This window comes from Rhinoderma darwinii, chromosome 5, assembly GCF_050947455.1.
Source record: "Rhinoderma darwinii isolate aRhiDar2 chromosome 5, aRhiDar2.hap1, whole genome shotgun sequence".
In the NCBI taxonomy this organism is placed as follows: domain Eukaryota; kingdom Metazoa; phylum Chordata; class Amphibia; order Anura; family Rhinodermatidae; genus Rhinoderma; species Rhinoderma darwinii.
The window spans coordinates 59,824,644-59,896,732 of record NC_134691.1 but is presented as its reverse complement, the minus strand read 5'-3'; the positions used below and the strand labels follow the sequence as shown (position 1 = coordinate 59,896,732).

General features: G+C 42.9%; 2 protein-coding genes across 4 annotated transcripts; one reads left to right on the top strand and one right to left on the bottom strand.

The window, feature by feature from the left end:
• The first annotated feature begins 16,421 nt into the window (after nucleotides 1–16,421).
• On the top strand, nucleotides 16,422–46,659 carry E2F5 (E2F transcription factor 5). 2 transcript variants are annotated; one of them, XM_075826055.1, is made up of 11 exons: nucleotides 16,422–16,755; nucleotides 19,294–19,403; nucleotides 20,783–20,944; nucleotides 23,287–23,330; nucleotides 24,203–24,267; nucleotides 32,711–32,954; nucleotides 35,179–35,358; nucleotides 35,841–35,885; nucleotides 40,466–40,575; nucleotides 41,162–41,279; nucleotides 46,432–46,659. In XM_075826055.1, the coding sequence occupies exons 1-9, from the start codon at nucleotides 16,642–16,644 to the stop codon at nucleotides 40,573–40,575; spliced, it is 1,074 nt and encodes a 357-aa protein (XP_075682170.1). In that variant the 5' UTR covers nucleotides 16,422–16,641; the 3' UTR covers nucleotides 41,162–41,279; nucleotides 46,432–46,659. The 2 variants fall into 2 exon arrangements, with proteins under 2 accessions (XP_075682170.1, XP_075682168.1); XM_075826053.1 differs by lacking the exons at nucleotides 41,162–41,279; nucleotides 46,432–46,659 and having other exon boundaries at nucleotides 16,423–16,755; nucleotides 40,466–40,971.
• Nucleotides 46,400–56,245, bottom strand: RBIS (ribosomal biogenesis factor). Of its 2 annotated transcripts, none has more exons than XM_075826056.1 (4): nucleotides 56,127–56,245; nucleotides 53,369–53,510; nucleotides 53,154–53,267; nucleotides 46,400–46,792 (listed from the first exon to the last, which is right to left on the bottom strand). In XM_075826056.1, exons 2-4 carry the CDS (start codon nucleotides 53,480–53,482, stop codon nucleotides 46,724–46,726), a joined length of 297 nt encoding a protein of 98 aa, XP_075682171.1. In that variant the 5' UTR covers nucleotides 53,483–53,510; nucleotides 56,127–56,245; the 3' UTR covers nucleotides 46,400–46,723. The 2 variants fall into 2 exon arrangements, with proteins under 2 accessions (XP_075682171.1, XP_075682172.1); XM_075826057.1 differs by lacking the exon at nucleotides 56,127–56,245 and adding an exon at nucleotides 55,968–56,054.
• Nucleotides 56,246–72,089: the final 15,844 nt, after the last annotated feature.

The window sequence follows — 72,089 nt, the reverse complement described above, 5'->3', positions numbered from 1 at the left end:
GTCTTTCCTAGTTATGCCCCTGCTAAGGCTTATTTCACACAGCAGTATTGTGGTTAGTATTTTGCTTTTAGTATTTGGGAGCCAAAACCATGAGCGGAACCTACACAGAGAAAAAGTATAATGGAAATATTTGCACCTCTTCCGTGTGTTGGACCCACTTCTAGTTTTGGCTTCAAAATACTGAAACAAAATACTGCCGTGTGAAAGTGCCCTAAATCTTAAACTACATTAGTCCATCTGCCCCATTGTCAAATTTTTTTACTGCAAAATCCACATGACACCCTATGATTGCCATGACATGTTAGAAAGTAACTAAAAGAAACCCCTTTATACACAGTTAAATGCAATTCCCAGTAAAATAGCGGCATTAATCCCAACTAAAATTTCCTTGTAAAAATCTGAAAAAGATCCAACGTAGTGGGTGTTTTTGCGAGAGTTGCAAGGTTCCTTGCAACTTTTTTTTCTTTATAGGAAAACATTGAGTTCGCAGTAAAGTCCAAGTCTAGGGGGTTTTATTTAGTTACAATTCGACATAAAAAGTTCTAAGACATCGGCGGCTCAGAGGCCTCAATTTTCTGAGAATGAGGGTGTCCCACTTCATGCTCACAGACCCTCACCATTGTTACCTTCTGGCAGGTTGTCATACCATGAATAAAGGGCATGTATATCAGATTATTTATGGGCAACTGATGAATTTTCACACATTTTATTTTGCCCAAAGTAAATAAAGACCATTGTATAATTCAAAAAATGTAAATGTCTTAGATGTGGAAATTTGAAATGACCCTCTGGAAAAAAGCTGAAAATGCTGCTTTTGCCCACTGTTCTGGAGGACCACGTAGGTCAGCACGGCTGCCTGTTCACGTTTAATGCACGGTTTTCATGAGTCGCCTGGGACTCTACGAGAAATAACCTCTGCAGGTATGGTGGAAAAAAAAAACATGGATCTCCACAACATTGTGGACCAGGTAAGTATAACTATGGGGGCTGGGTGAGCGCCTTGCCTTGAGGCAAAAGCATTTTCCGCTCTTTCCTAAAAGGTCAGTTTAACTGGTTCCCAACCGCTGGCTGTGTTTTTACGGCCAGCTGTCAGGGTCCTTAAAACCCGCGCCATAGACTTTTTATGGCGTGGGTTTTAACTTGCTGCCCGAGCAATCGGGCAGCTGAATGTCGGGTTTCCGGCAGTCAGTGACTTTTTGCTTTTGCTGCTTCTGTCTTCTCCGATCTCTTTTACACAGCGCTCAATGAGCTATTGGTCCCAGTGTTCATGTGACTGGTCACATGATCGCCGGGTGCCGTTAGTGGCAGACTGCTGCTGGGTCTTACTAGACCCAGCCCAGCCCTATTAGTGACAATCGTCACTATGAGAGGGCTGATTTCCCCTGTGGAAAAAGATGGTGTAAAAGAAAGAAAAAATATAAATAAAGTTCCCCAAAGGTCTTTTTTGACCTTGGAGGAACAGAGCATAATAATAAAAAAATAAAAGTAAAGTAAAGTGCAAAAAAATTAATAATAAATACACATAAAATACCCACCCCAAAAAAAACCTTCCCCCCCCCCCAGCCAATCATTGTCATAATGCTAGCCCGGACCTAATTACCCTAATATAGAGATGTAATATATTAAAATTTACAGTAGATAATGATGATCACAAATAAAAGGTCTATTTTAGGGTAAAACTATGTTATGTTATTACCAAAAAAAAAAAAAAGTAAAAAAGCTTATTTTTTTACCATTATTTTCAAACTTTAAGAATAAAAATTCTAAAATAGCAGTAAGGAGGTGTATAAAAATGATAAAAAAAGAAACTTGCATTGTCTACGGAAAAAACATCGCAAAAATCACGTTGCTAGCCCAACATATAAAAAAAGTTATAGCCATTTAACTAACGCGTGATAAAAAGGGCTAAACGGTGTCTGGTCCTGAAGGCTCAAAGTAGCCCGGTCCTGAACCGGTTAAGGAAAAAACCATTCCCTCTGGAATGACTGTGTTTTTTGTTTTGTTTTTTTTGTTCCTGTTACATTGATTTCTCAAAGCTGACCTTTGTTTTCATTTTTAATGGCTGTGCTTATCTAGAAACGCCACTCACTTGTACAGCTGGATTATACAATTAATCATCTGGAACGCAGTCAGTTTGTTATTGAATGAGGATAGTCGGCTGGTTGACCATAATAACAGTATTCAGACGAGCTACACAGGGACTTTCTAGAAGTCGTTCAATCAAACACTCCATGAATGCAGACTAAATGGAACAGCAGCCCACAGGCTTATTTATTTTGAGCGTACTTTTGTAACAAAATCTGATCCCTAAAATGTGGACATTTGCTTTAACCCCTTAGTGACCAGCCTATTTTAGGCCTCAATGACCAAGCAATTTTTTCCTATTTTCATCATTAAAGAGCTCTAACTATTTTATTTTAACGTCAACATAGCTGTATAAGGACTTTTTTTTTTTGCTGGATTAGTTGTATTTTTGGCACCATTTTGGGGTACTTAAAACTTTTTGGGTGGAATAGAAAAAAAACCAACAATTCCGCTATTGTTCTATGCGTTTTAAATTGACGTTGTTAACCGTGCGGTGTAAATAACGTTACATTTATTTTATGCGTCGGTACGATTACGACGATACCAGATATGTATACGTTTTTTATGTTCTACTAGTTTTGCACAAAAACACTTTTGAACTAAAATGATTTGTTTACCCTTTCACCTATGACAGCACCCCTGGAGAGATGTCCCATTCACTGGACAGGAAACCTGAGGATATAAAAAGGGACACACCTCCCCACACACCCAGTCAGGTTTCTTGTCCTCCGGATGGGGGGATTGTCCTGAGGAAAACACTTCTCCCGTGGTTGCAGGGGGGTTAGCAAGGTCTTACCTTATTTTCACTAGGGTTGCTCTGGAAGGTGTAAGTCTCCTTTGGAGGGAGCAACCTTGAGCCTGGTACAGGTACTCCCTCATCTCCCGGTCCATCGCCTCCCTCCTTGGAGGTGGTTTAAGGTCCACACTGTGGTCCTTCCTCTGGCGGGGAGCGGTTTCCCGGGGTCACGTTCGGCTCTCTGGGCTGGACGATGCCCAGCGTTGGCGGCATCCGGCACATTCACTGAGACTTCCGGTCGCCGCGACGCGTCACTTCCGGCGGGGTGACGCGTCCAACACTCCAGGAGGCGGTGGTTCCGGTGACCCATGCGGGGAGGAGGCGTTCCAGCGTCTGGAGCGGACAGCCTCCCAGCCAATCCAAGTTTTATTTAGGCCTGAAACAGCAGGAGTTCGGTCTCCAGTCATCTTCCTCCATTATGGAAACGCCAGGAGAAGCACCAGGACGCACTGACCGCTCGGACACCAAATCCTCCAGTCTGGTACTTGAGGACGCCAGGAATATGGGGTAAGATTAAAAGACCCTCTTCCTTACTAAATACTGTTTACCTTTTTTTTTGTACATATGTTTAGGCCAGGGATTGTCCTAGGAAAAAACAGGATAAGGCCCACAACAAGGAATGTGCTATATGTAAAAAGAAACTAGCATCATCCTATAATAAAAGGCTGTCAGAAATGTTTAGACAACATCTCAGAAGAGTCTACAAACTTAGCCACAAGTATCAAGGATATTGTTAGGGCAGAAGTTAGAAACTCCCTAAAGTCCCTTAAAAGGAAAAAAGATTTACCATCTGCCTCTTCTAGCCGAATAGATTCTGATTCCTCAGCTGAGGAGGATCCTCAACTAGGAGAAGAAGGGGAGTACAGCTTCTTAGATTCCTCAGGTGAGGACGAGGGAGGGAGGCATTTATTCCCAACAGATGACATAGACCTACTCCTCAAGACGGGAAGGGCTACTATCAACATAGATGATCCTAAGGAACCTCGGTCTGTCAGGACATAATGTTTCTAGGCCTATGGCCTAAGAAGAATAGAACCTTTCCCTTCCATAAAAACCAGCCTCATTAAAAGAGAATGGAAAAATCCTGATAGGAAAGCAGGTATTCCCAAATTCCTCAAAAGGAAGTATCCCTTTAAGGACGAGGTATGTAAGGACTGGGATAACACCCCTAGACTCGATGCCCCAGTAGCTAAAATTTCAAGGAAACACTCCCTTCCCTTTGAAGATCTAGGCTGACCAAGACAAGGGTCTGACCCTATGGATAGGAAGGCCGACTTCTATCTAAAAAAGACCTGGGAAGCTTCTACAGGGGCCTTTAAACTAGGCATTGCAGCCACTTGTATGGCCAGATCTCTGAAAATTTGGCTCGCACAATTGGAGCTTCATAAAAAAGATAAGACCCCTCGGGATCAAATCTTATCCTCTCTTCCAACACTTTCCAAAGCCGCAGACTTCTTAGCAGATTCCTCTGTAGACTCTGTACGCCTTTCCGCCACATCAGCAGCCCTGTCAAATTCCGCTAGACGAGCTATCTGGCTGAAAACCTGGAAAGGAGACACTGGATCCAAAAGGTAAGCTGTGCGCTATTCCCTGCTCGGGAGATTATCTCTTTGGGCCCCCGCTTGACGACCTTCTGGAAAAAGCGTCAGATAGCAAGAAGGGGTTCCCTACACAAGCAAGACCAAGAAAAGATTCCTTTCATCCCAAAGGGCCTAATAACAAAAGACCTAACCCTAGGGGACAGGACTTTAGATCCTCAAGATTTACAAGGAAGAATAAGTCCTTTCTCTTCAGACCACAAAAGGACCCTAAAAATAGAGACCAACAATTACGCCAAAGGGTCCATGATCAGGGGTCGTCTTTCCCTGTTTTTCACGGATTGGCAGAAGATATCAGCGAATCCTTGGATTTTAGGAATCATAAAAACAGGGTACGTGCTAGAGTTCAGGTCTGTTCCCCCAGAGATTTAAGGGACTCAGAGCAGCAGAAAATCCTAGAATTAGAAGTTCTGTCACTCATAAAAAAGGAGTCCTAATTCAGGTTACAAGCATAGAGACAGGTCAGGGCTTTTATTCCCCTCTATTCCTCGTGAGCAAACCAGGAGCAAAACACAGGGTCATTATAAACTTAAAAAGATTAAATATTTATCTGACCTACAAAAAATTCCGCATGGAGAGTATTGCGCCAACTATAAATCTCTTCTCCAGGGATTACGTGATGGCATAGATAGACTTGGAGGACGCTTACTACCACGTACCCATATGTCATCATCATCAAAAATATCTGAGGGTAGCAATGACACTCAATGGGTCTTTACTTCACCTACAATACAGAGCCCTCCCCTTTGGCATATCACAAGCTCCAAGGGTATTTTCAAAACTAATAGCGGAAATGACCTCTTACATCAGGACGAACAACATCCTCCTGATCCCATACCTGGACGATTTTTTGTTGGTCGCAGAAACATCTCAAACCTTGACCCTACAAATACAAATAGTTTGTGCTATACTAACAAAGTTAGGATGGAACATAAATTTAAAAAAATAAAATTCAAACCCATCAAAAAGATGCGTATTCCTAGGAATTCTGCTAGACTCCTCCAAGCAGATGTCCTTCCTTCCAGAAGACAAAATCAATCCCCTGATAGACAGAATATCAGAAATCTACATAGGCCATATGACATATTTCAGGAAAGCTATGTCTGTCCTGGGTCTCATGACATCATGCATCCCAGCTGTACTATGGACTCACTTCAGGTCCATGGACCTACAGTGGGACATTTTAAATCAGTGGGACTGGAGCAGTCTCTCCCTAGACCAACCCCTACACATCTCATCCGCAGCCAGGCTGTTCAGAAATCCTCCAGCTTCAGGGAACTGGCGGCAGTTCTTCAGGCCTTGAAGTGATCCATACCAGCAATTTCAGGTCGACACTTAAATATCTATTCCGACAACACAACCACAGTGTCTTATATAATTCGGCAGGGGGTACAAGATCGGCCTCGCTGATGGACTTATCCTCACAGATCTTTTTTTCTGGCAGAACACCACCTATTGACCCTATCAGCTGTCCATCTGGAGGGAAAAGACAACCAGGTGGCAGACTTCCTTAGCCGAGAAACGCTTCGCCAGTCAGAATGGTGTCTGAATACAGCAGTATTTCAGAAAATTGTCCTCAAATGGGGGACCCCATCAATAGATCTATTTGCGTCCAGGGAAAACAGAAAGACCCAAAGATTCTTCTCCGTAGACCCTTTAGACAACCCAACAGCAATAGATGCATTCTCCCAGTGTTGGAGTCAAGAGAGGGGCTATGCCTCCCCCCTCCCCCGAACCTTCTCCCAAGAGTAATAAGAAAGGTCAGAGAAGACAAGGCCAGTGTGATATTAATAGCCCCCTTCTGGCTAAAGAGACCATGGTTCATGTGGTTGAGCAAAATGTCTTCAGACCAACCATGGGTTCTCCCGAACATGTCAGATCTCCTATATCAGGGCCCAGTAATACATCCCGACATTCAGAAACTCCATCTGACAGCCTGGAAACTGAAAGGATAATCCTTAGGCAAAGAGGATTCTCAGAATCTGTCATTTCCACCCTACTAGCCAGTAGGAAACCGGTTACCTCAAAAATACACTACCGTTCAAAAGTTTGGGGTCACCCAGACAATTTTGTGTTTTCCATGAAAACTCACACTTATGTTTATCAAATGAGTTGCAAAATAACTAGAAAATATAGTCAAGACATTGCCAAGGTTAGAAATAATGATTTTTATTTGAAATAATAATTTTCTCCTTCAAACTTTGCTTTCGTCAAAGAATGCTCCATTTGCAGCAATTACAGCAGGTAATCGGGAGAAATTTCACCCCATGCTTCCAGAAGGCCCTGCCACAAGTTGGATTGGCTTGATGGGCACTTCTTGTGTACCATACGGTCAAGCTGCTCCCACAACAGCTCTATGGGGTTGAGATCTGGTGACTGCGCTGGCCACTCCATTACAGATAGAATACCAGCTGCCTGCTTCTTCCCTAAATAGTTCTTGCATAATTTGGAGGTGTGCTTTGGGTCATTGTCCTGTTGTAGGATGAAATTGGCTCCAATCAAGCGCTGTCCACAGGGTATGGCATGGTGTTGCAAAATGGAGTGATAGCCTTCCTTATTCAAAATCCCTTTTACCTTGTACAGATCTCCCACTTTACCAGCACCAAAGCAACCCCAGACCATCACATTACCTCCACCATGCTTGACAGATGGCGTCAGGCACTCTTCCAGCATCTTTTCAGTTGTTCTGCGTCTCACAAATGTTCTTCTGTGTGATCCAAACACCTCAAACTTCGATTCGTCTGTCCATAACACTTTTTTAAAATCTTCCTCTGTCCAATGTCTGTGTGCTTTTGCCCATATTAATCTTTTCCTTTTATTAGCCAGTCTCAGATATGGCTTTTTCTTTGCCACTCTGCCCTCAAGGCCAGCATCCCGGAGTCGCCTCTTCACTGTAGACGTTGACACTGGCGTTTTGCAGGTACTATTTAATGAAGCTGCCAGTTGAGGACCGGTGAGGCGTCTATTTCTCAAACTAGAGACTCTAATGTACTTGTCTTGTTGCTCAGTTGTGCAGCGGGGCCTTTCCAATTCTCTTTCTACTCTGGTTAGAGCCTGTTTGTGCTGTCCTCTGAAGGGAGTAGTACACACCGTTGTAGGAAATCTTCAGTTTCTTGGCAATTTCTCACATGGAATAGCCTTCATTTCTATTAGACTGTCGAGTTTCACATGAAAGCTCTCTTTTTCTAGCCATTTGGAGAGTTTAATCGAACCCACAAATATAATTCTCCAGATTCTCAACTAGCTCAAAGGAATCTAGAATAGTAATTTAGCACATTAACAATGTATAGAGTGTTTTTCTGATTAATTTAATGTTATCTTCATTGAAAAAAACTGTGCTTTTCTTTCAAAAATAAGGAAATTTCTAAGTGACCCTAAAATTTTGAACGGTAGTGTACGTACAAATTTAGGATATATGAAGGGAAGGACACCAGTATTCAGCCCCCAGAATGCCCCCCCCCCCTACTGGGAGTTAATGCAAAAATTGTGTGGGATTTGGTGCACCCACTGCTGGACCAGTGTCACCAACTCTACCTGGATAATTTTTATACCAGTGTCCCACTCTTCAAGTGCCTCGCTTCCAGAAGTACTGCGGCATGCTGCACTTCTAGAAGAAATCTGAGAGACCTCCCTAAGACTCTGCTTGGGCAAACAAGGGGTGAGAGCAGGGCACAATCTATCAGCAACATATTGTGTGTCAAGTACAAGGACAAGAGAGATGTCCTTGTATTGACAACAATACATGGCCACACCAGTACCCATGTACCTGTACGAGGTACCAGTACAGAGACCCCTAAACCAGACTGCATCCTGGACTACAATAAGTGCATGGGAGGGGGGATTTGTCAGATCAAGTCCTGAAGCCCTACAGCGCCATGCGGCGTGGTATAAGAAGCTGGCCGTGCACATCATACAGATGGCATTGTACAATGTGTATGTGCTACGTCGATGTACAGGCCAGATGGGAACTTTCCTGGAATTTCAAGAGGTGTTTATCAAGAACCTAATCTTTAGGAACCAAGAAGGGGGCACCTAGTACTTCTGGAAGCGAGGCCACACGCATCGTACCAGGGCAACACTTTCCAGGAGAAGTTCCTCAAACTGGCAAGAAGGGAAAAAGTCAAAAGAGGTGCAAACTCTGCTATAAGAGGCGGATAAGGAAGGACACAATATATCAATGTGACACGTGTCCCGAAAAACAGGGCTCTTTATGATAGTGTTTTAAAATTTATCATAGATCCCTTAGATTTTTCATCTACCCTGATGCACTCCGCACAACTTATCCTCCTCATCTTTCCCTTCTGAGCCCTGCTGCGTTCCCAGACAGCTGATAACAGCCACTTGTAGGGTATTGCCGTACCCAGGAGGACCCACATTACAGGTTATGGGGTGTATACCTCCGGTGGAGCATGCTAGGCACAATATATTGGACATTGAAATGGCATATATGTATAGAAAATCTCACTCGGCACCATCTGCTGCGCATTACCTTTTACACAATAACTGTGGGATCAAAATGCTCACTACACCTCTAGATGAATGCCTTAAGGAGTGTAGATTTTAAAATGGGGTCACTTCTTGGGGGTTTGAACTGTACTGGTACCTCAGGGGCTTCTGCATTCACGACTTAGCACCAGAAAAGCTCCAGTAGGCCAAATGGTGGTCCTTCCATTCTAAGCCATGCTGTGTGCCTAAGCAGGTGATAACAGCCACATATAGGGTAGTGCTGTACCCAGGAGAACCCACATTACAATTTATAGGGTGTATATCTCCGGTGGCGCATGCTGGGCACAATATATTGGACACTGAAATGGAATACATATATAGAAAATTGCAAATCTCACACTGCACCATCCGTTGCGCATTACCTTTTAGACAATACCTGTGGGATCAAAATGCTCACTACACCTCTAGATGAATGCCTTGATGGGTGTAGTTTCTAGAATGGGGTCACTTCTGGTGGGTTTCCCTTGCTTTGATACCTCTGGGGCTCTGCAAATGCGACATGGCACCCAAAAACCAATCCAGCAACATCTGGACTCCAAAGAACACATGGCGCTCCTTTCCTTCTGAGACCTCCCATGGGCCCAAACGGCAGTTTATCACCACAAATGCGGTATTGCCGCACTCAGGACAAATTGGGCAACAAAATGGGTGTTTTATTTCTTGTGAAAATAAGAAATTTTGATCAAAAATGACATCTTATTGGAAAAAAATTCATTTTTTAAATTTCACAGCCCAATTCAAATACGTGCTGAGAAAAACCTATGAGGTCAAAATGGTAACAACAACCATACATGAATTCCTTGAGGGGTGTAGTTTTCAAAATGGGGTCACTTTTGGGGTATTCCTACTGTTTTGGCACCTCAACACTTCTCCAAACCTGGCATGCTGCCTAAAATATATTCTAATAAAAAAGAGGCCCCAAAATGCACTAGTTGCTTCTTTGCTTCTGGGGCTTGTGTTTTATTCCACGAGCGCAGTAGGGCCACATGTGGAACTTTTCTAAAAACTGCAGAATCTGGACAATACATATTGAGTAATGTTTCTCTGGTAAAAACTTCTGTGTTACAGAAAAAAATTGAATAAAATTTAAATTCAGCAAGAAAAATTACATTTGCAAATTTCACCTCCACTTTGCTTTAACCCCTTCCCTCTCCTGGACGTACTATTAGGTCATGGTAGCTGTATCGTTCGCGCTCCATGACCTAATAGTACGTCTCGGGAGTAACGGCCGTTTCGGCCGTCCTCCCGACACATACAGAAGCTGTGACAGCTGCTGTCTCGTACAGCAGCTGCCGCAGCTCCTACAGCGGGGACCGATCGCTGTGTCCCCGCTGATTAACCCCTTAAAAGCCGTGTTCAATAGAGATCGCGGCTTTTTAGGGGTTAAGCTACCATCGCCGGCCTGCTACACGAGAGCGGCCGGCGATGGTTACTATGGCAACCGGACACCAAACAATGGCGTCCGGCTATGCCATCGACGGAAGCCTAGTGGGTCCTGACAAAGTCAGGACCCACTATGCTTGCTGTCAGTGAGTAGCTGACAGCTCTAATACACTGCACTACGCATGTAGTGCAGTGTATTAGAATAGCGATCAGGGCCTCCTGCCCTCAAGTCCCCCTAGTGGGACAAAGTAATAAAGTTAAAAAAAAGTTAAAAAAAGATGTGTAAAAATAAGAAAATAAAAGTTTTAAAAGTAATAAAAGTTAAAATCCCCCTTTTTTCCTTATCAGTCCTTTATTATTAATAAAAATAGATAAATAAACAAATAAACTATACATAATTAGTATCGCCGCGTCCGTAACGGCCTGAACTACAAAATTATTTCCTTATTTATCCCGCACGGTGAACGCCATAAAAGAAAATAATAATAAACCGTCCCAGAATCACAATTGTTTGGTCACTTCACCTCCCAAAAAATGGAATAAAAAGAGATCAAAAAGTCGCATGTACCGAAAAATGGTACTGATCGAAACTACAGTTCGTTACACAAATAATAAGTCCTCGCACGGCTTTATTGATGGAAAAATAAAAAAGTTCTGGCTCTTAGAATAAGGTAACACAAAAAGTGAATTCTTTTTTACAAAACGTATTTTATTGTGCAAACGCCATAAGACATAAAAAAAAACTATAAACATCTGGTATCGCCGTAATCGTATCGCCACGCAGAATAAAGTGAATATGTAATTTATAGCGCACGGTGAACGCTGTAAAAAAAATAGAATAAAAAAACAATAGTAGAATTGCTGTTTTTTAGTCACCACGCCACCTAAAAATAGAATAAAAACTGATCAAAAAGCTGCATGCACCCCAAGAAAACTACAATGGATTCCTCAAGGGGTCTAGTTTCCATAATGGGGTCACTTTTGGGGTGTTTCCACTGTTTTGGCACCACAAGACCTCTTCAAACCAGACATGGTGCCTAATAAAAAAGAGGCCTCAAAATCCACTAGGTGCTCCTTTGCTTCTGAGGCCGGCGCTTCAGTCCATTACCGCACTAGGGCCACATGTGGGATATTTCTCAAAACTGCAGAATCTGGGCAATAAATATTAAGTTGCGTTTCTCTGGTAAAACCTTTTGTGTTATAGAAAAAAATTGTATAAAAAGGATTTTCTGACAAAAATAAATATGTAAATTTCACCTCTACTTTGCTCTAAATTCCTGTGAAACACCTAAAGAGTTCATAAACTTTCTAAATGCTGTTGTGAATACTTTGAGGGGTCTAGTTTCTAAAATGGGGTGTTTGATGGGGGTGTCTAATATATGAGCCCCTCAAAGCAACTTCAGAACTGAACTGGAACCTATAAAAAAATAAAAATGAGGCAATACTTCGCTTTTCCTAATGAGCATTGCCTACTTCAAGATGACCCCAGTTTTGACCGTTTGTATAAACAGAGACCCCTATTAGACTGTTTCAGTGCCCGGTTTTCCCAAGCATTCACCACCGAGACGTGTATTTGAAAAATTGGCTCTGAGCCTTAAAGAGGCTCTGTCACCAGATTTTGCAACCCCTATCTGCTATTGCAGCAGATCGGCGCTGCAATGTAGATTACAGTAACGTTTTTATTTTTAAAAAACGAGCATTTTTGGCCAAGTTATGACCATTTTCGTATTTATGCAAATGAGGCTTGCAAAAGTACAACTGGGCGTGTTGAAAAGTAAAAGTACAACTGGGCGTGTATTATGTGCGTACATCGGGGCGTGTTTACTACTATTACTAGCTGGGCGTTGTGTATAGAAGTGTCATCCACTTCTCTTCACAACGCCCAGCTTCTGGCAGTGCAGCACTGTGACGTCACTCACAGGTCCTGCATCGTGTCGGCACCAGAGGCTACAGATGATTCTGCAGCAGCATCGGCGTTTGCAGGTAAGTCGATGTAGCTACTTACCTGCAAATGCTGATGCTGCTGCAGAATCAAGTGTAGCCTCTGGTGCCGACACGATGCAGGACCTGTGAGTGACGTCACAGTGCTGCACTGCCAGAAGCTGGGCGTTCTGAAGAGAAGTGGATGATACTTCTATACACAACGCCCAGCTAGTAATAGTAGTAAACACGCCCCGATGTACGCACATAATACACGCCCAGTTGTACTTTTACTTTTCAACACGCCCAGTTGTACTTTTGCAAGCCTCATTTGCATAAATACGAAAATGGTCATAACTTGGCCAAAAATGCTCGTTTTTTAAAAATAAAAACGTTACTGTAATCTACATTGCAGCGCCTATCTCCTGCAATAGCAGATAGGGGTTGCAAAATCTGGTGACAGAGCCTCTTTAAGGCCAAAACAAGGCTGCATCCTTAAGGGGTTAATTGTTAAATCGCTAACTCACTCCTGACCTCGAGTGCAATAATAGTCTCACTGTGGACGTGCAAGAGTGCTGTCAAGATTCGCGGACAGGAGTGGTTACCCGCCACTTCACACACAGAGTTTATAATAAAGTGTCTCAACTTATACCCACATTCTGATGGATAAGTCTGTAAACACTATACCATATACTTCCGTTCATTCAAACAGCAAACATACAGTTAGCATAACAATTCTTCATATTTTACAATATTACACATATTCTGCAATCTATAATATAACCCAAAGTCTTCGTATGGAAATTGGACATCAAATAATTAATTACAGCAGTTTATATAGCCAATATGACGTATGCATACCAGAAGATAGAGAGACCTAGTGTACAATACCACTGGCACATTTCTATATAATATAATGCTGTAAAGATAAAGGTTCATTTATTATATGCTGTTCCCTACATTCCGTACTATCCTGGTCGAGTACTGTGCTGAGCCAAAATTCGTGCCGTGCTGTATACCATGCCTGACCTGCTTCACCACGCCTGACGTCTGCCTGCTGCCTAGTTCCAGCCGAGCCTGCCTTGCTACTGTCCGAGCTGCCGTACCCTATACAAACTATAGACATTGACCTGCGCCCTCTTGGCCAGCTGCCATACTATCAAGGCGGTACGGCCCAGTGGGTCCACATACCCTTTGTGACAATATTATTGCAATGCAATTTTTGGTCCCCGGATAACCCCTTTAAGGGCTGAAGTGCAGGACCTGAAAGACACGATCCCAAAAGTGGAGAACAGACAGATTGTAAGACCACTCCCAAATCTCAGGATACCATTTGGCAATGAAAATTTAATAACTTGTGGAATATCTGGCTGGTGGGAAAAGATAAGCAAATAATTTGGCTTTAACAGAGGGTACCAAAATCAGAACCTTCTGTCCGCAAGCATTAAGATTACAAAAGCGCAAAGCAGGGAAGACAATCAAAAGTTCTTTGCAAATATCAGAAGCCCCCCCCGTACCTAACTACCATGTGTGCAAAAAGTCACACCATAAAAAAAGTTTCATGTAAGAGTCTATGGAGGGATGCGTGAAGCGTGAAAAAATAGGACATGTCCTATTTTCTCACAAACCCCTCACACGATCCATTGAAACAACGGTCGTGTGAACGACCCCATTGAATTATATAGGTCCGTGTGACAGCCGTTGTTTCAATGGCCGTCACACGGACATTTAACATGTTCGTCGATATAGGCAGTCAATATAAATGTAAGATTTGCACAGATTATGGTTAGTTAAGATAACCAGATATCACACAAGAATTCAGGATGTTAGAAAACTTGCTGCTTTAGCCCATGGGGGATGTAGAGGAGCCGATGATTCCCTACATTGTAATTTTCAACTGTATACGCTTACTAAGGACGTGAATACAGTTGAAGTTGGCAAATACTTGGGAATCAGGGGCAGGGGCAAAAGATCTGGGGCTTGAAACGCCACTGCCTAGCCCGCACGGGAATGAGGAGCGGGTGAGTATCGACTGGGACAGGTTGCTTGCACCGTGCATGGAAGCACTCTGGCAGGCACTGTATATAGAGCACTTTCTGGCAGGCACTGTGTATGGGGCACTCTCTGGCAGGCACTGTGTATTGGGCACTTTCTGGTAGGCACAATGTATGGGGGCACTCTCTGATAGGTACTGTATATGAGGCAATCTCTGGCAGACACTGTACAGTATATGGGACACTGGCAGGCACTGTGTATTGGGCACTTTCTGGTAGGCACAGTGTATGGGGGCACTCTGGTAGCCACTGTATATGGGGCACTGTAGGAAGGAGGGGAGCGTTCTGGGTAAGTATGATTTTTTTTCCCGGAGTTGTGATTTTTGCAGGGTAATCGCTGCGATTACGCCACAAAAGTTGCAACACTTCGCTTTCTGTTGCGGTTTTGCATCTCCATTAAATTCAATGGGGAAAACCCGCAATAGAAAAATCAACAAAAATGCGGCATAAATTGACATGCTGTGGAATGAAATTCCGCAACGCAGGTCAATTTATTTACGTTTACGCTGCATTTTTTTTCCACAGAGTGGGTATGCGGAAGATCTGCCGCATTTTCGCTACGTGGGAACCCGGCTTTATTCGGTTTATAGGGCCTTTTATTGTTTTCTACCAGTGGCCTCCAATCTATAGCTCTACTGTTGTTGCGAAACTACAACTCTTAGGCCTTATGCACACGGCGGTAGGCGTGTTTGCACGGCTGTGGTTACGGACCCGGACACACGGTTGTGTGTATGAGGCCTTAGTTTCTTTAAATGATGACATACTTTTAGTTAGTTTATAGGCTTTGGCAACACATAACAGAATTGCTGCGCATTTTCCGTCTGGAATTGCGGATGGAAAATACACAGAATATAGTAGCAGCAAAGTGGGTGCGAATGAACAAATGTCATCCACGCGCTTCGTAAAATTTCCGTCCAGAAATTCAGCTGCGGTGCGTATTTTTCATTCCGCAGCATGTCAATTCCTGCTGTGTAAACTGAACTGAATTGCTGCGTTTTCTAGAGGAGATGTCACCATCTCCCAGCATTGAGAAAAACACGCACTATTTTCTGCAGTAAAAAGCGCAGAAAATGGTGCGTTTTATTCCGCAGTGGATATCCTGCTAGTTTCAACAGAAATATTCTGCAGCAATTTTGTTGCATGTGGACAAACCCTTAGACCTCATGCACATAGTTGATTGCGCTATTAATCCCGCCAAAAAAACAAACTGAAACCTTACGGAACGGAGACAAACGGAAACTAGTTGCAACGTAAGAATAAGGGCCGGTTCACATCAGGGTTGGCTTTCCGTTGAGGGGTTCCGTCGCAGGTTTCCGTTTTTTTTTACGGAATCAATAGCACAGTCGACTGCCGGAAAGGTGACAAACGGAAACCATTAGCAATGTTTCCGTCACCATTGATATCAATGATGATGTAAAACGGAAGCTAAGGTTTCCGTTTGACTTTCCGTTGAGGGGTTCACCCGACGGAACCACAACGCTGATGTGAACAGGCCCTTACCATTGAAATCAATGGTAATGAAAACAGAAGCTATGGTTTCCGTTTGCCTTTCCGTTGATGGGTTCCTCCAATGGAAAGGTCTGACGGAACCCATCAACGGAACACTGCCGCTGATGTGAACAGGCCCTTAGTAAGTCTTGCCAGGCACAGCTTGCAGGGAGTCGTAGTTATAAGAACCAGAGGGTTACAGGTTGGAGCGCACACCTTCACTTTAGTATATAAACCAGTTATGTAATATTAGGACACGTGGCCGCTTCACATCCTGCAGAACACGTGTTTCTGTGTTGTTCTCTGCTTCGTCCAATAGATGACAGCTTCCCCAATTGCCCTTAGACACTGATTGGTCGAGCCAGTCCGACGTCATTACCATAGAGCGAAAGCCACTGTGTAGACCGCAGGCCATTTTGGAATTAGGAAACCATAGACATACAAAAAATACATCATACAGTATCTGGAACGATTCTTATTAATGAAGCGACCGATATTTGTCTGCTTCAACAATATGGAGGTTGTAAATGCCTCTCACGTTGTGTTCACGGCAGGACTCTTGAAGTCTTGCCCTCATCCAAAATGGCCGTACAGGATTCACACGAGGGCCTGGCTCCCTTAAATATGTCACCGTGTGGTACCATCTTTTCCTTCAATTTTCTGTCTCCAGGGCAACGCTGCGACCAGACGTCACTTCCCGTGTAATCGCGTCTCTCGTGGTGCTCCGCGTGTTGCGTGGAGAATTCCCGGTGTTACCAGTTAGAGGGGGGTGGGCTACAGACGCCTGCCCCCGGTATCACGGGCAGTGGATATGGCGGAGCCGGCGGGGGTGTCCAGCAGACATGAGAAGAGTCTGGGGCTCCTAACCAGCAAGTTCGTGTCACTTCTGCAGGAAGCAAAAGACGGCGTGCTGGACCTGAAAGTGGTGAGTGACAGGTGCACTGCCCGGGCCTCATGTCATGTCAGTCCGTGTGGCCCGTGTAATGTCTATGGATTATTCGTATGATGTCGGGATGCATTTATAATGATTGCGCTCGTCTGCAGCTTTTGGTTATCTGCGACCCTATTTATTTCAATGGGAGACAAATTACTCGTCACGTTACAACTTTTTTGTAGTGTGAGACGATGCATTGCAGAATAAAAGTGTGACTAAATTGTATCAAAGCCGCATGCAAAACGGACGAATCTGGGAATGGCGTTGTTAAATTCACTGGGGGAAATTGATCAAAACTAGTGCTAAGGAAAAGTGGAGTAGTTGCCTATAGCAACCAATCAGATTCCACCTTTCATTTTGCAGAGGTGTCTTACAAAATGAAAGCAGGAACCTGATTGGTTGCCATGGGCAACTACTCCACCTTAACTTTGCACCAATTTTGATAACTTTCCCCCCAGGGTGTAAACATTGCCTCATAACTCGGGGTCGGAGCGATGCAATGTAATTACAAAGTTATTCCACGTATTTGGGTGATCTTTCTAGAAGATGTAAGGTGGTGCCCCCTGAAACCCGTCCGTACATATTGAATAAGAAATTGGGACTATACTTTGCAGGTGTGGTAATAAGTTGTGTGAACGTACGACTTACTGTATTGGTCACTTCTGTACTTCGTCGTTGGTCATGCTCTACTTCACACGCAGGAGAATCCATATTTTGCTTGTGGAAGCTTCTCCTGCCGAGGCGGGTAATGTATCACCACATGCGGACAGACCTCCATCAGGTCAAGTCTGCCGCTGGATTGGCGTTTGCAAATCACTGGATCACGACCCTAAAAGAAAAGCGCCAATAATGGTCCTGTAAGTTGGGGGACCAGTCTTCAGTACTCGATATGACGTGTTACTGTACAAGCTCCGTGCATGGGGCGTAAGGGTCTGTTCACATCTGCGTCATGTCCTCCATATTTACAGCATAAATAAAGGCCATGATGGATGATTTGTTATTGCTACGCTATTATGACCTTCGAAAAATGACGGAAAAGAACTGAGGCTGAGTTCACATCTGCGCTATTTCATTCTGTCATATAAACAGAATAACGAAAAAACGGGAGCGCCGGATCTCTTACATGAGGGAAACCGACAACGCCTGATGGAATCCATTGACTTTAATAGGTACAGCAAACATGAGGGAATCTGCGATGGAAGCTTCAGCGCAGATGTGAACAGAGCCCAACACCAGCGTGAACATTGCTTAAGGCTCTGTTCACCTCTTTGTCAATTCCATTGTTCTGATAGGAGCAGAACAATAAAATTAACGTAGTGACGGATCTTTTGCACGACAGACCCCATGGACTTGTAGTGGCGTCAGTCAGTCGTCTTATTGTATGCAGCGCTTACTTAATTTTTGTCAACTGTGACGGAATCTGCGATGGAAACACCGATACAAATGAAAAAGGTAACCGCACCAGAATAAGTCATAAAAGTAGGAGTGCGAGCCCAACCGGACTGGATCCAACCGTCCCAACACAATGGCAACAAAGGGAGATTCCGGCATCACATTAAAAAAATGACTTTTTATTCCCCCGTGTGGTGTTTCGGCTCCTCAGAGCCTCTCAAGCATGTGCGGATGTGCTGCCTGAATCTCCCCGTGTTGGAATCTGCGATGGAGGTTCAGATGTGAAGGAAGACGGAGGCTAGTCACATCTGAATCCTGTTTTCTGTTCTCCGTCGTAGCCGCAGAAGAAAGAGGAAAAAGTGAAGCGCTGCAGCAGTCACATGATGGAAATGTAGGGCGCCCGACTGGTGTCTGTCACTCTGCTGGGTGAAATCGAGAACATGCTGTGCTATTTTGTCTGGCAAAAATGGCCGAATTTGTGATTTTTGTAATATACTTTATTGTTGCTTTGGATTCCACTACACAAACTGCCACAATTTCTCGGGTAACTGATTTTCAGTGTTTTGCTTTGTAGTCTAGATCCTCCATTGTATGTTTGCAGCCCCATGGATTTCTGCTATATTTTATGCCAGTTTTCTGTGTTCACATATAAACAGAACAGAATAACGAAAAAACGTTTGTCAGGCCGCGGTGACTGACCCTTTTTGTCCAAAAGTGGCAAGGGTGGCGTATAGTCTTTTGAGCTTTTTTTTTTCCGACCTTTTCTTCACAAAAATCTTCTGTGAAAAGGTTGACAAATTCCACCCATAGAATAAACCTTAGGTAACTACTTGTCTTTGTTACAAATAATGAGCTCCCTTCAGCAGCGCCACCACAGGAGAAACTAAGCATTACATGGTCCCTGTTCAAATCAAAGGCTTTTTCGTGTAATTCATGGACCTGCTAATTCTCCAGAGCAAGAAACTTTGTAGCCAGGAAGGTCCTACATCTATGAAGCAGCATTAGAATCGTTTATAAGTCGGCTACCTGAAATACTCGGTTGCCCAGGAACTGTCTGTTTCAGAGGCCATTTTACAAGAATAACCAGAATCTATTTTCGGCTTTTATTAACCTGCAGTTACCATGTTTCTTTTTCAGGCTGCTGATACCCTGGCTGTGAGACAAAAGCGCAGAATATATGATATCACTAACGTTTTGGAGGGAATTGGTTTGATAGAGAAGAAGTCAAAGAACAGCATCCAGTGGAAGTAAGAATAGATCTCGTTTGTCAGGGAGTGTGAAATCGGTGTCCCAGCAGTTTACATTAAAGTGTTCCTCTAATGTTACTCTTCCACCGCATCTGACATTGGGTATGGAGATGTGCAATTGTGCGCTGGCTGGTACGTACAGTTGCCAAGGCAACCGCACTATGCCCAGCGAATATCGTGCATGGGTCCCATTAGTTAGAATAGGACCTGTGCATGATTCTCGGTGTATAGTTGTACAGTTGCCTTTTCAACCCTAGACTTCTCGTTCAGCTGTCAAAGTGCAGTCATGAGTAACTATTGACCCTTGTCAATCATTTTATACCACAATTCAGGTTTAATAATAAAAAAAAAAAAAAATAAAATAAAAAAAAAAAAATATATATATATATAATTTGTGTGTATGTACAGTTTTTGATGGCACAGAACCACAAAAAAAATCTGAAATCCCAAAGTTGAGCAGACAGGACAAATTTTTAGATTCCACCATTTTATTTTGATCTACCTGAAGGCTCTGTATCCTGAGTCTTAAAGGGGTTTACCTACTAAGCACGTTTTATCCCCTATTCCTAGGATAATATATGATCACTGTGAGCCCCACCACTGGTACCCCCACCGATCACTAGGACCGTGGTCCCCCCCGACTCTCTATCCTCCTCACTGCACAATCCCAAAGAGCAGGATTTTGAATGGAGCAGCGGTCGCACGTGTGCTGCCACCCCATTCAATGTCTATGGGCCCAACGGCAGCAGCAGAGTACAGCGCTCTGCGGTTTTCGTTGGCCTAATGGACATTGAATAAAACGTCAGCGTACGTTCACCTACGAAGCCCCATTCATGCCCTGTTGAAGGAATTTCACGGTATATGAACACCCTTACCGGGGGCATCTTTCCCTGGAGTTTCACATAGGCAGGATTCACACTAGTCTGCTCTCATGGGTGACACTCATTCACCTGAGTAGTTGGTTATGCTTGCAAATATTATTCATATTTTGACTATGCTTTTTCAGCCATTTTAGGATTCATAAAGCTCCTGCAATATCCTTATTTACATATTATGTGACAATGTCTATGTTCATGTACAAGGAATATGTGCGATGGGGCTTCACGCTGTATCGTCTGAATGAAAGTTCAACACACGGTCTCCAGAAAGTCTCACAATGAGGGATGGTTAGACTTTTTCTTGAACTTTCATTCAGACGATACAGCGTGTAGCCCCATCACACATATTCCTTGTACGTGGACTTTAAGTGGATTGTTGGACTTTCTCTACTGCAATTGTGTGCTCCACTGAATACAGATTAGTGCAAACCATATACCACTACGTTTTAACTTCTGTGCTCACTACTACTGTGACCTTGGGTTATTTCCTTTCTCTATAAGGGGTGTAGGCGCCGGCTGCAACACAAAAGAAATCCTGGATAGACTGAAGAATCTTAAAGCAGAAATTGGAGATCTGGAGCTAAAAGAGAAGGAGTTGGACCAACAGAAAGTGTGGCTGCAGCAGAGTATCAATAATGTTATGGACGATTCCGAGAATCAAAGATATCCTTTTTAACTGCACTCTCGTGTTACCATAAAAGTATGCGTTGTGTGAGCGAATACTCCCTAAATTACTGAGATTGCCGTTGGCCACAACAATTTTTATATTATATGGGGAATCTAATGGCTTCGCGTATAAGGCACCTGACAGCCTGTACGGCAGTGCACGGAGGCTTCATGGCTCCGTACTAGTTATCCCGTAGCCCCAAACAGGTTATTTGAGGATATCCCAAGTAGAGAACACATGTGGCAATTTGTTGCACTGACAATAATTAGATCACCTGCGTAATACTAAGAAAATCCTGACCTGTGGGGGTAATTGAGGACTAACTGTGAAACATAGGGGAGCTTCATTAATGGTGTTTAACCCCTTGGCAACGGTTGATATGCGCCATCTAAATATGGCACGGGCTCCCCAGAGCTGAGCCAGCACTATTCCCAGCGAGAGATGGCTCTTTCATACAGCTGATGCCTCCCTGCCACAGCTAGGATCAGATATAACTCAGATTCCCAGGTGTTTAACCCCCCCCCCCCCAACCGATGCCACATTCAATAGAGACGATGGCATCTGAGTGGTTAGACAGAAAGATAGGGTACTTCTGTGCCCCAGCTAGGAAATGATGTGGTGTTGAACGGCCTAGTGAGGGCCTCCAGATCTGCCTTCTGTGTCCTACTATTAACCCCTTAGTGCCAACCGATACACCTTCCGTGTCCTACTATTAAAGGGAACCTGTCACCAGCATTTCACCTATTGAACTTTACTTATCCCTCACTGGCCGCTGCTATCAAAAGTTAATTGCCGTTTATCCCCTCTCCTAAACTCCTCTTCCGACTGTAAATATCGGTCAGCAAACGTTTTGCGCCTTTTATCGTAATTATGCGGTGTCCCTTTGTGCGCACACACCAAAAGAGGACATCAATGCACAAGCGCAGGATTTTGTGTGCTGGGGGAAGGCGAGGAGCTGTCAATCAAAAGTAAGGAGGCGAAGTAAACTTGGAAAGACTTGAGGAATGAAGATACGACTCTTTCCAAATGAAGATCTGACTCTTTTCTGCTCATTAGCATACGGTGTGGGAACACTAAAAAGCTAAATACTAAAGCTACAGAGCCGACTAAGAAGACAATTATAGGTTATATAGAAATTATTTTTCACCCACTACCACTAGGCTGTGCTGGTTTAATAGGTGAAATGCTGGTGACAGGTTCCCTTTAAGCCTACAGAGTTGAGCACTGAAAAACCATATACACTGCAATACATATTTATTGCCGTGTATTTCGTGAGCGATCTGACGACTGCATTCAGAAGTTCCTTCGGGGGACTAAAAAAAGGAGGAATTTTTTAGAACATTATTTTAAAAATAAAGTAAAAAAAAAATTCACATAACTATCTAAACAAAATTGGTACAGCTTTGTCCGTAAAAGTCCAAACTTTTAAAATATTGTGTTATTTAACCTGAAAAGGGGAACACCGCAGGACAAAGATTCATTATGCACAATTGTTGTGTTTATTGTTTGGGTTTTTTTTCTCTCCCAAAAAATGAAATAAGTTGTATGCCCCTCAAAATTCATCAAATCAAATTGGGGTATGTTCACACGGCTTAGAAAAATACGTCTGAAAATACGGAGCTGTTTTCAGGCGAAAACCGCTCCTGATTTTCAGACGTTTTTGTAACTAGCGTTTTTCACTGCGTATTTTACGGACATTATTGGAGCTGGTTTTTCAATGGAGTCAATGAAAAACTGCTCCGAAAACGTCCCAGGAAGTGACATGCACTTTTTTGCGGGCATCTTTTTACGCGCCGTCTTTTGATAGCGACGTGTAAAATTACACCTCGTGGGAACAGAACACCGTAAAACCCATTGAAAGCAATAGGCAGATGTTTGTAGGCGTAATGGAGCAGTTTTTTCAGGCGCACTTAGAGGCGTAAAATTCACGAATTACGTCTGAAAACAGTGTGTGTGAACATGCCCTTAGAGTGCAGCGCTCTGGAAAATTCAAGCTGCCAGTGATTGGTTGCTGTAGGTGAAAGACTGTTTTGCTAAATGACCACTGTTTTAGATTACTTAAAGGGGTTATCCCAACACCTCAACTTATCACCTGTGCACGGGACAGATAAGTGTTTCATCGCTGGAGGTCCCACCAATCAAGAGAATAGGGATAGTCCCCGGAAGGAATAGAGCGGCGGTAGTGCGTGTGCGTTGCCGCTCCATTCATACTCTATTGGACTGCCGGAATTGGCAGTCTATTTTTGTCCTTGGCACCTCTACTGTTAGAATGAAGGGTCTGAACTGGAGGAGGGCTCTATATAGATATATATTTTTGTATTCCTTAACACAACTATACGTTTTCCTTTGTAAACCACGATGATCTTTGCAATTGCTTTAATGGTAAGTTTGTGTTTTATAATGACCACATAATGGAGAACAAGATTGTTTACATCACAATAATAAAACCTATTTCGTGGGCTGGAAGTAGATCTAGTGGTCCGTTTAGTGGCGTATACAGATTTACTAAGCTGGAGTTCACGTTCCTCATGTTTTTGAGGGATTTGTTTGGGTTACTTCAAAGATTCCTTCTACCATTGGCTTTGTTTAGTTGGAGGGCTTGTGATGGGTCTGCAGTGATAGTAGGCTTTAGTGCCTTGGGCAGGCAAGAACAATCTGTTCATACATCTGTGGGTTTACATTCTAGGAGAGCGACAATACCACACACAAATGCCGGAGTGGATATAAAGTTCTGCTAAAGCTCTGTTCAAATCTGCGTGAACTCTTCTGTCATTCTGTTCTGTCATAGAAATTGATAAACGGAATTGCAAGATCAGTCGAATGACGGAAACCAACAGCGCCCTATGGAACCCATTGGCTTTATTGGGTTGTCGTTCCGTCCGGCAACTATGGCGTACTCTGTAATGGAGATGTGAACAGAGCCTTAAAGGATAACATTGGTCCGGGGGTACATACCGCTCCAGCTCATAGGAATACATTGAGTTGTCTACATGCAGTTTTCACTGTTTTTACACTAAACTATCAAGAGAAAATTTGCAAGTTGAGACTACAAAAGTCTGCGTGTAGCCCCAGCTAAAAAGAAACCTGATCCGTCGGTATGTTTTACAGCACAAATACACATGCAGCAGAAGGCCCGGTTATAATCCTGACTCTGAAGACCACACGCTGTTAAGGGGTCTCCTGGATAGGGAGTTCCAGTTTTTAGTGATAATTTGAATTGATGATTTATTTTACATGTCCTCTCCTCTTTACAGGTGACACGCTTCTGGCCGTTCAGGCTCCGTCCGGCACACAATTAGAAGTTCCGATTCCAGAAATGGTGAGTGTATGATCATCTTAACCCCTTAAGGACGCAGCCTTGTTTTGGCCTTAAGGCTCAGAGCCCATTTTTCAAATCTGACATATTTCACTTTATGTGGTAATAACGTCGGAATGCTTAAACCTACCCAAGCGATTCTGAGTGTTTTCTTGTGACACATTGGGCTTCATGTTCGTGGTAAAATTTGGTCGATATATTCAGTGTTTATTGGTGAAAAATTGCAAAATTTAGAGAAAATTTTGAAAAAATAGAATTTTTCAGAATTGAAATGCATCTGCTTGTAAAACAGACGGTTATACCACCCAAAATAGTTACTAGTTCACATTTCCCATATGGCTACTTTAGATTGGCATCGTTTTTTGAACATTCTTTTATTTTTCTTGGACGTTACAAGGCTTAGAACATAAACAGCAATTTCTCATAATTTTAGGAATTTCAAAAGCCTTTTTTTTAAGGTACCTCTTGAGTTCTGAAGTGGCTTTGTGGGGCCTATGTATTAGAAACCCTGATAAAACACCCCATTTTAAAAACTAGACCCCTCAAAGTATTCAAAACAGCATTTAGAAAGTTTTTTTTAACCCTTCAGGCATTTCACAGGAATTAAAGCAAAGTGGAGGTGACATTTGCAAATTTCATTTTTCTTGCTGAATTTCAATTTTATTCATTTTTTTTTTCAGTAACACAGAAGGTTTTACCAGAGAAGCACTACTAAATATGTATTGTCCAGATTCTGCAGTTTTTATAAATGTCCCACATGTGGCCCTACTGCGCTCGTGGACTAAAACACAAGCCCTAGAAGCAAAGAAGCACCTAGTGCATTTTGAGTCCTCTTTTTTTATTAGAATATATTTTAGGCATCATGCCAGGTTTGAAGAGGTGTTCAGGTGCCAAAACAGTAGGAATCCCCCAATAGTGACCCCATTTTGGAAACTACACCCCTCAAGGAATTCATTTATGGTTGTTGTTACCATTTTGACCCCATAGTTTTAGGCTGTGAAATGAAAAAAAAAAGTCATTTTTTCCAATAAAACGTCATTTGTGATCAAAATTTCTTATTTTCACAGGGAACAAAATACCCCATTTTGTTGCCCAATTTGTCCTTAGTGTGGCAATACCCCATTTGTGGTGATAAACTGCCGTTTGGGCCCATGGGAGGGCTCAGAAGGAAAGGAGCGCTATATGTTTGTTGGAGTCCAGATTTTGCTGGATTGGTTTTCGGGTGCCATGTCGCATTTGCAGAGCCCCAGAGGTATCAAAGCAATGGAAACCCACCAAAAGTGACCCCATTTTGGAAACTACATCCCTCAAGGAATTCATTTATGGGTGTTGTGACCATTTTGACCCCATAGTTTTTTCACAGAACTTATTTGAATTGGGCTGGGAATGAAAACAAAATTATTTTTTTCAAATATGTAGTTTTGGCTGAATTTCTTATTTTCACAAGAAACAAAATACCCCATTCTGTTGCGCAATTTGTTCTGAGTGCCGCAACAACCATTTGTGGTGATAAACTGCCGTTTGGGCCCATGGGAGGGCTCAGAAGGAAAGGACCACCATTTGGCCTACTGGGGATTTTCTAGTGCGAAGTCATGTTTGCAGAAGCCCCTGAGGTACCAGTACAGTTGAAACCCCCAAGAAGTGACCCCGTTTTAAAAACTACACCCTTAAGGCATTCATCTAGAGGTGTAGTGAGCATTTTGACCGGAGACCTACACCCCATAAACTGTAATGTGGGTTCTCCCGGGTATGGCAATACCCTACATGTGGCTGTTATCAGCTGCCTGGGCACACAGCAGGGCTCAGAGGGGAAAGACGTGGGGGGATAAGCTGTGCGGAGTGCATCAGGGTAAGTAAAATTGGGGTCAATTATAAACCAAGGGATGTATGATAAATTTTAAAACTGACTTTCATACAGAGCTCTGGTTTTTCGGGACACGTGTCACATTGATATATTGTGTCATCCCTTATCGCCCTCTTATAGCAGACTTTGCACCTCTTTTGACTTTTTCCCTTCTTGCCAGTTTGGGGAACTTCTCTTGGAAAGTGTTGCCGCCTTGGTACGATGTGTGTGGCCCCGCTTCCAGAAGTACTGGGTGCCCCCCCCCTTCTTGGTCCCTAAAGATTAGGTTCTTGATAATCACCTCTTGAAATTCCAGGAAAGTTCCCGTCTGGCCTGCACATCGACGTAGCACGTACACATTGTACAATGCCATCTGTATGATGTGCCCGGCCAGCTTCTTATACCACACCGCATGGCGCTGTAGGGCTTCAGGATTTGATCTTACAAGTCCATCCCCCCCATGTACCTATTGTAGTCCAGGATGCAGTCTGGTTTGGGGGTGGCCTTTCCTTCATATATCCTAAATCTGTAGGTATACCCTGATGCACTCTCACAGCTTATACATCTTCACGCCATACCTTGCCCTCTTACCCGGCAGGTACTGGCGGAATTGAACCCTCCCTTTAAAATCTACCAAGGTCTCATCAATAGAAATACACTTCTCGGGGGTGTATGCTTGGGAAAACCGGGCACTGGAACGGTCTAATAGGGGTCTCCGTTTATACAAACGGTCAAAACTGGGGTCATCTCGTGGTGGGCATGGCTCATTATCAGTATAATGTAAGAAGCGAAGTATTGCCTCATTTATTTATTTTTTTAGGTTCCAGTTCAGTTCTGAAGTTGCTTTGAGGGGCCCATATATTAAACCCCTATGAAACACCCCATTTTAGAAACTAGACCCCTCAAAGTATTCACAACAGCATTTAGAAAGTTTATGAACCCTTTAGGTGTTTCACAGAAATTTAGAGCAAAGTAGAGGTGAAATTTACATTTTTTTTTTTTGTCAGAAAATCCTCTTTATACCATTTTTTTTTTTACAACACAATTGGATTTATCAGAGAAACGCAACTCAATACTTATTGCCCAGATTCTGCAGTTTAGAGAAATATCCCACATGTGGCCCTAGTGTGGTAATGGACTGAAGCACCGGCCTCCGAAGCAAAGGAGCACCTAGTGGATTTTGAGCCCTCCTTTTTATTAGGCACCATGTCCGGTTTGAAGAGGTCTTGTGGTGCCAAAACATTGGGAACCCCCCAAAAGTGACCCCAATTTGGAAACTAGACCCCTTGAGGAATCCATTGTAGTTTTTTTGGGGTGCATGCGGCTTTTTGATCAGTTTTTATTCTATTTTTAGGTGGCGTGGTGACTAAAAAACAGCAATTCTACTATTGTTTTTTTTATTCTTCTTTTCTTTTTTTTTTTTTTTTTACTGCGTTCACCGTGCGCTATAAATGACATATTCACTTTATTCTGCGGGGCGATACGATTACGGTGATACCAAATGTTTATAGTTTTTTTTTATGTCTTATGGCGTTTGCACAATAAAATACGTTTTGTAAACAATCATTCACTTTTTGTGTTACCTTATTCTAAGAGCCAGAACTTTTTTATTTTTCCATCAATAAAGCCGTGCGAGGACTTTATTTTTCGCGTAACGAACTGTAGTTTCGATCAGTACCATTTTTAGGTACATGCGACTTTTTGATCTCTTTTTATTCCATTTTTTGGGAGGTGAAGTGACCAAACAATTGTGATTGTGGTTCGGTTTATTATTATTTTCTCTTACGGCGTTCACCGTGCGGGATAAATAACGGAATAATTTTGTAGTTCAGGCCGTTACGGACGCGGCGATACCAATTATGTATAGTTTATTTGTTTGTTTATATATTTTTATTAATAATAAATGACTGATAAGGGAAAAAGGGGGATTTTTACTTTTAAAACTTTTATTCTTATTTTGACACCTTTTTTTTTAAACTTTTTTTTTTTTTACTGTATTACTTTGTCCCACTAGGGGACTTGAGGGCAGGAGGCCCTGATCGCTATTCTAATACACTGCACTACATGCGTAGTGCAGTGTATTAGAACTGTCAGCTACTCACTGACAGCAAGCATAGTGGGTCCTGACGTTGTCAGGACCCACTAGGCTTCCGTCTATGGCATAGCCGGACGCCATTGTTTGGTGTCCGGTTGCCATAGTCACCATCGCCGGCCGCTATCGCGTAGCAGGCCGGCGATGGCAGCTTAACCCCTAAAAAGCCTCGCTCTCTATAGAACGCGGCTTTTAAGGGGTTAATCAGCGGGGACACAGCGATCGGTCCCCGCTGTAGGAGCTGTGACAGCTGCTGAACAAGACAACAGCTGTCACATCTCCTGCATGTGTCGGGAAGACGGACGAAACGGCCGTTACTCCCGAGACGTACTATTAGGTCATGGAGCGCGGACGATATAGTTACCATGACCTAATAGTACGTCCAGGAGCGGGAAGTGGTTAAAGGGTTATTACCAAGTTGTCAAAGAATTTTTTTATTTATTTATTTTTTTTTTTATGCAGACTAAGCTGAAAATTAAATTAAAAATAATTTTTTTAAAACTTGATAACTCCGCTAGAGCTGGTTCTTTTATAAAAAGGGGCGTGAGCGGCTCTGTCAATCAAGCCGCTCTGCGCACTCTTGACGTTGCTAGCTAATGTAGTTCTAGCAGCATCGGGAGAATGTTCATCTCAACCAAGCATGGTAAGCCTGGTTGGGACGAACACACTGTGAATTGCAACACCCTGGCACCCTTCTCTGTAACATTCTTTCCCCCCCCCCCCCTTGCGGAAAGCCACTTCTCCCCCTCTCGCTAAGCTACACTCCCCCCAACATATAATAAGTCTAGTCGCGGCACCGGTCTGGCATCCGCACCTGGCGAACCATAAAATATAATTAAAAAAAAAAAAACCTCACCTAAGACGTTCCCACGAAGATCTGAACGGAACCGTCACTTTCCTTCTTACTGCTACTTGGCACCGCTCACATCCACCATAACGATGCGTTCAGACACGTGCCACCATTGGCCCAAAAACAAATAATCCGGTCGTGTATGTAAGCATATAATCTTTTATACTTAGATACAGTTGCCTTGAGAATATTTCACACATTGTCAAATGTATCTAAGCACGACATTTTATCTGCTTAGATACACCGAACAGCTGATGTTTTTTTAAACTGTCCACTGTATATAATATTTGAGCATAATAGACAGTTGTGCGTGTCTAACATGCAGTACCTGGAGCGGACCGCTGGTGTCTCCTCACGACTGGTGGCCGCCCCAGCATCTAATGCGCCGATATGCGCGTTCATGGTAGAAATGACATCCTCTCCTAAGGACGGGGAGGATTTCATTGTGCAAGCGCGGCCACCGCTAAAGGTAAATGGTGGTGTCCGGATCCGTAGACAACGAGCTACAAACAAAGAGTGACTGACAGCGACAAAGAGAATATCAAGAAAACGACCGCTGGGATAAAGGAAGGGGATTATAAAAATGTATATCTTTAGAGGGGTGAGCTTAATAGCCAGATTTATGTAACCCTTTAAGGCAGGGGTCGGGAACCTATGGCTCGCGAGCCAGATATGGCTCTTTTGATGGCCGTATCTGGCTCGCAGACAGGGCTCCTACCTGTCTATGGGAGGGATGCACGTTGCAGCCGCACAGCTCAGTATAGTACACATGACTATGAGAGCGGGGCTGCGGCTGTGTAATTCAGCCACAGCCCCGCTCCTGAGTCCTGACATATGCGCGCGGGGTCAGCATCATGTGATGCGGCCGGCGCTGCACTAATGATCTGCGGCATTGAAGACAGAACATGGCGGGCGCGCTACAAAGCACCCCCATGTTGTCTTCAGTGCCTGAACTGCCGCTCATTAGTGCAGCGCCGGCCGCATCTCCTCATGCTGACCGCGCGCGCACTTCCTGTCAGGAGCGGGGCAATGGCTGTATTACACAGCCGCAGCCCCGCTCTATAACGCCGGAGATCAGAGAACCTCTCATCTCCGCCGTTATTCCCGTGAATGCTGCGATCACAGCTGACTGCAGCATTCAGGGGAAAGTGAGAAGGGGGGATGCCCCTGGATCGCATCACAGGGAATTCCTGTGACGCGATCGAGGGCCATACCATATATGGGCAGACAGCCCAGGGTCTATTGACGGACCCCAGGGCTGTCTGACCATATCTCTTGTTGTTAGGATATACCCAAGTATGTCCTAACAACTGCCTGTGTATTATCTGTCCACAGGCTAATGTACTGGCACATATCTGATATATGTCAGTACATTAAAGTTTAAAAATAAAGTAAAAACAAAGTATGGTTACATTTTTAAAAAAATATACACCTTCACCTTTTTTACAATAAACATTAAAATAAGTCTCAATACATAAAATACACACATTCAGTAATGGCGCGGACAACAATGTTTTTGCATCATTTATGATGTGTACGCTGTAAAAAAATGAAATAAACACGGCTTTCATTCACTTATTAATGTGAGGCGTGAGGTGCGATGAATTTACCCTCCATGTTCCTCACATTAATAGTAATTAACCCCATCATGTACCTCGCCTATCTGCGCATGCGCGAGTTCAAAGAGACAGAGAGTCCTGGGTCCTGCCGCCGATGGCCATAGTGAAGCGCTCCTGCACGAAATGGTGAGTATATCTTAAATTCTATATTTTAAGGGTAAAAGTTGGGGGTCGTCTTATACGCCCAGTCGTCTTATACGCCGACATATACGGTAGTTCTTTGATGGCCTGATAAGCATTGGCGGCAGTGGTGAGCGGCAGGGAGCATGGACTACATTTCCCATAACTCCCTGCATAGCCGCGCCGTCTGCAAGCACGCACCTGCGTCCCCTAGTGAAGCGGCATCTGCCTCCTCCCTTGTGTCTCCCTTGGACGTTCCAGAAACCCCTGGCTGTGCTGCTGCTTTGAAGGTGAACATTATAACATGGAAATTGTTACACAGCCTCATGGTCAGCAGCAGTGAGCTGCATCAATAAAGGGGCTGTGTAATACAGTGTGTCCCACCAACCCCCCCTTCCCACTTCACCCCTGAAAATAATCCCACATAATCCATAATATAGCCCCCCCCCCCCCAAAAAAAATAAAAATATGGCCTTAAAAAACATCTGCCACCCATATTACACTCTTGGGGGCTTTAAATTAATCTCTTGTGGGCATAAGAAACTGATTTAAAGGACCACTATCAGGGCAAAAATCTGTTCTGAGCGCTTTATTACAGCTCTGGAGGTCTCCCAGATGGGTCTGAGCCTCTCTTTTTTGTTCATTTTCTGTAAGACCAACACTTTTAAAAGGGCCACTGACAGATACAATTGCTCCAGCGGTCACTTAGTACACAAAGGATTGTTCCTCTCTGCTGCACTAAGCCACCGCTGGACCTAAACAATAATTCGCTGTAAAATAATAAAATAGATAATTGACATAACTGACAATGCGTTGTGTGACATGTCCAACATTCCAGCTTCTTTCTTCTGCGAATGCCTCAAAGCTGGCATTCTCTCAACATCAGGTGGGAAGAATGCCAGCTTCCAGTCATGCGCAGGAAAAAGAAGAAGCCAGACTGCTGGACTGATGTCATGCATCGCAAGCTCACAATGTAAGTTATTTATTTAATTTTTTTACTGCTAATTACCATTGTTTCAGTCCAGTTGTGGCTTTATACAGCAGGGAGGAGCATTCCTTGCTGTACTAAGTGAACATTGGAGCGATTGATCTGTCAATGGCCCTTTAAACATATTGTACGGCTCTCGCGGAATTATATTTCAAAATATGTGGCGTTTACGGCTCTCTTAGCCAAAAAGGTTCCTGACCCCTGCTTTAAGGCAATGATTACACCAGATTTAGCCACGGATTATACTAGTTTTCGGTAGCACATACACTAACAAATATGGCGTTCGGGGTGAACACCACACACATGAATGTGTTGGGAAAAGCTGAATGGATCCCAGAAATGAGACGAGAAGCTTTTTTCCTTCTCCCATCTCTTGGACGAGTTCCTTGTGAGCAGGGAATAAACCTAAATAAGAATCCCCACACCGCTTTCAGGAGGAGGGAAAAGTGTTTTATTTTATACCAAAGCTCATTTCTTGTCCCAAGATTTAATCTGTAACCTTGAGTATTAAGATGACTTGTCAGGTGTCCTGCGAGATGGATGATCTTGTTTCTGTGGTTTCACTTGAAGCTTCATCATTGCATTTCATCAGGGGAATAACACTCTGATATCCGGACGCCCTGTCCACAATGAGCAGGAGATTGATTCTACATGAACAGTTGGTGTGAAGGAGAAAGTAAATCATGACTCCTATCCTACTGACACCGTATGGTTAGAATGGTTGTAGTTGAACGTAATTCAGAATTGCTGCGCAGAGATTGGCATCCATGGACCTGAAATTCGATTTCTTTCTGGATGACCATCTAGGCTTCTGATAGCCCAGGCCTGCAGGGTTTCAACACGATCGCGGTGCCACACTGCAAAGCATCCTAGTTGTCATGTCATTTATGCATCAACACAACTTCACTTTCTTAATGCAAATTATTTTTTTTAGGGCCAAAAGGGACAGAAAAAGTACCAAATTAGTTTGAAAAGCAGTTCTGGGCCCATCAATGTACTTCTGATTAATAAGGAATCTAGTGCCTCAAAGCCTGTCGCTTTTCCTGTTCCTCCACCTGATGACATCACTCAACCTCAAATTCAGGCTGAACCGTCCAATATGCAGAAGCCGTCCACACTGAAGAAACCTCAACAGACAGAGGAGAATCCAGATAAGGCTTCAGAAGAATCTTGCGCAAGTGAGTACATCTGATATATAGTTGTTGCAAATGGTTATGCAGGATATAAACAAATAGGGAAGATATTATAGGTGTAGATTTAGTATAAACCAGGGGAAAATGTGTTTACCGGTGTATGTACAGGCACACATTTGGCTGAAACGAAATAGTGGTCCCTTAAGTTACAATATGTTTAACTTACAAAACTTGCTGCAGGAAGTTTCTGTTGGCTGCTAATTGCGCCTGCAGTGGCCTCTGCAGGAGAAATGTAGTATTACATATGGCTATTCAAAGGAATGTTAGTAGCTCCATCCCTTGACGGCAGGCGCTATGGGCATGAGATTCCCATGCACCTTGTTCAGACTATAAATTCATAAGATCTCTAGACGACTTAACCTGGGGTGCAATTGAGAAGTTTCTGTAGGACAGGACTTGCTCTATAATTTTCCATCATATACTGTTGAATCTGTTAAAAAAAATGAATAAATAGGATCCAAAATTTCAAATTAAAGGCTATGGACACCATTTTTTATATATATATTATTTATATTAATATTTTTTATTCTACATTTGCTTCCTAAATGCAGAACTAAGTAACTCTTCATTTTCTTTAAAAGTTTCCTACCATTTTGCTGCCATAGGGTCTGTTCAACCCTCTGTGCATAGCTGGCTGTGGTTCTGTCTGACATAGATCCTACATGACACCGCTTATGGCACTCCCAGGTGCCCCCTCACTTCCCTTAGTGTTAGTAATACCAGCAGCAACAGTAGGAGGCTGTGCTCAGCAGAGTAAGTTGTATTAGAGCGAAAGGAGAGCACCAAAAATCTGCCAGGGGAAGGTGGTAGATCACAAAGGCATCCGTGTAGAAAAAGGGGAGAACGCACAGCAGAATCTGCAGGAAAAGGGAGGTAATCAGACAGGCAGCGACATAGAGAAGCAACACAACAGCATCATCTAGATAGAGGAGAGAGATTGCACACAACTTCAGTTTCTGTGTGAACACAGGAGAGTGCTCACACGCGCTGTGTAAGGCGGGATTCACACGACCGGGTCGCGTCCGAGCCCGAGTGCCGGCCGGTAAAATCGGCCATTCTGCCCGGCCGGTTTGCATAAAGTTATGCATCCGTGCCGGGCCGGGCAGATCCGGACAGTGACATCATCGGCAACTCCTGAAGGGGAATCCCCATGTGTTCGGGGATTCCGCTTCAGGAGTTTCCCCTGATGTCACTGCCCAGATATGGACAGAGACATCAAGCGCTCTGTCCAGGAGCGGAATCCCCGAACACACGGGGATTCCGCTCCTTCAAGGAGCTAAAGTGCGGCTAGCACATAGCAGAGCGGGGAGATACCTCCCTGCTCTGCTATAGTGGCGTCGCTACAGTAGTAGCAGCAGTAGCAGCTGCTGCAGCTGCTAGCGGCGCCATCAAAGGTGTCGCCGGGCCAGGGCGCTTTTAACAAGCAGGGGAAGGGAGCCAGCGCAGCGCTCCCTTCCACCTGCTGTACACCCCGGCCCTGCCACACCGTGTACAGCGATGCCATTCGTCAGAATGGCATCAACTCCTCCTCCTCACATGCACTCTGCGCTGTGAGGAGGAGGAGATAGAGCGCAAGAGCCGGAAAACCCGGCCGTCACTCGGGACACATCCCGGTGATGGCCGGGTATTACCCGGCCCCATAGACTTCTATGGGAGCCGGGCGGCCGGGTACCCGGGCGAAAATAGAGCATGTCCTATTTTTTGACGGGCGGTTTTCCCGGCCGTCAAAAAATCGGCCGTGTGAATAGCCCCATTAGGGGTCTATTATTCCTAATGCAGCCGGGTGCCGGCCGATTTATGAACGGCCGGCACCCGGCCGGGAAACCCTGCCGTGTGAATGAGGCCTAAGGGTTTCTAGAAAAACAAATCCGCGCAGGAATTTGACTGACGCGTGAGAGCTAGGGAAGGCCACAGCATCCTGCACACACGTCACATCCAGTATTACTAGGACATAGACATCCACGTGAGAAACTGAAACGAGCTGCAGGTTGCAAACCTAGTGTAACTTTTTATCTCCCAGTAACCACTAACCTGTATAACAATAAATATTTCCCCTGTCACATGTTTCCATAGCCTTTAACATATGCTGCCATAGTTGTGAGACAAGTTTTTTTTTTTTTTTTATAAAAGTTTTGTCTTTTTTTTTCTGCTTACCCTTGATTGGTTCTTTGTCTTTTTTTTTTTTTATTTTTTTTTATTTTTTTTATAGGTGTGCAAGAAAACACAACTGTTAGCAGTTTCGGTGAGCTTCCAGATTCCCTCCTATATCCCTCCCTCACAACAGATTTGACAACATCTACTGCCAGCTCCAGTGACTTCCTTCCATTGGATGTTAATAATATCCTTAAGCCGAATGCATTTGACATTGCAAAACTGGATGATGCAGAAGGTAAGTAGTTACTAGTTCGTGTCTCAGGCTTCCTGTATAGCCTAAGGCCCCTGTACACAAGATAGAAATGCTGCAAATTTTCTGTGCGGTTTTGCGCACAGAAAATCCAAAGCGGATTACCGTACGAGCCATGGGGATGAGATTTCACAAAGCCTCCTACATGCTGCGGAACATTTTTTTTACATAGAAATCAGAGCAGCAAGATTTTCAAATCCACAGCATGATTATTCACTTTTACATTGAAACGGGTAAAATCTGAAGGGATGAAATCCATGGTAAATCCACGCATCACATGCAGATTTTGCTGCAGAAAAATCTGCAACAAATCTGCCATGTGTGGGTACCCTAAAGACCTTAAAGTATTTTATAAATGGAGGGAGTGTAATTACAGTTTGACACAAACAGCATCTGATGTATACCAAAAAAAGTGAAATTTTTATTTTGATTTTTTTTTTTTTTTTTTTTTTTTTTTTTTTTTTAAGGTCATCTAAGTGGAGACTTAATTGATGAACTAATGTCTTCTGATGGTACGTATTACCTTTCTACCTTGCAAGTTAATTTGAATGGTTAGGCAAAATGCACAATATGCGTATTGCGCACCAGCGTATTTGTAAAGTAAATGTTGCAGATTTTTTCTGCATGCAAATTGACCTGCAGTGCGTATTTTTAAAATCGGCAGAATGTCAACTTATCTTGCATTTCTGCTTCTGAATTTTATCTAACTGGTTACAAAAAAAAACAACCCACCATTTCAGTATAAAACCGCACCTATTTTTGCATTGAAATGTAAAACCCGCACTAAAAATTCATAAAAAAAGCACTATTAGGTGCAGATTTTACCTGCGGTTTTGGTGTGTTCTTTCTGCACCAAATTACGCAACGTGTGCACGTAGTCTTAGAGCTTATTAAATTTGAGATATAACGTTGTAACTATTGAAGGTGTTGTCCACCTTCGACAAACCTTTTCCATTAGGCAGGCAGGGAGCGCCACAGCAGGATATCGCTGTTCTCTCTTCTCCGGTTATTCACGCTTCAAGATTCTTGTTTGAGGCCTTCCTTGAGTCAAGCCAATGCATAGGAATTGAAATGACTCATCTGTTAGCTATCTGAAACGTTGTGGCTGAAATCTTGGGTGGACGATCAGGCTTCCAAAAAAGTCCCTGTTGGCCTTCCTCTTGTTGGATCCGTTTGGATTAAGTTATTTCTGAGACTACTGGTGGTGTGAGTTGCCTTCTGCCTGAACGGTCTGTGTTCTTCACAGCCCTCTCTCTCTCTCTATCCGGAGGTTTCTGTGTTTTCCCAGCATTTCCAGAAGTTCTTCTCTTCAGAAGTTGAGCCACCCCAGCGACTCCAGATGCCCTTCCTCTTAAGCTTACAGGGCCCCAAAAGCCACCTCTTTAGCATGAAGATGTCTTCTCCCCATTCCCGTCTGATATCAGAGTAGGGGAACAACTCCTCTCCTTTTAGGAGACCTGGTTCACTCATGTGGGTGACACCTCGGATTTGAAGGTGGTGTCAACAGGATACAAGATTGAATTCTCAACCCTTCCTCCAGGTTGTGTGTTTTTTTTTTTTTCCTTCTGTCTACTCTGCTTCGCACTTCTGCTCATTCCCAGGAAGTTCTCATCCTAGTTGCTCAGTTGGGACGGTTTCAAGGGGTCCTACTCTAATCTCTTCAGTCCACAGAAAAGGATGGATCAGTCAGGCCCCTCCTGGATTTGAAGGGCAACCACTGGGTTTGGAGGTTTCGCGTAAAATCCCTGCTATCAGTGGTCGCGTTACTGGAACATGAAGAGTACCTTTCTTCAATTTAAATTTGCGATGCATTCCTCCAAATCCCTATTGCAATGGTCCACCAATGTTTTCTTAGTTTCGCTGTCTGTTTCTCAACATTTCTAGCTTGTCACACTCTGCTTCGGGCTTACCAAATCCCCACGAGTCTCATGAAACTTTTCCATGCCAGGGAGCTGCTGTCATTACGCACCAGCATGACCTCTCAGTGACTGCTCCCTCCAGAGAGAACAACCTTTCCAAATTCAAAACGAATTGCCAAAAGGCAGAAATTCCCCAATTTCCATTCTACTGCAATGAAAATGAGTATATAACTTTTTGCATCGCAAAGGTTGTGTTCACATCAGAGTTCGTTTCCGCTGAGGGGTTCAGTCGGAGGTTTCCATCGGGTTAACCCCTCAGCGGAAAGGCAAACGGAAACCTATGCTTGAGTTTCCCTCGCCATTGAACTCCATGGTGATGGAAACCTAGATAATGGTTTCCGTCGGTCACCGTTGTGACAGGGTTCCGTCGTTTTGAAGGAATAATTAGCGCAGTCGACTGCTATTGATTCCGTCCGAAACAACGGAACCCTGTCACAATGGTGACGGACGGAAACTATTAGCTAGGTTTCCATCACCATGGAGTTCAATTGTGAGGGAAACCTGAAGCATAGGTTTCCATTTGCCATTCCGTTGAGGGATTAACCTGACGGAACCCCTCAACGGAAGGGCAACCGTGATGTGAACAGGCCCTAAAAGTTTCCCATTCAGGTTAAAAACCTAACATTGATGCTACCTCAATTATTTTCTTGCCTTTTGGCATTTTGTATTGAATGACTTCCCGCGACCTACTCGGGTCCTTGTAAATATTTTCGACATAGCGTGCTCCAACAAATGTATGTACAATGGATAGGTGAAATGTTTGGGGCTGGAATACCCCTTGTAACGGAGATGTCTGCTTTAGACAGCCCATTTTCATATGCCTTACTAGGTCATGTGGATGTAGTTAAAGAGGCTCTGTCACCAGATTTTGCAACCCCTATCTGCTATTGCAGCAGATCGGCGCTGCAATGTAGATTACAGTAACGTTTTTATTTTTAAAAAACGAGCATTTTTGGCCAAGTTATGACCATTTTTGTATTTATGCAAATGAGGCTTGCTAAAGTCCAAGTGGGTGTGTTTAAAAGTAAAAGTCCAAGTGGGCGTGTATTATGTGCGTACATCGGGGCGTTTTTAATACTTTTACTAGCTGGGCGTTCTGATGAGAAGTATCATCCACTTCTCTTCAGAACGCCCAGCTTCTGGCAGTGCAGACACACAGCGTGTTCTCGAGAGATCACGCTGTGACGTCACTCACAGGTCCTGCATCGTGTCAGACGAGCGAGGACACCGGCACCAGAGGCTACAGTTGATTCTGCAGCAGCATCAGCGTTTGCAGCAGCATCAGCGTTTGCAGGTAAGATCGACTTACCTGCAAACGCTGATGCTGCTGCAGAATCAACTGTAGCCTCTGGTGCCGACACGATGCAGGACCTGTGAGTGACGTCACAGATCTGCACTGTCAGAAGCTGGGCGTTCTGAAGAGAAGTGGATGACACTTCTATACACAACGCCCAGCTAGTAAAAGTAGTAAAAACGCCCCGATGTACGCACATAATACACGCCCACTTGGACTTTTACTTTTAAACACACCCACTTGGACTTTAGCAAGCCTCATTTGCATAACTACAAAAATGGTCATAACTTGGCCAAAAATGCTCGTTTTTTAAAAATAAAAACGTTACTGTAATCTACATTGCAGCGCCTATCTGCTGCAATAGCAGATAGGGGTTGCAAAATCTGGTGACAGAGCCTCTTTAAATTGGTAACTAGTTCGTTACCTACCATCCTATTGAGATGGTTATTGGTTTCCCATCAATTTGTCCTGCAGTGACCCTACAGGGCAAACAAAGTGTCTGTGCATGCAGGAAAGCTGTTTGCTGTCAATCATGGGCCAATGGGACATAATCTGCAATAAAAGGTCCCAACTGTACAATTTCTTCTACAATAACATAATAATAGTAAATCACATAAACCGCTAGGAGTGATATAAGGTTCGGGGTTGTATGGGATTTATACTTTCTACTGTAAGAAGCAGAATGCAACCGGTTTACTGACTTGGATGCCACAGAGAGTTTACATTTTGCATGGTTGTCTGCCTCATTGTCGAAAATGTACTGATTTATAAAAGGGGTATGGCGGCTACCTTACACAAATGGTGTCTATGGGTTGGGTCTGGTATTGCAGCGCGGTCCTGTTTAGGTAAATGGTGCTGAACTATAATCGCTAATCTACTGAAAACCCAGATAGTTGGCGGGCAATAGATGCACTTTAATTTAACAGGAATTGCCGGGGGCAACAGAAGCCGGTTTGTTTCCCAACTAACTAATCTAGATAAAAATACGAGTACAACTCAATAATAATCTTTATTAAATTAACCAAAAAGATGAAACCCGTAGAGTTAAAATGACAATGTAATCTGGCAGAGCGGGAAAACTCGATACCACCGCTACATAACCGTATGGAGGGTATAAACAGACGGATAACTGATCAGTAACGGTTATATTGCATTGTACCGATCTGTAGAGTTTCACTGCTTGTGCGGTGAATCATGGGTGGGGGGGGGGGGGTGCTTTTCTGAGTTTTTAGCTCCATGTGATCCCTAGGCAGTCAGTATGAACAGAGCAGACTCTATAGATGCGGTGTAAGTGTTACTGATCGACAGTTATCCGTCTACACCCTCGCTACAGCTGCCACGATACTGTAGGGTAGCTGTGGTATGGAGTTTACTCTGCTGGATTATAGTGTCATTTTAACTCTACATGTGGTTCGTCTTTTTGAAGAGTTGTACTCTTCTATATATTTTTATCCCAATTAGTTGGGGGAAAAACCGGCTTCTGTTGCCTTCTGGCAGTTCCTGTTAAATTGAGCTATAAGTGCTCACACGCTGTGTTTTTGAGGCGTATTACGCCTACAAACATCTGCCCATTGAATTTAATGGGGAAACGTTCAGACGGGGCATTTTTTGAGCTGTTTTTCATGGTCTATGGAAAAACCGCTCAAAATGCCTAAAAAACCAAAACATTTCAGCTTCAAAAAACGGCTAAAAATCAGTGTTTTCTCTGAAAATATCCTAATACTGGACACTGGCGGGGGACGCAGATTCTGGAAGGAAGCAACCATGTGTTTTTAATGTGACCGAACACGCATGCAGAACCCTCGGTTAATAATATGGAACTAGTGTTTATAGCATTTCTCTTGTGACCTATTTATTTATTTTTTTCTCTTCCTTTCAGTGTTCCCACTCCTGCGACTTTCTCCAACACCCGGGGATGACTACAATTTTAATCTGGATGACAGTGAAGGAGTGTGTGATCTGTTTGATGTGCAGATACTAAATTATTAGGTTGATTTCCCACTTCTTGGACTTCTGTCTACCTCCGTCTGCCTTACAGTAGCGTCATTTTATTTTTTTTTACACTTGGAGTTATATAATTTTTTTAATGTACAGTGAAGTTGATTTTATAAATACATGTTTCTTATTACTGGATGTGTTTGTAGAACAAAAGCCTTTATTTTCTTCACCGACTAACCCAGGTCTTTATAAAACAGCCCAAACTCCTGGTGATTTGCAGGAATTTATTAAAGGTGACCTGACATCAGGGCTGACTGTTTTATTTAGAGGGGGGGGAGGGGGGCTTTGCCGGTTTAACAAACAGGAGCCAAATCTAACTTGTAAGTAGATGGATGCTTACTTAGCCGGGATTTTAAATGGAATAAACACATATTTGATTTGCCTTGATCAGATCCTTGTTACAGAATGATTTCCCCTCCCTCTATCTGCAACTTTCAGTCATTTTTTTTTTTTACACCCATTGAATGTTTTCTGTACAGTTTGCAATAGTTTATTTCACGTTTGGGGGAGATGTTTTGGTCAATTTTCATAATGACCCCAAAACGTATTCTTTGTTTGCCCTCTGTCATGTCTCCAGCCATTGTTGTATACGCGCTGCAGTTGATCGCATATAGCACTGACCTGGCCTGTGTGCCACGTGTCTGCAGTCCCGTCTACTTGTAGGCTTTCTCCAGGATGGCACGTTCAGATGTGAAGTGAGTAAATATAATCATGTTTTCGCGTAAGAAGGCTGCAAATATGTGGAAATCCGGAATGTGGCAAACAGAAGAAAAGTTTACTCTCAAAGACTATAGGAATAATTACCAAACCTTCACTTGCTCTATATAGTTTTTACTTTGTTCAGTTCACTGGTCTTAAAATGCTAAGATTTAAATAGTTCAAGAGTTCAATGATTGTTTTCTCATTGATTAACAAATTAGGGTGATTCTGGAAGGTCAGCGCATCGAAGATTGTTTTTAATTTGCCTTTTCTTGTTAGGCTGGATTCACACGAGCATGTTTGGTCCGTAATGGACGGACGTATTTCGTCCGGAAGTCCCGGACTGAACACAGTGCAGGGAGCCGGGCTCCTAGCATCATAGTTATGTACGAAGCTAGGAGTTCCTGTCTTGCTGCAGGACAACTGTCCCGTACTGTAATCATGTTTTCAGTACGGGACAGTAGTTCCACGGAGAGGCAGGGACTCCTAGCGTCGTACATAACTATGATGCTAGGAGCCCGGCTCCCTGCAGTGTGTTCGGTCCGGGACTTGCGGCCGAAATACGTTCCATCCTTTACGGACCGAACATGCTTGTGTGAATCCAGCCTCAGGGAGAATACCACTGATGACCACAGTGCTCCCTTTTATGTCAGGCAGGGATGGGTAAAGCAGATCTCCAGTGGGGAGAAGGGGACCAACTTTTCATATTGTTTTTGTGGACCATTGTGAATAGGATAGTATTCAATGGTGATTTAAATCTGGGTCAGTAGAACCACAGGAGGTTCAGATATTGTGGCTGTAATACGGATGCTAAAATGCACCTGTATTACGGCACAAATGCAATTTGTGGATTTTCTGCACCAAATTCTGCAACATGTGCATTTAGCCTTAATGGTTTTGCCCTTTTAGGCTCCATGCACACAATGCGTGATTTTGGTGCAGAAAGTGCATCAAAACCGCAGGTAAAATGTGCACCTTTTATAGTGTCGTTTTTTGTGTCTTTACATTTTGTTATGGCTATAGTTGTGGATTTATTGCTGCGGATTTGCGTGTTTTTAAAAAAATAAATACAATTCGCAAGCGGAAAAGCAAGATAAATTGACATGCTGCAGACTTTAAAATTTGTGCCGCAGATCAATTTATGTGCAGAAAAAAAATAAAAAATAAAATCTGTAAAGTGTAGATGAGAGTTGACATAATTTACTTTGCTAGGACTGTATTACGCTGCAGATTTGCACATAATACGTGTGCATTTGGCCATATACTTTTATGCTCAGCACCAGGTTATGGCAAAAAAACAAAGCGTGACTCTTGGCATCCACAGCAGAGCAAGTGCTAGTTGGGGTATGTTCACACGCAGTGACCAAAAACTTCGGAGAATACGGAGCTGGTTTCAGGCGAAAACAGCTCCTGATTTTCAGACATTTTTGTAGCCACTCGCGATTTTCACGCCCTTTTTTTAGAGCCGTTTTCCATAGTTCATGAAAAACGGCTCCAAAGACTTCCCAAGAAGTGACATGCACTTTTTTTTTTTTTGACGAGCCATCATTTTACGCGACGTATTTTGACAGCGACGCCTAAAATAAAGGCTCGTGGGAACAGAACATTGTAATTCCCATTGAGAGCAATGGGTAGGCGTATTAGGGGCGTTTTTCAGGCTTAATTCGAGGCATAAAATGCCAAAATTACATCTAAAAACAGTGCGTGTGAACATACCCTAATTGTCATCTAAGCTTTTTAGCTAATCTTGTGACTTGACAAAAAACATTGTTCTTCCTCACATCTGTGACCACCTTCAGGCAGGATATCGAAGCCCAAAATTCCCCTAATGAGCTGTTCCTTTTTTTTTTCACAACTTGCTGGCAGGATCTTGAATGAAAAGTAGGGCGCCGATGACCATAGCGACTAAATAAAAGATTATAGCTGCAAGTTTAACATGCCGCAGCAACGTGAGCTGTAGTTTTAGTCCATGTTCTGTTTTTATAACCGCCTTGCCCAGTGTCCTAATATTATTCCACCTATCAGCTGACTGAAGGGGCCACAGCGACTTGAGGCTGGGTTCACATGAGCATGTTACATCCATAAAGGACGGAACGTATTTCTGCCGCAAGTCCTGGATCAAACACACTGCAGGGAGCCGGGCTCCTAGAATCATAGTTATGTACGACGCTAGGAGTCCCTGCCTCTCCGTGGAACTATTGTCCCGTACTGAAAACATGATTACAGTACGGGACAGTTGTCCTGCAGAGAGGCAGGGACTCCTAGCATCGTACATAACTATGATGCTAGGAGCCCGGCTCCCTGCAGTGTGTTCGGTCCGGGACTTGTGTGAACCCAGCCTTGTAGTTTAGAAGGCACAGTGCCGTTCACTGGGATTGCAGTTTCGGTCCCGTTCAAGTGAATGGAACTGCGTTCCAATTCCAGTAAATATTAGTTACCGTGGGTGCTTCAGTCAGCTGATTGGTGGGGGTGCCAGCAGTCGGATCCCCACTGATCTAATATTGATGACCTATCCTAAGGAAGGCCATCAATGTAAAATTTCCAGAGAGCCCCTTTAAAATGTTCTGTCTCCATTACTCAATGTTGAGCTCTTTCAGGATGCAGCAGCAATTGGTTTCTTGGCTCATTTGGGGGGTCCCCTCCCCTCTTAAGACCAGACCAGTAAGTTGTCATTGTAAACGGTCTGCTTTTGATTAAGGGCATTTTGTTTAGTCTCTGTTCACAGGTCACGGTCAAAATGTTTGGTTTGTGTGCTTACCTCAAATTGTGGTAAAACTCATTTTGACAGTGACTTGAAAACCCAGCCTGCAGGTCGTTCACTGAATACAGGGTTAACGGGAGTTTTGTATAATTTCACATTTTGGGGTAACCAAAATATTTAAAGAGGTTGTGCCTTTAATAAACTGTACTAAGAACAGCAATTCTGATCACACTATTGACGCTGCTCTTTATGTAATTCCATGTTATACTAAGTATGGGCAGCTGAAGACCACTTTACTTGTGTATGAGGGTCTTCATACGTCGGGGAAAATATGATTGGGCATGTTGTATTTCAGTGACTGGAAATTGGCAATGCAATTCATGGCTCTTTTATTGATAGGATTTCAGGGATTGTCTGTTTTTTTTTAAAATTAGTTTCAGCACCACCCCAGCTCCCAGGCAGAACACCGTCATCCGTTTTGTGAAGTTTCTGATTGCAGTGACCAAAGTTTTTTGATTTCTCAATGATCTCCTGCTGGGTCCATGTGCTGCCTACCAAAAACACAGGAGCAGCTCTCCTCTGACACTTTTCTACCTGTTAGGGCTTATTCAGACGAACGGGATATACGTCCGTGCAACGTGCGTGATTTTCACACGTGTCGCACGGACCTATATTAGTCTATGGGGCCGTGAAGACAGGTGCATTATTTTTGCGCAGTGTAAGTCCGCTGTGTAAAAGTCACGACATGTCCGTTCTGTGAGTGTTGTTCGCGCATCACGCACCCATTGAAGTCAACGGGTGCGTGAAAATCACGCGCACCCCACGGAAGCACTTCCATGGGATGCGCGCGCTCCGCGCAACAGCTGTGAAAAGGATGAATGAAAACAGAAAAGCACCACGTGCTTTTCTGTTTACAAACATCCAAACGGAGTGTCATAATGATGGCAGCTGCGCGAAAAGCACACAGCCGCGCACCATATGACGACACACTGAGCTGTCAAGTGCCTTTTGCGCACGCAAAATGCTGCGTTTTTTGCATGCGCAAAACGCATACGCTCGTGTCAATCCGGCCTCGGGGTAGAGCAGCACTGATGCGGCCAACAGTCACGCTGGTTCCACGTTCGGTGTGGCTGTCAAATTTACAAGGCAATTTGACAGCCGCGCCGATGTGGTGCTGGCGCAGCTGTTGGCTGCCCCGTATGGCCGTAACCTTACTGTGCATATGGAGAAATGTCTCAATCAGCGGCTGGAGCAGCATGAATATCTTTGGACTCAAGCTGTGCAAAATTCTAGTAAACTATGGCGATTAACCTAATAATTGACTGACCGCTAAAATCAATGTGTTTTGTCATTTCTTTATGCTGCTCTCAGCCAGGTCAACATAAATAGCAGGTCTGCTTTTGGGGTACATTCACACATTGCGGTTAGAAACGCAGCAAAAAAAAAAAAACCTCTGAAAATCACACACATTTAGTGCAATTTGGTGCGTATTTTTAATGTGTTAAAAGAACACATGCATGTTTTTTCTATGCAGTTCTAACATCAATTTCAACTGCAATGTGTGAATGGACCCTTAAGACTATCAGTCATCTGTCCTGACTTTTTTTGTTGTTGTAAATACCTGTATTTCCCTTTGAACAACTCTCTGTTGTGCTGTACCTCTGTTATTCCTCCTAAGAAGTTTATGAATAAATTGATAACTGGGTGTTACTATTCCTCTTGTCAAAGGGGCGTGTCCCTAGTCACTAACAGCCCTGATTGGACACTGTCTGGGTTGGGACAAAGCCCCAACTGGTAACACTCAGTTGTCCATTTATATATAACTTTCTAGGAGTAAAAACAAAAGCTGCTCCAGAATTATTATTTCATGTGGAATGCAATTATTTACTTAAACGGACAAGTAGGGTCCTCTTTAATTATTAAAGGGGTTGTCCAGTCCTTATAAATTGATAGCCTATCCTGGGGACAGGCCATCCATATCTGATCGGTTGGGGTCCGACTCCCCTGCTCTGTTTTGAAGGGCACGCAGCGCTTGTACGAGCGACTCTGCCCTTACTTTCCTCTACTGCCGGTACTGTTAATTGCCGTCACGCTTGCAGCGGCGGTTTACAGTATTCTAGACTTCTCCCATTCACTTCAACAGGAGACGGCTGTAATACTGTGAGCCGCTGCTACAAGTTTGACCCTGACTAATGAGATTGACTGGCTATACGGAGGATAAACCATCAATTTCATAGGACTGGGCAACCCCTATAAAAACCATCATGGTCATCCTCTCATCTGATCAGTGTCTAAGCGATATTCCAAAGGCTGCATTTAGTTTGGCGCCAACTTGCACGTGGTAGCACAAGTCTTGTATGACCACTTATTGGGTCCCAAAATGTAGGTAATAAAATAAGACGTTGCGTCTGTCAGTGAGTTTTGTGCTAAACCATTTTATTTTGCAGGTTGATACGTTTTGTCTCTGTGAATAATTATTGCCAAGTTTCTCAAGTCTGCGCAGTCTTCAGTGCCTTGTAGTTGCTAGAAGTTTCTCCCGTTCAGTCCTCTGATCAGTTGTGTATAGAACATCTGTAATAAATCTCCATCACCAGTGCTTCCGTGTTGAGTAATCACTTATGTTTTGTATTTTTGAACTTCATGAAACGTTTCCAATAAAATCTACATATATTGAATCCTGTTCTTTGTATGCTTCATAAGTTGGGTGCAGCAGAGAAGGACATTGTTCATGGATGTGGATTACAACTGTGACAGTAGGTCTGTGGCATCATCTATATCAACAGGGGCTTTTGGAGTTGGCCTGGAGATCTAGGAAGAGAACAAAAAAAATAAAATATAATGTGAACCTATCACTGCACTGATCAGAATGTAGCTTTTGCCTGCTATGCAATCGTGTACTTATGAGCAACTAAACTAAGAGGTGTCCTCAAAGGCTTCCATCAAACAATAGTATTTCACATTGCTGGGCTATAGCGTAGAATCTGAGAGGAGAAGGTCTCTCTCCCCCTCTTGGACCCTCTGCTGATATAGGGCAGGAAGGGGCTGAGGCAGAACACTGTGTGCAGGGAATTGCAACACGGCCCTATTCAAGTGGCGTTTGAGCTTTCTGCAGACTAGGTGGCCCGAGAGCAGCTCTGCAGGCAATCAGACCCCCACCAGTATATGCCCTCACTATGGGGAAAAGCTTGTTTTGTTTTATTTTTTTAACCCCTTTAGGACACAGCCTGTTTTGGCCTTGTGGACACAGCCTATTTTTTCAAATCTGACGTGTCACTTTATGTGGTAATAACTTCGGAATTATTTTACCTATCCAAGCGATTCTGAGATTGTTTTCTCGTGACATGTTGTACTTTGTTAGTGAAAAAATTTGGTCGATAAATTCAATATTTATTTGTGAAAAACTTCACATTTTAGCAAAAATTAGCATCTTTCTAAATTTAAATGTATTTGCTTTTGAAACAGATAGTAATACCACACAAAATAGTTACTAGTTAACATCCCCCATATGTCTACTTTATGTTTGCATCATTTTTTTTCACGTACTTTTATTTTTCTAGGACGTTACGAGGCTTAGAACTTTAGCAGCAATTTCTCATATTTTCAATAAAATTTCAAAAGGCTATTTTTTCAGGGACCAGTTCAGTTCTGAAGTGGCTTTGAGGGCCTTATATATTAGAAAGTCCCCATAAATCACCCCATTTTGAAAACTGTACCCCTCAAGGTATTCAAAACCACATTCAGAAAATATTTTAACCCTTTAGGCGTTTCACAGGAATTAAGGCAAATTTTGCCGAAATTCATTTGTAATAAAAAAAAAATCTGTAACACAGAAGGTTTTACCAGAGAAACGCAACTCAATATTTATTGCCCAGATTCTGCAGATTTTAGAAATATCCCACATGTGGCCCTAGTGCGGTAATGGACTGAAACCCAGGCCTCAGAAGCAAAGGAGCACCTAGTGGATTTCGGGGCCTCCTTTTTTTAGGAATATATTTTAGGCACCATGTCAGGTTTGAGGAGGTCTTGTGGTACCTAAACAGCCGAAACCCCCCCAAAGTGACCCCATTTTGGAAACTACACCCCTCAAGGCATTTTTCTAGGGGTATAGTTAGCATATTGACCCCACAGTTTTTTTGCAGAATTTAGTGGAATTAGTCTGTGAAGATGAAAATCACCTATTTTTCTGTGGAAACATAGAATTTTTTCATTTTTACAAGGAATAAAGGAGAAAAAGCACCCCAAAATTTGTAAAGCAATTTCTCCCGATTACGGCAATACCCCATATGTGGTCGTAAACTGATGTTTGGACCCACAGCAGGGCTCAGAAGGGAGGGAGCGCCTTTTGGATTTTGGAGCGCAGATTTTGCTGGATTGGTTTTCAGTGCCATGTCGGGTTTGCAACGCCCCGGAGGGACCAAAACAGTGGAAACCCACCAAAATTGACCCCATTTTGGAATCTACACCCCTCAAGGAATTTTTCTAGGGGTATAGTGAGCATTTTGGCCCCTCAGGATCTTTTTTTAGAGCTAGGGTGACCAAAAAACAGCGATTTTGGCGCTTTAAATTCTTTATTTATTACAGCGTTCACCGTGCGCAATAAATTACGTTTTAATTTATTCTGCCGGTCGGTACGATTACGCCGATACCATATGTGTACGTTTTGCAGCGTTTGCACAATAAAATTAAGTTTCTATAAAATAATTTTCTGTGTCACCATATTCTGAGCCGTAACTTTTATTTTTTCGTCAAAAAAGCTGTGGGAGGTCTTGTTTTTTGCGGGACGGGTTGTAGTTTTTATTGGTACCATTTTGGGGTAAATGCGACTTTTTGATCACTTTTTATTCTATATCTTGGGAGGGGTGGTGACCAAAAAATAGCGATGCTGACAGTTTTCCGTTTATTTTGTTTGCGGCGTTCACCGTGCGGAAAAATTAACATTATAGTTTCATAGATTGGGTCGTTACGAACGCGGCGATACCAAATATGTGTACTTTTTTTTTAACTGTTTCATTTTTTCCCTATAATTGACTTATTATAGGAAAACAAAACCTTTTATTTTTACACTTTTATAAAACATTTTTATTAACTTTTCTTTTACTTTTTACACTTTCTTTTTTTACCTGCAGCTCTGATCGCTGCTAGAATACATTACACTACCTAGGTAGTGTAACGTATTCCAAATGTCAGTGTGACGTCACAGTCACTCTGACAGTTGGTCTACGAGGATCAGCAGAGGCTGATCCTCATAGGCTGACATACATGGCAGACCTGGGGGCCGTTGTCTGGCCCCCGGGTGCCATCACAAGAATCAGAAGCCCCCACGATTGCATGGGGGCTGCTGATGCGCTACAAACCCGCTACATGCGGAGATCGCAATCGAGCCCCGCATGTAACGGGTTAATTGCCAAAATCAGCGGCGATGAGCCGCTGATCGGCAACACTGGAGAGTGTCAGTGTCAGCTGTCACTCTGACAGGAAGCCTATCAGGACCAGCCGAAGGTTGGTCCTGATGGGCTTCTGTCCATGGCAGACCCGGAAGCCATTGTTTGGCTTCCGTTTGCCATACTAACTATCGGCAGACCCCGCAATTTCGGACGGGGTCTGCCGATATGTTAGAAACCCCTAAAATTCGGCGATTGCACCCGATCGCCGAATTTAAGGGGTTAATGCGCCGAAATCAGCGGCAAAGAACCGCTGGCCGGCAAGAGGGGAGTGTCAGCTGTCGGCGACAGCTGACCTCCTGGTTCCCGGTGCACACTGTCGCCGACAGTGTGCACCGGGATTAACTCAGTAACTGTACGTCCTCGTGCGGGAAGTAACTTCCCGCAACGACGGACAGTTACGTCCTGGTGCGGATAGGGGTTAAACTAGCCATAAAAATCTAGGAGACAAACCACCTACAAGTTGGATAGGCAACTTTTTTTTTTTTTTGCATAGACATCCCCAGCTCATTCGATAATGTAGCAATAAAAAAAAAAAAATTAAAGCCTTCCTTGCAACCAATTCCTGAGTGGCCTGCCTGCCCTTATTTCCTACACCATAAAGATTGCATAGCCACTTCTCTAAGGGTATGTTCACACGCAGTGTTTTCAGGCGTATTTTGGGGCATTTACGCCTCAAACTGAAGCTGAACGCCTACAAACATCTTCCCATTGAAATCAATGGGAAAAACAGCGTTTAGTTTATACGGGGCGTCTTTTTATGCCTCTGTTTAAAAAAAAAAAAAAAGCGGAAAAAGACGCCCAGTAAAAAGTAACATGTCACTTCTTGAGGTGTTTTTTGGAGCCGATTTCCCGTTGAACACTGAAAAAAAAGCCTCAAAAAGCTCAAATTTAAGGCTATGTTCACACGGGGTATTTTGCCGAGTTTTTTGACGCGGAAACCGCGTCGCAAAACTCTGCAAAAACGGCCCGAGAACGCCTCCCATTGATTTCAATGGGAGGCGTCGGCGTCTTTTTCTCGCGAGCAGTAAAACTGCCTCGCGGGAAAAAGAAGCGACATGCCCTATCTTCGGGCGCTTCCGCCTCTGACCTCCCATTGACTTCAATGGGAGGCAGAGAAAGCGTATTTCGCGCTGTTTTATGCCCGCGGCGCTCAATGGCCGCGGGCAAAAAACGGCGTGAAAATCGGCGTGCAGGGAGAGGAAAATCTGCCTCAAAGTTCCAAACAGAATTTTGAGGCAGATATTCCTCCCCCAAAATACTCCGTGTGAACATAGCCTAAAAGAAGCTTCATTTTCAGCTTCAAAAACGCCTGAAAATCAGAGGCTGTTTTTTCTGAAACCAGTCCATATTTTCATTGGCTTTTGGTTAAGCGTGTGAACATACCCTCAAGGTGACGGGCAAATATACACACATTGGGCCTCATTTACTTGTACAGGTCTCTACAATGTAATGACACATGGCGGATAACTGCGAAATTGGGGACTGTTACACACAATTGGGGATCCATGTGTATAAACTGCACATCGACCCTCCCTGCAGCCAAAATGCCTGCAAAATACATCTTTTCTAAACCGTCATAACATCCCTTGTAGGGGTTAGTAGTTACATCCCTTGTAGTCTGGGGCGGTTTATAATGACTGAATAAATTTAAAATATTTCATTTGAGTTTTTCATTAAAAACCGTTGTCAACATAATTCGAGTTTCAATATAAGCTCAGCATGCACCTGTCAGCAGTAGGTGAGGCTGTGCATGCACCTGTCAGCAGTAGGTGAGGCTGTGCATGCACCTGTCAGCAGTAGGTGAGGCTGTGCATGCACCTGTCAGCAGTAGGTGAGGCTGTGCATGCCCCTGTCAGCAGTAGGTGAGGCTGTGCATGCCCCTGTCAGCAGTAGGTGAGGCTGTGCATGCCCCTGTCAGCAGTAGGTGAGGCTGTGCATGCCCCTGTCAGCAGTAGGTGAGGCTGTGCATGCCCCTGTCAGCAGTAGGTGAGGCTGTGCATGCCCCTGTCAGCAGTAGGTGAGGCTGTGCATGCCCCTGTCAGCAGTAGGTGAGGCTGTGCATGCCCCTGTCAGCAGTAGGTGAGGCTGTGCATGCACCTGTCAGCAGTAGGTGAGGCTGTGCATGCACCTGTCAGCAGTAGGTGAGGCTGTGCATGCACCTGTCAGCAGTAGGTCACGTGAGACTGCATGCACCACATGGGTCTCAGCCAAAGTTCTACTACTGCACAAACTACTCTAGCATCAGGTACTGCTACCACCCACTTTAATAACCGTATTTGTAGTGAGTGCTGCAGAAAGTACTGAAGAACACAAGAAATTTAGTACTGAGCCACAACCAACCCAGTATAACTGCTATATTAAGTACTCAAAGCTGTATTCCAGGCATAGCACGTGACAGCATATCACTAGGATCTGCTGCAACTATAGGGGTTCCATATCACAACTATGGTATCTTCTCTGCACAGCACCTGTACAGAAAAACTGCTGTGCAGAGAAAACGGTTTCTCAGCCCCATCCAAGCGAGTTGAAATACTTGTCCAGAATTTTTTTTTTAGGTGCTACCCCTTTATTCTAGCAATTGGAGGTCTGAGTGGTTGGTCCGCCATGTTTAGCAAGTGACAGCATACCTGATCTACCGTCACACACTATCAATGGAATACTCTTAAAATAAAAAAAACAAAAGAAACGTAAAGTGACAATAGGAAAGAGAATGGGCAAGTAAAAGAGCAAGTTTTCATTTTCTACAATTATACGGCCCCTATTTCCATTTTTCTCCCTAGATTTCTTGTGTATGGTTTTTCCCAAAACCCAGTAGATACGTTACTATCGTAAGTGTAAAAGCCTGGCTTACCGCAGCTGGATGGTACAATAGAAAGATCATTCTGCTATTGGAATCCTCTGCCTAATCGTCAAAGAAATAGTGTGCATTCTCCTGTCTCCTTATGCTGACACCTAGTGGCCAATATGGAAATTGCATACACATGTTATATACCTAACCATCTACCTAATCTCATATCTAAAGTAAAAAAAACTGGCTGCTCTCCAGGATGTCAAGGTGAAAATCAAGTGTATAACTTTTATTCCATAGAAGGCAATGTTTCGGTTCAACACAAGTGAACCTTTCTCAAGCCAGCTATCCTCATATCTATCCTCATAGCTATCCATCTATCTTCATAGCTATGCGTGTCAGACTTTTCATAACACGGGGAATTACAAAATCCTTGTGGTTTAATTTCTTGTCACCAGAATACCTATAGTGTGTTTGTGGATATCTATGGAGAACTACAGACAATTAAAAAAAATAAAAAAATCTGGCTGTTTATTACAATCTCCTTAGGTTGGGTTCACATTGTAGTCAAAATGTGTTTGCTGTTTTTTTTTTTTTTTGTCTCCGTTCCGCAAGGTTTCTGTTTTTCAGCGGAATCGATAGCATAGTCGACTGCACTATTGATTCCACCGAAAAACCGGAAACCTTGCGGAACGGAGACAAACGGAAGCCATTAGCAGCGGAAGCATTACCTTTGAAATGAATGGTAATGCTACCCGAAAGCTATGGTTCTTCCCCTGACGGAACCCACGAACGGAACTCCAATGCAGATGTGAACGAGGCCTTAATCTGTTACAAACACATTGTGTCCAATTTCTTGAACACTATTGTGTGATGTAGATCCAGGAGTGAATGTGAACAACGGAATGAGAGATATCAGAATCCCTCGCATATTTACCTGACTTTCCTTTGACACGGTCGCAGACATCTTTTTGGCCTGGGCCACATTTTTGTGCAGTTCTGTAAAAGCCTTATTTACTTTGCTGACTTTGTCACTTGTTGCAGCATTAATCTGAAGAAAGAGGAATCCGCATGAAATGTAAATGACACAGAATTAGTGTAGTCCGTGACAAGCAAGACCAAGCTCACCCGCTGCTCACACACACAACTCACCTTCTTCAGGTTTGACATTACCGGCTTTGCTTTATTTTTTGCTTTTACACTCTTAGTGTTTGCAACGTGAAACACGTTTTTGGTTTTCTGTCCTTTTCCTTTGCTTTTGGCCATTGCGGACAGTGCTTCGGATTCTTTTATTCTAAAAAAAAAAAAAAAATGTCATTACATAGATCATTCTGTGTCCTCCTTTTACTTTATAGTGAGGTGACATCCTTGTTATAAATGTGATCAGAATTTTGTGCATATAAACAACTTTGCCATCTGGAAAGTTATACACTATAGAGAAGTCCCCCACGCACGATGAGACACAGGCTTGGATGTGATATGAAGGATTTTCTCATAGAGAGCACAGCCCATATGCTGACATCTAGTGGTCAGCAGGCTACATTGCAGACGGATTTTAAAAAAAAAAAAAAATACTAATTTCATTGCACCGCTAGTCAATTTTTTCCCGCTTATCATTTACGCAGCATGTGGATGACATTTGTTCAAATCTCATCCATTTTGCTGCTTCTGTATTATGCTGCGGATTTTCTCACAACAATCAGTTGTGGAAAATCTGCAGTATAAGGCTGGGTTCACACGACCTATTTTCAGACGTAAAACGAGGCGTATTATGCCTTGTTTTACGTCTGAAAATAGGGCTGCAATACGTCGGCAAACATCTGCCCATTCATTTGAATGGGTTTGCCGACGTACTGTGCAGACAACCTGTCATTTACGCGTCGTCGTTTGACAGCTGTCAAACGACGACGCGTAAACTGACTGCCTCGGCAAAGAAGTGCAGGGCACTTCTTTGCCACGTAATTTGAGCTGTTCTTCATTGAACTCAATGAAGCACAGCTCAAGATTTACGAGCGTCTCAGACGCCTCGTAAATTACGAGGAGGAGCATTTACGTGTGAAACGAGGCAGCTGTAAACAGTCTGTCTTTTCACACGTAAATGCCTCTCATCGTGTGAACATACCCTTTACGTGTGAACCCGGCCTTTATGAACACTAGTAGAGACAGGGTTAATTAAAAGGGGTATTTCAATTAGCAAAATGTGTGACATCTACACATTCTTGCTCGACTATTTCCGTAATTCCTGTGCACTTAAATAGAGTGTTGTTAAGTCTCCATTCAGTCTTGGTCTACATGTGGTGTCCGCCCCACCAGGAAGGACTTGGGTTGGCGCGACCCCTATTCCAGACATAAGTGCAGGTCCCATAGGTAGTATCCGCACTTATCAGACATTTATGGCATATCCTTTGGATATCTTTACCCCTATAAAGCCCTATTGTATTTCTTCAGCGCGCGTAGACCACAGAACAGAACGGGTCATCTGCTAAGGATTGGTGATGTCGCCCTCCATCTCAAATTCAAGACAGTTGACTGTTAGGCCGGGTTCACACGGGTCAGTTAAAAATGACACAGTTTATCCGACATGGAACCCCCAGTACATTAGTTTCGAGTTTTCGCTGTGGAAAAAGCGCTCTGTCTTCGCCACACGTAGTCCGGCCTCCTACGATGACATTGTAGGCCATGGGACGCTGCAGCGGTCACATGGGATGAAAAGTCATCCCAGGAGGTCGGACTGCAGGAAGGAGGGAATTTTGGGTGTTTTTTTTTTTCCGGAGTTGCGATTTTTGCAGCGTAATTGCTGCGATTACGCCACAAAAATTGCAACATTTAACTTTCACTTGTGGGTTTTGCATCCCCATTGAATTCAATGAGGGAAAACCCGCAACAGAAAATCAACAAAAACGCAGCATAAATTGACATGCTGAGGATTTAAATTCCGCACCGCAGGTCAATTTATTGGTGTTTATGCTGCATTTTATTTACGTAGCGTGGGCATGGGATTTTCTATCTCATCCACTTTGCTGCTACTGTAAATGCTACGGAATTTCCGCACACAATTCGGTTGCAGAATTTCCGCAGCGTTTACACTATGTAGCACCCCGGCCTCAGGGTGCACTTACACGCGGCAGATTTTGTTGCATTTGTCACTGCACCCTAAAGCAATCCTCTACTGCTCGCACAAAACAATCCGATTGACCTTTATATTGGAAAAAAAAAAATCATTTTCAAAAACTTTCCATAGCCTTTAACTATTACAGCTTGTCCACACGCAACGGAATTGCTGCAGAATTCCGTGGAAAAACCGCACCATTTCCTGCGGATTCAACTGCAGAAAATGGTGCGTATTTTGCGGCGTTTTTCTCAATGTTGGGAGACGGTGACACAGCAGGTGAATTTCTGCTCTGAATATTTACGCAGCACGTGGATGAGATTTGGTAAGCCCCACCCACTTTGCTGCTACTGCAATCCACGGCCGCATTCGTTGGGTGGTCTCTTTTTAAAACAGATGGTTATTAGCCGCACGATTTTACAGGTAAACTGATTTTTTTTCCCAGCAAAACTGTGGAGCAAATAACATTGATTGTTAATGGCCACACAGTTTGCAGGTAAAACGGTGCAACTAATAACAATCGATTTAAAAAGAAACCGCCAAACGAACGCGACCGTGCTTGGCGAACGCCACTACGTGGAAGCGTAGACTAACTATTTTGGAATTGCAGCCATTAGGATTGAGATTGCAGATCACGTGCACCTGCATACAGAAGTGATAGGATGCTACTTGAGGAGTGAGCAGGCAGGATACCGGAAAAGTCAGACTATAGTCACTGGTTCTCCACCGATCGGAGGAGGTCACATGACACTATCGTTCGCGCATCTTTATAAACCCCCTAATATAAAAACAGACAGGTACCTTCCAGGGAAGCCTCACCACGTGTGCCGTGTAGTGACGTAATCAAGACGCGACCAGGAAGCATGCAACCATAGAGAGAATTATGGGACGCAGACGCTCGCTATGCTGGCCGCGTCTCGCTAGTCCTTGGAGGAATCATTTCATAATTACACCTCCGAGCTCGAGTATTACAGAAAGTTCAGTGGATGCAGCGCACAGACGCAGGGCCCGGGTGATAAGTGCCAGTGCGCTCAGGGATAGATGTACCTCCTCTGTGTATGGGGGAGAATGGTCTTGTTCTGCTTCCAGGCTACGTGATAGCGGACGTAACAGCGTTTTGAGTTTCACAAAGGCGCTTCTTCCGCCAGTCTCGATAAAGGAAATAGTTTCTGTGCGACAAACTTACTACCTCCTCGGGGACAGACAATTTTAGTTTTCGATTTTCCATAGTCTCATTCCAAGAGTCGTAACTTTTTTATGTTTCCATTGACGTATGGGGGGGAAGAGTTGAGGTTTTTAATGTTTTTCAAAGTACCGTATAATATAAAAAATTATTTGTTCGGTGGAATGAATAAAAAAATACAACAGATTTCCCCTCTGGTTCTTTGTGTTTAATTTTTACAGCTTTTACTGTGCAGTAAAAACAGCATGTTAACGTTATTCTGCTGCTCACTACGATTACAGCGATACCAAATTTATATAGTTTTTGTCATAATATGCGACTTTTACAAATAAAAAAATATTTATTAAAAACATTTGTTGCCATATTGTGAAGGCCGTAACCTCTTTATTTTTCCGTTGATAGAGCGGTGTGACAGCTTGTGGTATTTGCGGGGCGAGCTGTAGTTTGTATTGGTAACATTAAGGGTATGTGCACACACACTAATTACGTCCGTAATTGACGGACGTATTTCGGCCGCAAGTACCGGACCGAACACACTGCAGGGAGCCGGGCTCCTAGCATCATACTTATGTACGATACTAGGAGTCCCTGCCTCGCTGCAGGACAACTGTCCCGTACTGTAATCATGATTACAGTACGGGACAGTTGTCCTGCAGCAAGGCAGGGACTCCTAGCGTCGTACATAAGTATGATGCTAGGAGCCCGGCTCCCTGCACTGTGTTCGGTCCGGTACTTGCGGCCGAAATACGTCCGTCAATTACGGACGTAATTAGTGTGTGTGCACATACCCTAAGGCTGCGTTCACACGCTTAGCAAAAAACATCTGAAAATATGGAGCTGTTTTCAAGGGAAAACCGCTCCTGATTTTCAGGCATTTTTTAAGCAAACTCCCATTTTTGACAGCGTTTTTTACGGCCGTTTTTGGAGCTGTTTTTCTATAGAGTGAATGAAAAACGGCGGAAGAAGTGACATGCACTTCTTTTTCGTGTGTGTTTTTTTACGTGCGGTTTTTAGAAAATGAGGCGTAAATCGATGCCCCCTGGGAACAGAACGCCGTATTTTCCATTGAAATCAATGGGCATATGTTTGGAGGCGTTCTGCTTCTGATTCTTCAGCTGTTTTTCGGGACATTTACGGCCCGGAAAACGGCTGAAAATAGCCCGTGTGAACATACCCTAAGGGGGGAAGCGAGGTGAGCAAAAGCAACAATGCTTGTATTGTGACATTTTTTTTATTTGGAAGGCTAAATAACGTAATAATTTACCAGTTCAGACTTTTACGGATGCAGCGATACTTATTAATGAGAATTTTGACATTTTAACCTTGTTGTTTTTTTTTTAGTCCACCCCCCCCCCCCTAGGGGACTTTACCATGCGTACGTTAGATCGTTCATGCAATACACTGTAATACTTGTGTATTGCCTTTATCTGTGCTCTGCTATTGAGCCTTGCCTCAATTGGCCTCTGGCTACCATGACAACTGATCGGTATCCCCCCTCCCTCTGTTTAACCGCTAAGCTGCTGCAATCACAATTGACTGCGACATTTCAGGGATTAAACGGCTGGGATCAGAGATTTTTCTCATCCAGTCCGTTGCATGTGGGTGTTAGCTGTTAAGACAGCTGCAACCCGCCATGTACTGAGCCCGTTACCATCTTGGGGCAATGCACAGCCGACGTAAACGCCCCATTTTTAGGCTTTTTACTAATAGAATCACTCCGGAAAGTTTTTTTTTTTTCCGCCCCTCCTTTGTTTAAAAATGTAATGAGGTGTGCGGTAGTCCGGTGTATTTCTTACCTGGCTCTTTATTTCATGGGTAACTGTTCCTCTGTTCCTAGGCACCTTTTGGGTCACGGGATCTTCAGTCTGACTTTCTGAATCCTCACCGTCTACTATAGAAACCGGAGGTCAGTCTCTCAATGCATGTCTATGAGACTCACAACGACTTCCAGTCCCTACGGTAAACGCTGTAAGATTCAGGGGGTCAGATTGAAGATCACGTTTCCCATCGGCCGCCCAGAACGGCTACCCATGAACTACAGCACCAGGTAAGCCAATACACCGGACTACCTTGCACTTTATCATGTTTTCAAAGGGGGTGGGGGGATAGCCAGAAGTCTTCATTAATAAATTGACTAAAACAAGATCTCCTTGAAGACTACACCCACTTTTCTCATCACTTTCAAAATTTGGCGTTAAATGAGAAAAGTCGCATATCATACAAAAATGTCGCACGTTGCAAATTTTGTCACAGGCCCCTAGAAGAAGCTGACTGACGTCAGTGAAACATGTGTCGGGACATACCCGGCTGTAGGCTAGGGACAGCACAATCAAGGGGTAGTCTAGCAATGCTCAGAGCTTTGAACCGTACTTACCACATTCTGCTAAATCACAGCGATCGCACAACGAATATATGAGAATAACGAGAACCCACGCTGCTCTGTTCTAGCTAGTAACGTGCATGTCGTGTGCTTTCATTACAGCCGATGATCTGCACGCCCGCTGGCAGTGATCGCACGGGTACAGAGCGGTATACGAAGCCTCTGCTCCTCCAATACAACAGCTGACTTGCTGTGATTTTGGCCTTACACGGAGTCTGTAGGAGTCGGCTCCCACTACAATAAAAGGAGAGCGATATTTAGGGTGTGTTCACACTCTTACTAAAAAAACATCTGAAAATACGGAGCTGTTTTCAAGGGAAAACGGCTCCTGATTTTCAGCCGTTTTTTTAGCAACTCGCGTTTTTCACGCCGATTTTGGAGCTGTTTTTCTATGGAGTCAATGAAAAACTGCTCCAAAAACGTCTCAAGAAGTGACAGTTTCAAAACGGCCCCGTAAAAAAAACGGCCGGTCGGAAAAGAACGCTGTTTTTCCCATTGAAATCAATGGGCAGATGTTTGGAGGCGTTCTGCTTCCGATTTTTCGGCCGTTTACACATTTTTTTTTAAGACAGGATTCACAGAAAACAGCAAATTTTCCATTGTGTTTTATTTTATTTTTTACGGCGTTCACCGTGCGGGTTAAATAATGTAATAGCGTTATAGTTGGGGTCGTTACAGATTCGGTGATACCAAATATGTATAACTTTTTGACTTTATTTCGTTTTTTTTAATAACTCATTTTGTAAGGGGAAAAAGTGGGTTTTTCCTTATTTTGTTTTATTAAAGAGGCTCTCTCACCAGATTATAAGTGCCCTGTCTCCTACATAATCTGATCGGCGCTGTAATGTAGATAACAGCAGTGGTTTTTATTTTGAACGATCATTTTTGATCAAGTTATGAGCAATTTTGGATTTATACTAATCAGTTTCTTAATAGACAACTGGGCGTGATTTTACTTTTTACCAACTGGGCGTTGTGGAGAGAAGTGTATGAGGCTGACCAATCAGTGACCAATCAGCGTCATACACTTCTCATTGTTCCGGGCCAGCTTCTTTCACTGCACAATCACACTGTAACAATGGGCTGGAACAATGAGAAGTGTAGGACACTGATTGGTCACTGATTGGTCAGCGTCATACACTTCTCTTTACAACACCCAGTTGGTAAAAAGTAAAAACGCCCCGTTATCTATTAAGAAACTAATTAGCATAAATCTAAATTTGCTCATAACTTGCTCAAAAATAATCGTTTTTCGAAATAAAAACCACTTATAATCTGATGACAGAGCCTCTTTAACTTTATTAAACTTTTTTTTAACTTTTTTACTAGTCCCACTAGGGGACTTTAATATGCGATCATCCGATCGCTTTTATAATACACTGCAATACTTGCAATACAGTTTTGATAATACACTGCGGACTGCCTGTCCGTTTAAAACGGACAGGCATCTGCTAGGCCATCCCTCTGGCATGGCCTAGCAGGCATTTACTACAGGCAGACCTGACTGCCATCGGAGACACAGACACTCGATGATCTTTTCGCCGGGTGTCGGTGGGATGAGAGGGAGCTCCCTCCCTCTCTCCAAGACAACTCAGATGCGGCTATTGAACGCCGCATCTGAGGGGTTAAACGGATGAGATCGATACTGACCCGTTCGAGCAGGGATGCTCCCAGCCCTCAGCTACCTCTGGTAGCTGAGAACAGCGAGATTTAAAGGCTCCCTGCTGTTTATTCTAATGCAGCGCCGTGAAAAGGCGTATGCATCAGAATAAAGCCCATTAGTGAAAATCACGCGGGTTGCACGGACGTAAATCACGTTCGTGTAAATTCGCCCTTAGGGTATGTTCACACGCTTAACCAAAAATGTCTGAAAATACGGAGCTGTTTTCAAAGGAAAACAGCTCCTGATTTTCAGATGTTTTTTAAAGGGAATGTGTCGCTAGAAAAATATATATATTTTTTTTGTTCAACTGTTGGTATATAAATGATTACACGTTGTTCACATTTTTTAAATTTTTTCACAAGTCAGGAAATATTATAAATTAGATTCTAATTTATAACATTTCCATGTGCTGGTCACTAGAGGGAGCAATTCCCAAAATTGCAGCATTGGCATGTGGTAAAGCAACCTCATTGCCTTATGCTGCAAAATTGGAGAAGACACACTCGCTGTAGTGTCCTCACACAATCCCCCCTCCTTTATCCTGGCTAGTGCCAGGAGAAAGGAGGGGGTTGAATGTTAAAGGAGGCTTAGATACAGTGGTAAGCAGACAGTATAACACGAACATACACACACATCACATACACAAACATAACTTACCTGCTCCTGCCGCCGCCGCTGTCGCTGCCTCCGCACCCTCCGCTCCTAGTCCTTGCTTCTGAACATATGGACGGAAGCCGCGACCGGTAGTAGTCATCTTACTGTCTGGCCACGGCTTCCGGTCCACATGAAATGGCGCCGGATGTCGCTCTGCCGAAGACCCTCCTTTTGGACTGTGTGGGAGCAGCGCATGCGCCTTTCCCAAACAGACGGCGTACGCTATAGTGAATGGAACGGCTCCCGTTCGCATTCTCTATGGGGATGTATGTGCCGTATTCCATCTCTGTATGTGTCATTAATCGACACATACAGAGATGAAAAAAAAAATGGCAGCCCCCATAGAGAAGTAAAAGAAAGAAAAAAGTAAAACACAAATAAATAAAATGTATTTTAATGACATAATAAAAGCAATAACATATAAAAAAAATTTTTTTTCGTGACACCTTCCCTTTGGACGGCGGTTTTTGGAGCTGTATTTCTATAGAGTCAATGAAAAATGGCTCCAAAAACGTCCCAAGAAGTGACATGCACTTCTTTTTCGCAGGCGTCTATTTACGTGCCGTTTTTAGAAAATGAGGCGTAAAAAAACGACCCGTCGGAACAGAATGCCGTATTTCCCATTGAAATCAATGGGCAGCAATTACCAGTCAAAAAGGGAGGAATTGGATTTCCCTCTTTATCCAAATATTATAAAGCAGTACATCTTGGGAGAATAGTGGATTGGTTTCGCAACACACCACATAAATCTTGAGTTGATATAGAAGAACACTTAAAGAGGCTCTGTCACCACATTATAAGTGGCCTATATTGTACATGATGTGATCGGCGCTGTAATGTGGATTACAGCAGTGTTTTTTATTTAGAAAAACTATCACTTTTGACAGAGTTATGACCTATATTAGCTTTATGCTAATGAGTTTCTCAATGGACAACTGGGCGAATTTTACTATATGACCAAGTGGGCATTGTACAGAGGAGTGTATGACGCTGACCCATCAGTGACCAATCAGCGTCATACACTTCTCTCCATTCATTTACACTGCAGCTAGCGATATAGCTATATCGCTATCTGCAGGCTCATACACACACACTAACATTACTGCAGTGTCCTGACAATGAATATACATTACCTCCAGCCAGGACGTGATGTGTATTCAGAATCCTGACCACTTCTGTAGCGTCTCTGTGAGTTACAGCATAGCAGGCGTAGTCTCGCGAGATTACACTGTAAACTGTCATTTACAGCGAGATCTGGTCAGGAGAATGAATACACATCATGTCCTGGCTGGAGGTAATGTATATTCATTGTCATGACTCATGAGTAGCGTTATAGTATGTTTATGTGACTGAACATAGCGATATAGCTATATCGCTATCTGCAGTCTGAGGGTATGTTCACACGGCGGGAGTCCGTAACGGCTGAAATTACGGGGATGTTTCAGCCTGAAAACATCCCCGTAATTTCAGCCGTACCGGCATGTGCAGGCGCTTGAACGCCGCGTCAATTACGGCCGTAATTAGCGCTGCTATTCATTGGAGTCAATGAATAGCGGCTCCAATTACGGCCAAAGAAGTGACAGGTCACTTCTTCTACGCGGGCGTCTATTTACGCGCCGTCATTTGACAGCGGCGCGTAAATATACGCCTCGTGTGAACAGACAAACGTCTGCCCATTGCTTTCAATGGGCAGATGTTTGTCAGCGCTATTGAGGCGCTATTTTCGGGCGTAATTCGGGGCAAAAACGCCCGATTTACGTCCGTAAATAGGCCGTGTGAACATACCCTAAGGGTATGTTCACACGGCCAAATTTCAGACGTATACGAGGCGTATTATGCCTCGTTTTACGTCTGAAAATACGGCTCCAATACGTCGGCAAACATCTGCCCATTCATTTGAATGGGTTTGCCGACGTACTGTGCAGACGACCTGTTATTTACGCATCGTCGTTTGACAGCTGTCAAACGACGACGCGTAAAAATACAGCCTCGTCAAAAGAAGTGCAGGACACTTCTTTGGACGTTTTTGGAGCTGTTTTCTCATAGACTCCAATGAAAACAGCTCCAAAAACGGACGTAAAAAACGGCGCGAAAAACGCCGCAAAAAATGCGAGTTGGTAAAAAAACGTCTGAAAAGCAGGGTCTGTTTTCCCTTGAAAACAGCTCTGGATTTTCAGACGTTTTTGTTGACTACGTGTGAACATACCCTAAATGAATGGAGAGAAGTGTATGACGCTGATTGGTCAGCGTCAAACACTCCTCTGTACAACGCCCACTTGGTCATATAGTAAAACACGCCCAGTTGTCCATTGAGAAACTCATTAGCATAAAGCTAATATAGGTCATTACTCCGTCAAAAATTATCGTTTTTCTAAATAAAAAACACTGCTGTAATCTACATTACAGCGCCGATCACATCATGTACAATATAGGCCACTTATAATGTGGTGACAGAGCCTCTTTAACTGTTTGCCGACACAACACGAGTATGCTCGTCCTGAGCGGCGAGCACTTCGCGCATTAGGACGAGCATACTCGTCCTGTGTGACAGCCGTCCCTGCGCGCGTCTGTGCGCGCGATCGAGAGCGGGGCAACGGCTGTAATACACAGCCACGGCCCCGCTCTGACAGCGGAGAGAAGAGAAACATCTTCTCTCCGCTGTTAACCCTTTGAACGCCGCGATGACAGCTGATCGCGGCGTTCAAGGAGAGGGGACTGCACATTGATCGCGTCACAGAAAATAACTGTGACGCGATCAAAGCCCATAACTCATATGGCCAGACAGCCCAGGGTCCAGTGAAGGACCCCAGGGCTGTCTGAACATATTTCCTGTTGTTAGGGCATACTGAGGTAGGCCCTAACAACTGCCTGTGTACAATCAGTAACAGGCTAATGTACTGGCATATAGATCTATGCCAGTACATTACAGTTACAAAATAAAAATCAAAATGATAAATCCCTTTATGGGATTAAAAAAAAAAGTTAAATGAATGTAAAAAAAAAATAATGGTAAATAAATAAATAAAAAGTAAATAAAATACACAGAAATACTAATTTTTTATAATAAATCAACTTTTTAAAATATAAGTCCCAAAACATGAAATAATATAGACATATTTGGTATCGCCACGACCGTAACAACCTGTACAACAAATGTATAGCATTATTTATTATGATCGGTGTATGGTGTAAAAAAAAAATATTAAAACTGCTGCACAACTGCTTTTTTCTGCATTTTAATCTAATTAAAAATTTATAGAAATTTAACGATAATGTATTTGTACCAAAAAATGGTACGTACATAAAGTACAACTCGTCCCGCAAAAAACAAAGTCTCATACAACTACGTCGTACAAAAAATAAAAGCGTTATGAGCGTCGGGATGCAAAGAGGGGAATGTAAAAAAAATTGCTCTGTCCTCAAGGCTAAAATTGGCCGTGTCCTTAAGGGGTTAATGCAGAAACCATTACGACAATTGTTATTAGAGAATGATGTGCACCGATCCTTGACTTTGGGCTATAGAGGTTTGCCACAGACAACAATGTCAATATGGCAGGATTCGCAGATTAGATCAGTATGCTCGTCCCATCCCTCCCCACTCACTCAGTTGCGAGACTGTATCGCAACATCTCACCCAGGTTACCACACTCTACCTCTACCTATTAGACATAACACTCTTTCCCCATGGGATTTATTGGTCTTGGATGGTACTTTACTGTCATTGGAGTAGGCTAGGGAGAAATTGTCTTGTCAGACACTAAATACTTGCCAATATAGTCTTATTTGCAAATTGGTACGTCCCTGCTACTGAAAAATATATAGACCACTATCGTGGTTCAAAGAACTTTGGTCGTAATCCAGAACACCTACAAAATTATTATCACACCTTAGTAAACGTATAGCTGGGTTGGAGGGCGAGGTTGTGCCATATTTCATAAGAGAGTGGGAAAGAGATCTAAATACCAAATTTTCTTCAGCAGATATTGTGAAGATATTTAGGACTCCTAAATTTACATCTAGATGTATCAAAATTCAGGAAAATGTGTACAAGATAATCTCTAGATCAGGGCTCTAAAGGACACGGCCCGCGGGCCACATGCGGCCAGTGGGGCAGTCATTTGCGACCCACGGGATACAGAACCGCTAGTACAGGCTCTGCTCTGGGACTCTGTGGAATTCCCTGACATCACTGTCCACGTATGGACAGCGATGTCTGGGGCTTCCCCAGAGCCGGAGTCCCGTGCAAAGCGCTAGTATATGCTCTTCTCCGGGACTCTGGGGAATCCCCTGACAACGCTGTACTCATATAGACAGCGATGTCTGGGGCTTCCCCAGAGCTAGAGTCCCGTGCAGAGCGCTAGTATCGGCTTTGCTCCGGGACTCTGTGGAATTCCCTGACATCGCTGTCCATATATGGACAGTGTTACATAGTTACATAGTTACATAGTTAGTACGGCTGAAAAAAGACACATGTCCATCAAGTTCAACCAAGGGAAGGGAAAAGGGAAGGAAAAATTTCTACACATAGGAGCTAATATTTTTTTGTTCTAGGAAATTATCTAACCCTTTTTTAAAGCCATCTACTGTCCCTGCTGTGACCAGCTCCTGCGGTAGGCTATTCCATAAATTCACCGTTCTTACTGTAAAGAAGCCTTGTCGCCTCTGCAGCTTGAACCTTTTTTTCTCCAGACGGACGGAGTGCCCCTTGTTTTTTGAGGGGGTTTTACATGGAACAGGATTTCCCCATATTTTTTGTATGTGCCATTAATATATTTATATAAGTTAATCATGTCCCCCCTTAGTCGTCTTTTTTCAAGGCTAAATAGGTTTAATTCTTTCAATCTTTCCTCATAACTTAAATTCTCCATGCCCCTAATTAGCTTCGTTGCTCTTCTTTGTATTTTTTCCAACTCCAGGGCATCCTTTCTATGATATATAGAAAAATATGTGGTTATAACCAAACCATACCTAACAAACCCAAAATTGCAATATAATATAGCACGGTGCCATTCCTGATAAAGATTATAGAAAAAAGAAAAAAAGAAAAATGATCCAGAAATATAACTAGGCACTCTTGGGTTAAATAAAATGTAACATAGTATTTTATTTTTGAATCCAGATAATACCGGCAACATTTAATTTATACATGAATACAAAATTTACAATTTAAAAAGAGAAATCTCCTGGCCAGGAAAGAAAACATACAATAGAGCCTTCAAAACATAGGTGATATTGCCTGATGGATATATATCAAACTATATATGTATAAAACAATTTTGAAAAGATTTCAAAAAATGAAAAACCGCTGGGTCGTGTTCACACTTGCGGTTTTCAAACATATATATTATTTATATCACAAAATGGCCAGAGTTCCTATTTGGAGTAGCTGGTAATGAAATTTTTTTAAAGAAATTCACTTTATGTGTAAGTAACATGACTTTACTCTCAAGATAGGAAAATAGCCTCATGAATTAAAGGAATGTGGTTAACAGCGTGCTTTTTTTCTTCTCATTAATGAATCCTCAGATCCAAATCAGATTTTAAGGTGATAGGAAGTCTTTTCACAGACCTTTGGGTCAATGTGTAGCTCTCATGATATTAGGCTTTGAGGCAAGACATCAACTTTTATAGGTTTTTTACCTTTACCTTCGACATCCAGCAAGTGCCGGGAAACCATGCAGGGAAGCGGTCAGCTCCAAGGTGTAAAATAGCAAATCTCCACAGAAGGAAAGTTCACTTTGTGTGGCCACACATAAATTTCAAAGCCTTTAAATCTCCACCCGACAATGCAGGATCGCACCCCAGTATATCAGCTGGATAAGGGCACTCCGAGAGGAACAGACCCAACGGAACAGGATCGCACACCGGCAACCAGGTAAGTAAAAATTCCAGAGTATGTCTCCTTCCACGTGTGATCTTCAACACTGGACAGGTATTCTCAGGGCAGGGTTTGGACGTCACTACCCGCCCCGTTAATTAGAACAGCTGACGCGTTTCATCCCTGAACGGGATTTCTTCAGAGCAGTTTGACAGATACTGCCAAACACACCATATTTATAGTGTCCCAAATTCATTCATTGGTTCAATGATAAAAAACACAATGTTTGAAAGATGTTATAGATAATATATCTAGATCTTTCATGATATGCCATAATGCTATTTATCTCTAAATTTTGATAACCGACATAGACATTTTTATATTCAAACATGCAATTCATATATCCATTAAGTCACATCCATAAGTATATTCGGTATTTTCAAAGAGAGGGCAATCAGTGGTGTGTCTATACTTTGTCAAGATAAGACTAATAACTGAATTTTACATAGGAGTACAATTGCTACCTGAACTCAATTATTAATATCAATTCTTCCGTAAATACGGTTGACTACTAATATCCAGACCCTATGTTGGATTTATGAAGGAACAAATTTTTCTTCAATAAGGGATCCTTTATTATGTCTTTTAAACAAAAGACGCCGAAGTCTGATCGATTTATTAATTTTTTAATTACCTATACATATACAATATGAAATTCTTATAATACTTCAGGGGAAGCAGGGCGAGAGGACCATCACCTATTAAGGTATTAGGACCCGGGTCCCCACCACCCCCAAATAAATTTGATTTTAATACAATAAAGATTCCTTTGGATAATTTTACTACTAAATTTCATAAAATTATGTATATATGTATAAGACTATGGCACATGGTAGAAGCTGTCGAGTGATCCCAAAGGGGGCAGGAAGAGGGATCCAGTGTCCATAGAACAATGGATCCCTAATTCCCACTACCCACGGGGACCAAAACCGCAACTTTCCTCGCTACATAGGATTGCAAGGGATGGATATAATGTTCATTTATTTTATATTATTTATCCAATTGATTAATCATTTCATATTGGAAATAAAATTGTTCATACTCATTCCACTAAAAGTAGATTACCATTGTATAGGAAATGGGATATCCAGACCAAAGACACACACTAGGCTTCCAAGGGAAAAGAAAATTATCTGATCCAAAAATTTCTTTCCCACTCAATTTTACTAAATCTTTCTCCAAGGATGAAGTAATTAGGGTCCCATTTTTTGATCCAACACTCATCCATAAAGTATTGTTTTTATCTAATACTAGGTAACTCCAAAATACCGAGAGATGAGAAGGGAATACAATGCTATGAGACAACACAGCCTCTTGGCTCCCATCTATTCAAAGGAACATATTAAATTTTTTATTTAATATGTTCCTTTGAATAGATGGGAGCCAAGAGGCTGTGTTGTCTCCTAGCATTGTATTCCCTTCTCATCTCTCGGTATTTTGGAGTTACCTAGTATTAGATAAAAACAATACTTTATGGATGAGTGTTGGATCAAAAAATGGGACCCTAATTACTTCATCCTTGGAGAAAGATTTAGTAAAATTGAGTGGGAAAGAAATTTTTGGATCAGATAATTTTCTTTTCCCTTGGAAGCCTAGTGTGTGTCTTTGGTCTGGATATCCCATTTCCTATACAATGGTAATCTACTTTTAGTGGAATGAGTATGAACAATTTTATTTCCAATATGAAATGATTAATCAATTGGATAAATAATATAAAATAAATGAACATTATATCCATCCCTTGCAATCCTATGTAGCGAGGAAAGTTGCGGTTTTGGTCCCCGTGGGTAGTGGGAATTAGGGATCCATTGTTCTATGGACACTGGATCCCTCTTCCTGCCCCCTTTGGGATCACTCGACAGCTTCTACCATGTGCCATAGTCTTATACATATATACATAATTTTATGAAATTTAGTAGTAAAATTATCCAAAGGAATCTTTATTGTATTAAAATCAAATTTATTTGGGGGTGGTGGGGACCCGGGTCCTAATACCTTAATAGGTGATGGTCCTCTCGCCCTGCTTCCCCTGAAGTATTATAAGAATTTCATATTGTATATGTATAGGTAATTAAAAAATTAATAAATCGATCAGACTTCGGCGTCTTTTGTTTAAAAGACATAATAAAGGATCCCTTATTGAAGAAAAATTTGTTCCTTCATAAATCCAACATAGGGTCTGGATATTAGTAGTCAACCGTATTTACGGAAGAATTGATATTAATAATTGAGTTCAGGTAGCAATTGTACTCCTATGTAAAATTCAGTTATTAGTCTTATCTTGACAAAGTATAGACACACCACTGATTGCCCTCTCTTTGAAAATACCGAATATACTTATGGATGTGACTTAATGGATATATGAATTGCATGTTTGAATATAAAAATGTCTATGTCGGTTATCAAAATTTAGAGATAAATAGCATTATGGCATATCATGAAAGATCTAGATATATTATCTATAACATCTTTCAAACATTGTGTTTTTTATCATTGAACCAATGAATGAATTTGGGACACTATAAATATGGTGTGTTTGGCAGTATCTGTCAAACTGCTCTGAAGAAATCCCGTTCAGGGATGAAACGCGTCAGCTGTTCTAATTAACGGGGCGGGTAGTGACGTCCAAACCCTGCCCTGAGAATACCTGTCCAGTGTTGAAGATCACACGTGGAAGGAGACATACTCTGGAATTTTTACTTACCTGGTTGCCGGTGTGCGATCCTGTTCCGTTGGGTCTGTTCCTCTCGGAGTGCCCTTATCCAGCTGATATACTGGGGTGCGATCCTGCATTGTCGGGTGGAGATTTAAAGGCTTTGAAATTTATGTGTGGCCACACAAAGTGAACTTTCCTTCTGTGGAGATTTGCTATTTTACACCTTGGAGCTGACCGCTTCCCTGCATGGTTTCCCGGCACTTGCTGGATGTCGAAGGTAAAGGTAAAAAACCTATAAAAGTTGATGTCTTGCCTCAAAGCCTAATATCATGAGAGCTACACATTGACCCAAAGGTCTGTGAAAAGACTTCCTATCACCTTAAAATCTGATTTGGATCTGAGGATTCATTAATGAGAAGAAAAAAAGCACGCTGTTAACCACATTCCTTTAATTCATGAGGCTATTTTCCTATCTTGAGAGTAAAGTCATGTTACTTACACATAAAGTGAATTTCTTTAAAAAAATTTCATTACCAGCTACTCCAAATAGGAACTCTGGCCATTTTGTGATATAAATAATATATATGTTTGAAAACCGCAAGTGTGAACACGACCCAGCGGTTTTTCATTTTTTGAAATCTTTTCAAAATTGTTTTATACATATATAGTTTGATATATATCCATCAGGCAATATCACCTATGTTTTGAAGGCTCTATTGTATGTTTTCTTTCCTGGCCAGGAGATTTCTCTTTTTAAATTGTAAATTTTGTATTCATGTATAAATTAAATGTTGCCGGTATTATCTGGATTCAAAAATAAAATACTATGTTAAATTTTATTTAACCCAAGAGTGCCTAGTTATATTTCTGGATCATTTTTCTTTTTTTCATCCATTCTATGAACTGGAGCCCAGAACTGAACTGCATATTCTAGATGAGGCCTCACTAATGCTTTGTAAAGTGGTAATATTACATCCCTGTCCCGCGAGTCCATGCCTCTTTTAATACACGACAATATCCTGCTGGCCTTTGAAGCAGCTGATTGACACTGCATGCTGTTATTGAGTTTATGATTTACAAGTACACCCAGATCCTTCTCAACAAGTGAATCCGCCAATGTAGCTCCCCCTAGGACATATGATGCATGCAGGTTGTTGGTACCCAGATGCATAACTTTACATTTATCTACATTAAACTTCATTTGCCAAGTGGACGCCCAAACACTTAGTTTGTTTAAATCTGCCTGCAATTCATGAACATCTTCCATAGTCTGAACTATATTACATAGCTTGGTGTCATCTGCAAAAATAGAAATAGTGCTGTTAATCCCATCCTCTATATCATTAATAAATAAGTTGAATAATAGTGGTCCCAGCACTGAACCCTGGGGTACACCACTTATAACTGGAGACCATTCAGAGTAGGAATCATTGACCACAACTCTCTGGATACGGTCCTTGAGCCAATTCTCAATCCAATTACAAACTATATTTTCTAAACCTATAGTCCTTAATTTACCCATTAGGCGTCTATGGGGGACAGTGTCAAATGCCTTTGCAAAGTCCAAAAACACTAAATCCACAGTGGCCCCTCTGTCTAGACTTCTGCTCACCTCTTCATAAAAACAGATTAGGTTAGTTTGACAACTTCTGTCCTTAGTAAAGCCGTGCTGGCTGTCACTTATAATGCTATTTATTGTCACATAATCCTGTATATAGTCCCTCAATAGCCCCTCAAACATTTTCCCCACGATGGATGTTAAGCTTACTGGTCTATAATTACCCGGGGAAGACCTAGAGCCCTTTTTGAAAATAGGCACCACATTTGCGCTGCGCCAGTCCCTTGGCACTATACCAGTCACTAGAGAATCTCTGAATATTATGAAAAGGGGGACAGAAATAACTGAACTAAGCTCTTTAAGAATTCTAGGGTGTAACCCATCTGGTCCCGGGGCCTTGTGCACATTTATTTTATTTAATATAGCTTGGACCATCTCTACATTCATCCAATTCAGTATATCAACTGATATATTAACAGCACTGGCACCGGCTACATCAGCTGCTCTTTCTTCTGCTGTATATACAGAGCTAAAGAACCCATTTAGTAACTCTGCCTTCTCTTGATCCCCTGTGATCAACTCCCCATTACCATTATCTAGGGGTCCTACATGTTCAGACCTTGGCTTTTTAGCATTTATATACTTGAAGAATTTTTTGGGATTTGCTTTACTATCCTTGGCCACCTGCCTTTCATTTTGTATTTTTGCTAATTTTATTACATTTTTACAGATTTACATAGTTACATAGTTACATAGTTACATAGTTAGTACGGCTGAAAAAAGACACATGTC

Coding starts and splice junctions, on each gene's coding strand:
- E2F5 (XM_075826055.1), top strand. CDS start 16,642: ATGGCGGAGCCGGCGGGGGTGTCCAGCAGACATGAGAAGAGTCTGGGG. Junction 16,756..19,293: donor GCGTGCTGGACCTGAAAGTG/GTGAGTGACAGG, acceptor TTTCTTTTTCAG/GCTGCTGATACCCTGGCTGT. Junction 24,268..32,710: donor AAGTTCCGATTCCAGAAATG/GTGAGTGTATGA, acceptor TATTTTTTTTAG/GGCCAAAAGGGACAGAAAAA.
- RBIS (XM_075826056.1), bottom strand. CDS start 53,482: ATGGCCAAAAGCAAAGGAAAAGGACAGAAAACCAAAAACGTGTTTCAC. Junction 53,268..53,368: donor TAATGTCAAACCTGAAGAAG/GTGAGTTGTGTG, acceptor CTCTTTCTTCAG/ATTAATGCTGCAACAAGTGA. Junction 46,793..53,153: donor CCGTGTCAAAGGAAAGTCAG/GTAAATATGCGA, acceptor TTCTCTTCCTAG/ATCTCCAGGCCAACTCCAAA.